Source organism: Gallinula chloropus, assembly GCF_964237585.1.
Source record: "Gallinula chloropus genome assembly, chromosome: 1".
NCBI lineage: Eukaryota > Metazoa > Chordata > Aves > Gruiformes > Rallidae > Gallinula > Gallinula chloropus.
Genome location: NC_140085.1, coordinates 183972181 through 184044269, shown reverse-complemented (window position 1 = coordinate 184044269; position 72089 = coordinate 183972181). Strand labels below are relative to the sequence as shown.

General features: G+C 41.9%; 2 long non-coding RNA genes across 3 annotated transcripts; one reads left to right on the top strand and one right to left on the bottom strand.

Annotated features, from left to right (window-relative positions):
- The first annotated feature begins 13005 nt into the window (after positions 1 to 13005).
- LOC311197318 lies at positions 13006 to 70296 on the top strand. The gene is made up of 3 exons (XR_014617626.1): positions 13006 to 13307; positions 40193 to 40242; positions 70201 to 70296. It is a non-coding gene; the product is annotated as an uncharacterized lncRNA (long non-coding RNA).
- On the bottom strand, positions 37193 to 62654 carry LOC311197308. Of its 2 annotated transcripts, XR_014617624.1 has the most exons (7): positions 62556 to 62654; positions 61010 to 61130; positions 57729 to 57803; positions 55008 to 55078; positions 52377 to 52603; positions 52181 to 52262; positions 37193 to 38009 (listed from the first exon to the last, which is right to left on the bottom strand). It is a non-coding gene; the product is annotated as an uncharacterized lncRNA (long non-coding RNA). The 2 variants fall into 2 exon arrangements; XR_014617625.1 differs by lacking the exon at positions 62556 to 62654 and having other exon boundaries at positions 61010 to 61784.
- Positions 70297 to 72089: the final 1793 nt, after the last annotated feature.

Below are 72089 nucleotides of genomic sequence, written 5' to 3'. Positions count from 1 at the left end.
GAAGGATAGATGAACACCAGCAAAGTTTGCACAGGGGGTGCGTGAAATCCCCATCCCTGGATGTCTTTCAGAACAGGCCAGACAAATGGAAAAGACAGAGGGATAGCGGGTCATCGGGGCACAGGAGAGGTACAGTGATCCCTGAGGTCTCAGTTCTAACACTATTTTCTAGGATACAGACATTCTGCGTCTCCTAAACTTTTTTTGTTGTTGTTGTGAGTAGTTGCTTAAAGTAATTGTGCAAAGACCAGCATTTCTCATTCAGCATCCTTGGAGCTGAATGAACCTGAGCTTTTTACTTGTTATAAATTCAGTAAGTCCGCTAGTTCTCAGAGTTCACTGCACTAAAGCTAAGGCAGTTAGACAGCCTGCTTTTATAGTGCTTTCATTGAATAAATTTGCAAAGCTGTTACCTAGAGTCTACAGTATTGCTCAGCACCACTTTGTTAATTTGGAATCCAGATCTGGTGACTGATTTAGGAAAACAGTTCAGCTAATCCCTAGTGAATAGAAATCCTCAGCCTAAGACTGTATGGCTCACCAGATTCCCACATGTGCAAATGCAGCAGCTGCCTTGCAAAGGGAAGTTAAAGTATCGAGTACGAGCTTTCGGGGGTTTTCATATGACATGCTTATTTTCCTTCCTCAGACACCTAGGGCTCTGAAAGGAAGGAGTAGAGACAATCGGAAACCTTCCTGGTAGACTACTTTTGTAGGAAGGTGGCAAAGGCACTTAATGTATTCTAGAAAGCTCTTTAAGGACAGCAGTTCTGGTAGGAGAACATTCAGAGCAGCTGTTAAAAAAACATAATTCTGCTAATTGTGTCATGTTTCTTCAATCAGCTGATAAAAGTGGCCCATGTACACATTTGATATTCGTATCACATCTATACTTTCAACTATTTCCACCAAATTGCCTTCTACATGATAAAACACATTCAGGCAGAGTACTGTGGCCTGTAATTTCCTCAGTGAGAGTTTCTGGGAAGGCATTTGCTGTCCTGGGAAGGTCCCTGTGCAAGTTGCTTCCTGCCTGGTGGGAAGCCCTTAACTGACCCACAATGTACTGAGCACTGGGAGACCACTCAAGGCCCTTTTCTTCACTCAAACTTGGCAGGAGGGACAAGACAAGCAGCTGATTTTCCTGGGACACTGAGATAGGCCAGTCTGTCAGATATATGTTATATACTGTACCTGCTCCTGCGGTCACCATCCAAATTTAGAAATAAATGCATAAATGTAAAGAAAAGAACTACTGTAATTATGACAACAGTGAAAAGCCATTTTCTATATATAAAATATGTATTATTATATGCATATACACATATACATATACAAAATTATTACAAAGACATAGTAACTGTTCTCAGATAAGAGTCCTGAGTGGCAGGCACTGCGTTAGAGAATGGTTCTAGAGCAGCTGAAGCTAGTTTCTACCAAAGCCAAGCACAAAGCTTCTACCCATCTATCCATACTCAGGATGAGTGTCCCTCAATTACAGCTCTTTCTATTGCCGTATTATGTATCATATGAGTTTTGAGAACATTATGCAAGTTGCCCAGTTACACATTGATTTACATATCACCCAGGGTAGGCAGACACATAACTCCCTCTTTGTCTTGCTGTGCCCTCCCATCCCACTTTTTCCACTTCCCTCCTCCCCCCCCATACTTTCTTTCATTCTTTTATTATTTTTCCTTCCAAAGTTGTACAGAATTAAGTGCAGCTCTAAGTACTTTTTCAACAGACTGATGCTTCCCGGAGCTCAGTTCTCTAACAGTGCAGTGCAGGACACCAGACCAGGACAGCTGAAATCCTCTCATGAGCAGCAGGATATTCTTGCCCAGGGTTACCTTCTAGTAAACATACACTTACAGGTGCAGTGAGAGACCCTTGACTTTACATCAAATTAAAAAACAAGGTTCAAAATGTGAAGCTACTCAGACACTGACCTCCTACTGCCCAACAAGAAATACTTAAACAGGAGCCAGATACCCAAGGATGCCAGATGACATGCGAGGATCCAGGCCCACCTGAGCTACCCAAGCACCAAATAATTCAAGATGCTCTCAGATGTGTGAGACTCTCATGGGGAGAGCTTTGCCAAAGTTTCTGAACTCGATGTGTTTCTAGGCAGTGAATTAGGTGTTGCTGCTGCGTTCCCTGAAATTGGTATCAGAGATAGCCGATGTGTATGAGAAAGGGTTGTGTGTGACATGTGGAAAGCCAGGGTCTAAGCAAAGATGTGTTAATTATGTTAACTTGCAGCCTTTGTCATGTCATATGTAGTTGAACCGTTCGAGCTGTAATAAAAGGCAAGCCACCTTTACTAAAATGAGGTCACTATTTAATGATGAGCAAATACTTTCTGAATATCATTTTACACTGACATGCTTTTAACAGCTAGCCAGACTTCCTTTTCATGTAACATTTTAGCATGTTTAGCTGTCTTGCTTACAGCCCCAGGCTATTGTGGCTACGACGTGACTATCACACTTCTTTATAAGCATTCTACAACTCTCCATCGTCACTCCAAGTCAGCATACAGAATTGCTATAATGAGTTAGGTGGTTTCTGGAGTCCTTCAAAAATGATCGTAAGCCAAGTAGGCAACTACAAATAAGAACAGGGTATAACAGTTGATTTAAAAAAAAAATAAAAAGAAAATACCTATTAAAGTGAAGAAATGCTAATCCTGGGGACACACGATTCTCCTTCAGATGTTTTCCCAATGTCGTTGTGTTTCCTTGTGGGGAAGAATGACTGCAATATAAGGAAAAAGCAATATAACTGGTAAAGTATCTGTAAGCTAGATGCTATCAGACCTAGACTTCGGGGACCTGGCCTCTAAAGTAGGATCCAAGGTCCTGATCCAAGTGCTTCAATTTGCTGTGAAATACGTGAGAAGATCTGGACTCTCAGAGTGACAACACACAGTGTCAGGGTATGTCCCACAGAGCAGGGCGACAGGGCAGGCCAGGCATGTGATGCTTCTGAAACCTCATTTCTCTCCAGAGTTTGCATACCTTCACAGCAACAACCCCACACCAGTCTGAATTCTAGGCTGATTTAGGATTGTCCTTAAGCGCTAGATGCTGCTGGTGGGAGAAGCAGCACTATTCCTTTTGCACGTTGCACCTCTCCCCTCGGCCACAAACACGTTTCGTTACCCGAACCGCTTTCCTTTCCCCCTGTGTAATTCGCAGAGGTTGAACAAAGTCTCTCCATCCATTAGCCCTTTAGCACACTAATCATTTTGGTTACTCTTCCCTGAATTCCCCCTAGAGCGGTTATTAATTTATGACTGAGAAGTATTATTAATTAGTCTATTAAAATGAGGAAACATACATTCAAATGTATGCAGAGAAACACTTTTTTCTCTATTTACTCTTAATTTACATCTTGATGAGTCAAATCCCCCACTGTTACATTGCCAAGTCAAATAAAATTTCACCGGCGCTGCAAGTTGTCCTGTGGGACCCTACGAAACACACGTCTTTAATGAATTTGATCTGCTAAAAGCACGTGGCCAAGAAAGAATTGCATTTTATGTCTCTAAGCAAAAGTAATGAAGAAAACAGCTTTCCAGAGCCACCGGCATTTCAGAGTGCAAATAAATTTCGGTTTCAATAGATGAATATCGATACCTTCGCTATGACTCTGTATAATAAATCCAAATTATTCTCCTGGAAGGAACTGTTATCCCACAGTCACGGTTACTTAAAGTGCTCCAGCGGCTTCCAGCTTGCTTGGGAGCTCTGCAAGGCCACGGCTGAGGCGCAAACAGAACTCTTAAGCTTTAAAAAATATTTATTAAAAAAAAAAGAAAAAAAAGAAAAAGAAGGAGAAGAAAAAAGTTTATTGCATCTTTTTTTTTATTTTTGCCTTTTTCCCTTGAGTTTCCACCCAACGGGCCCGACTCTGCCGGGGCAAACAGACGGGCAAAACAAGCTCTCTTAAGGGGAACGTTTCGGGTCTCCAGCGAGCAGGAGCGGGGACCATCGGCAGTGCCGCTCCCTCCGGGTGCCCCGCGGCCTCCCGGTGTCTCCGGGAGGGGGGAAAACCAACAACAAGAAACCACCGAGGGAGGAAGCCGCGAGGTGCACTGGGCGCAGCCAGAAAGGGTTGATGTTATCGGCCGCCTCTTCGAGCTCCGGGCTTGATTTTGATTTGTTTTGCGTGGAAGAGCTGCGGGGATGCGGGGACACGCTCTGCGAACGCCGCAGCACGGCTGCCCCGTGTTACCGGAGAGCGCGGGGAGGGGCGGCGGCCGGCTGTCGGGAGCCCCGGCAGAGCTGCGCGGAGAGCCCGGGACCAGCCCCGCAGGCCAGCCCTTCCCCGCACGGACATTCCGCAACCGGCCGCCCAGAGGCCCCGCTGCCGCCGGCGCGGGGGAAGCCCGGCGAGGCGAGGCGGGGCGGGCCGGGGCCGGGGCAGAGGGTGTCCCCCATGCGCTCCCCGCTAGGAGCCCGGGAGAGCCGAGCCCGGGTCTCCCCCCGTTCCACCGTGACCTGCCTCCCCCCCCGCCCCGACCCGGCTCGGCTGATCGCTCCTCCTGGCGCTGCCCAGCACCAGTCTGCCCAGACTGCCCAGCACCGCCCCAGCTGTCCCGGCGCCGTCCAGCATTGTCCCAGCATAGTCCCAAGCAGTCCCGGCACTATCCTCATTGTTCCAGGACAACCCCAGACTGTCCCAGCACTGTCCCAACTGTTCCAGCATTGGGCCAGCGCTGTCCCAGCAAAGTCACAGGCTGTCCCAGACCTGTCCCAGCACTATCCTAACTGCGCCGCGACAATCCCAGGCTACTCCAACTGTCCCAGGACAGTCCCAGCATCGTCACAGGCTGTCCCAGCGCTACTCTGACTGTCCTAGGACAATCTCAGGCTGTCCCAAACTGTTCCAGCGTTGTCCCAGCGCTGTCCCAGGACGGTCTCATCACCGCCCCGATAGTCCCAACACTGTCTGAGCACAGTCACAGACCGTCCCAGCACTGATCCAGACTCTCCCAGCAAAATCCTAGGCTGTCCCAGCACTCCCAGAACTCCTCCACGGGTACCCATCTTCCTCCGACACGTCCCCCGGGTTGCCTTAAGGCGAGGATCGCCGCCCGCGTACCGGCCGGGCGGCACGAACCAGAGGGACTCGGCGAGTGCATCCCTCGGTGACAGTCCCAGGGCCACGGGAAGGGTTTGATCGTGCCCCGAGACAGCCTAAGGCCACGGCCACAGAGACACAGACGCGAAAAGGAGCCGGGGGCTCTGCCGATCGGCACCCACACGTTGCTTTGCATCTCCAGCTGTAGTGTTTGCAGTTACCGTGTACAAGGGAACGCCAGCAACGCTTCAGCTCTCCCAAAAAAAGTCCGAGCAGGGACAAATCCGCAGCTCGGGGTGTCAAGTTCGGGGTGTCAAGTTTGCAGAAAATGGCCGAACACGAATTGAGTTTGTATTTCCCTTCCGGGGGGGCGTCAAAAAAAAACCTGAACCCGGGAGATAAATGACTGTCTGGTGATAAATACTGACCAGCAGCAGCAGCTGGAGGCGAATCACCACCCCGCCAGCATTTTTAACTGCAGCGTGTGGAGGAGAGGGGGAAGCAAACCGAGATCTCCGGGCTGCCGCAACTGCCTGCACGCCCACTGGTTTCACCGGCTCGAGTGTCTGCGAGAAAAAGATAAGAGGCTGGTGCAGAGAAACAATCATAATCTTTAAAAAAAGAAAAGAAAAAAAAAAAAAGAAAAGAAAAACCCAAACCCTGAAACACAACTGAGAAGCATTAGTGGCTGGAAAGCGGGTGCAAGCCTGAAGAACTAGTTGCTGCTGCGGCTGCGGAGCGCAGCGCAGGTGGCAGCGGGTGGCGGTGGCGACGCAGCGCCCGGCGGTCCCCGGCCCTTCTGCCCTGCTCTGGGCGGCCAAGGGGGCACGGAGGGCAACGAGAAAAAAAAAACGAATACCGGGCGCAGGGAGACCCCGCTGCCAAGCCTGCGGGTGATGGAGACGGAGCCTCGGCCGTCCCCGCGGACCACGGGACAGGTGGTGGCGAAAAAGGGGCTCTCCCGGGTCCCCAAGGAAAAGGAAAGCCTGAAATTCCCCCAAACACACGTGGTTTGGTTTCAGGGCAGCGGGAGGGAAATGACTGTCGTTAGCTATCGGGTCCTGAAAGTTTTTCTCGCTTTTCGGGGAGTCAGAAGTTACTTTTCGAGTCGGTGTCATTACCGTTTCGGTCTTTGCGTATCTCCAGCACACCGGAAAGTTTCCATCGGAGCAACTCGAACGTTTTACAGTAACTGCTCGTTTTCCCGGAAGCCAAAACCAGCCCGGGAAGCAGATCTGCAGCGGGCTGCCAGCGGCTTTTCCACCCCGCTTCGCCTGACCAAGAGCTGAGTGTAGACATGGCTTCAGTGCCAGGACCCCCCTCCGGCACCCGGCCCCGCCACCAAGCTCACTGGGAACCAGCCCTGGAAGCAGGATCGGGCCCCTGAGAGCTCCGTATCTTCCCTGGACGAGGAAATAACCGAGAAGCAACTATTCCGAATCCAAAAAGCAGTTAGATTTAGGGGGGTGTGGGGGGTAATGGGGTTAAAAAGAAAAGTTTTCTGCTGCTTTTTTACAGCGTTATTCCAGCCTTTCCCTACTCTCTGATTATATATATAATTTCTTTTTGCTTAATTACGTCGTTTGACCTTCTGCCAAAAGGTGATTCTTCTTTCTATACGTTAAATAACTCTTTATGTGCCGGGAGAAATAAAAGTACCATCAGACACCCAAAGGGCAGAGTATTTAGGATTTTTAACGGCGAGATTTAAAGTCGAATTATTTAATTACGACAAATAAGAAGATAACGCAGGCGTCTGTTGAGCTCACACTACCTTCGACTTACACCTGAATCTAAGCCAAGTTTGACAAGAGATGAAACCGGCAACCCGATGTCACCGGGGCGGGGGAAGGACGGGGGAGGGGGAGGGGGGACACGACATAAAAACACGGGCTTGGGACCATCTCCGAGGAAAAGCGCGTCCGAAAACAAGACCCTCAGAAACCTGCCATCGAGGGGATGAGCTGGGTCTTGAGCCTGGCAAGAAAACGGGTCGTCACACAGAGATTTAGTTATTATCAGTCAAATCTTTGGATTGGGGAACGAAAAGGGGAGAGCTATTCAACATCTGCGGCTGGAGAGAAGCGAGTTCCCTGCAGCCCCGACCCCGGTGCCCGGCAGCCCCTCTCCGGCCAAGAGTGGCTCGGGGGTCACGGGGGTGGGGGTATCTCTGAAATGACACCCCCTACTCTTGACCACAGCTCTGAAATAATTGAAGTTTAAAATATATCTAAAAGATTAAAAGAGAAGGGGGGGGGGGGAAGGGGGAAAACCGCGAACAAACAGGAAAAGACGAGTCGCGGCTGGGACGCTGCTATCCAACCCCGCGTTACTGTATTTCTTTCGCTAAGGGTGTCATTATTTGCTGTATGCATCCTCCCGCCAGTCAGTCGTAACGAGCACGTTTTAAAGCCTCCACTAATTTATACAGAACCAAGACAATTTCCAGGAAAGAAGGAGAAAAGAAAAAAAAAAAGTAAAGAAAAAAAAAACAACAAAACAACAACCAACAACAAACAAAAAAACCCTCGGCTCAATTAAAAATAACGATTTTGTTCTTGGACAGCTACCAGTTCTTTGCTCTTACCGTCCCGGGACTTTTATTTAAGCTCGGTAACATCCTGAAAGACTGCAATCATTTCGCACACGCTGCCTCGTACCCTCCCGGTAACGCGGAGCAGCTCCGAGTTGCCCGCAGCCTGCCCGGTTAGTTGGCGTGGTCGGTAAGGGAAACGGGATGAGGCGCAGGGGGTTAATTAAGTCTTGCCGGGATCCAGTCGGGACGAGCAAAAAAAACCAACCCCATCCAATCTTTTTAACACCCTGACCGCGTAATGCTGGATATAGGCAACGACGTCTGAAAAAAAGAATTACGAAATCACGCAGCTCTGGATACACCAAAAAAAAAAAAAAAAAAGAAAAAAAAAGAAAAAGAAAACAAAATTTTACAAAAAGTTTCCAGATTGAAAAAAAAAAAAATAAAAAATCCCCAAAATCTCGGTAGAAGTGACTTGGGTTAACTGCGGCTGCTGATCCTTCAGCTTCGCTTTGACGCGCAGATCACGTCCTTTCCCTCCACAGGTTTCCCAAAATTTCCCTTTTCCAGCCCGTTCTGCGGACTTGACCGCACTGAGAGCGAACTGGGGGAACGGAGGGGGCTCCGCCACCCGCCCTCCACCCCCCCTCCGCGGGGCTGCCCAAGCCCTTTGGAGACGTTTGAGCGAGGGGCAAGGGGAGATCGGCAGCTCCCGGGGCTGCCCCGCAGCGCGGGGGGTTGCGGCACGGGGGAAGCCGCGGGGCTCCCGGAGAACTCCCGGCTCCCGGCTCAGCAAATCGCCGAGGTAGAGAGAGGGATGCCGGAGTCGCTCCCGCTTCGCTGGAAGTGGAGACGCACCGTGTCAGCTCCGGCACAACCAAAACCCTCTCACCCCCTCCCTCGCACCCCTCTCTCCTCCAGCTCTATCTGATTTTTCTTCTTTTTCCCGCTACGTACAAATACCTCCCCCCACCCCCACCCCGCCTTTGACATTTGGGGCTCGCGAGCCGGGAGAGCTCTGAAGTTGCGGTTAACACCGCGCTCTTTCCGTGACACCATGGGGGAATTTGGGTTTGTTTTTTTTTTTAAAAAAAAAAAAAAGAGAAGAAAAAGAAAAAGAAAAGAAGCCGGGCAGGCGAAGGCGTTGACTTTATTTGGTGATGGTTGGCAGCCCCCGCCTAGCGCAGAGCCGGAGGTGGCGGCGCGACCGTGGCTCATCCCCACGGTGAGGCAGCGGGGACGTCACCCCTCCGCGTCCAGCTGCGAACTCATGTCAAACCTGGGGCTTGGGCTTGGAGAGGTGCCATTTCCCTACCGAGAAACAACCCTTCCCCGACCCCCCCCAAAAATCAGAGCTGGCGCTTTCCCACCCACCCCACCACCCACCCCCCCCCCCTTCCTAGGGACACGGGGTGCTGCTTTCGATCACTACCTCCGAATTTCGCTGGTTTCTTGAGAAGGGAGACTGAAATATCACCCCGTCAGGAAACGCACAGCTGCTAGAAGTTGTTAGCAAAGAGCATCAAACCAACTCTCCCCCACCCCCGTGAAAGTCTCTTTTCTTCCTCTTTTTTTCCCCCATTTTTCCCTCTTTTTTATTTTTTTCCCTTTCAGTAAAGGAAATTGAATTTGATTTCTCCATCCCATTTTGAAACGAGGTGAGTTGCCGTGCTTGGCCAATAAAACCCTAAAAGTTTGCAAAAGGGATATCAGTAATAACGGTAATAATAGCAAAAGCAGCGCTTGGAGCGGTCTGCAAACTCGGTAAACGCCTGCCCGGAAAAAAATCCAGGCGTTTGGAAGCTGAATTTTGCCGTTTCAGTTTGCCTGCTGATGTCAACGGCGTGTCGGTAAATAAGAAGTGAGACTTGAGGGGGAGCGGCGGGGAGGGGGGGTGCGGGATGGAAGAGGCAGCGAGGGCTTCTTTCCAAAAGGCGGAGGGTTTTTTTTGTTTGAGGTCATTTCATCTCGATTCTTTTCGTCATTTTGAGTATAAGAGAAAAGCGACTGGTTGACTTTTTCCCAGTCCCTCGCCCGGCTAGGGTGATGCGGGAACTTGGCGCAAGGATTACTTTAATCAAGATGTTCAAACATCCTTGGTTCTTCCCCTTGATGCGCACCGACCGTGCGTTTAAAGAAAAGGTCGGTGTAGCTCCCTGACCTCGCTGCAAACTGGATTAAACTACGAGTCGTGAGAACGCGGATAACTGGAGCTAAATCGTAGCTACTTTTCTGTAGCATTGCAGAAGGAATACGGAAAGCTGTTTGGTAAGCTTCTGATAAGAACTTCAAGAGTTTCCTTGTCTATCTCAAAAGCAACGCAGAGTGCAACATGTAGTAACTTTTCCCTATAAGGCATTTCTTGCCCGGTGCAGGAAACAATCGGGATCCCTTCGGAAAATAAAGTATAGCTCTTCAAAACTTAAATTAGCTCTCCCCCCTCACCATCCAGGCGGTAAACCACCACCGGAGCAGGCAAACTGCTCTGTCCTCAAACCTGGAAAAAAAAAAAAAAAAAAAAAAAGCCCAACACAAAACCAACTCCCAAAACCCCCAACTAAAACCAACCAAGGGAAAAACACCCAAAAACCCCCAAACCCAAACACTGAGACATTCCTGACGGCAGAAGTGAAATCGTCTCGATCCAGGCGAGTTTATTTGTAAACCCGGGGAGCAGCGAGCCCGGCCAGCGGCGGGAAGGGCCGGGGGGGGTGGGGAGATACGGCGGGGGGGGGGGAACGGAGGACGGGGACGGCTCCGCCCGCGGGGTGCGCGGCGGCGGCAGGAGCGCGGACGGAGCAGCCGGGGCTGCGGCTGCCGCTGGCTGCTGACTCAGAAAAGCAATGTAGGTCATAACGAGTTTCCTTAAGTTACCTAAGTTCGAACAATTCAGCTTTTCTTTAGAGACTTCCAAAGCGCTGTTGCAACATTTCTGAGCGCCGTGGCTGCCGCCGGAGTTCAGCCCCCGGCTCTGGGCGATGGGGCGGCGGCGAAGGGGGCAGCACTCGGGGCAGGCGTGCGGCGTTGGGCACTCACACGTTTCGCCTCCAGCCTTTATCTCCCTTCGCCCGTTTGCATCAACACGCTACTTTGTTGGGGTTTTTTTAAAAATCTTTTGTCTCAGAGGCGTGTTTTGTTTGAGGTTTGTTTGGTGTTTGGTTTTTTTTTTTAAATGGTGCCAGCGCGTCACACTCGCATTTTCTTTTAAACTTTCGGAGCAGCAAGCCAACTGCCTACCTACTCACTGCTCAGCTCTTTCCAGGAAGGCTTATTCACGGTTCATAGTTTGGATCTATTCTTTATTACCACCATTTACTACCTTCCACCACCAGTCAATCTTTTACACCATCAGTCAAGGGGCTGGTAAAAAACCTTCACTTTTGCCAAGGGTTTCGTACGCAAAAGACGATCCGTCTTTTGAGTCACGGTGAACACTCAACACTGTCCGTCCTCGAACTAGGTAATATTCGTTATTTTCTACCTCCTCCCCCCCCTCTTTATTATTTCATTAGTGTTTTGTTAACCATGGCAGAGCAGGGAAAGAGCAGCCACGGTCCCCACGGAGCGCTCACGAAGGATGAGCAAGCATCGTGTTCTGTCGCAAGAGCGGCGAAGCGGGACGGGGACCTCTCTGCGAAGCACAAAGTTGTAGGGGAGAGGAAAGCCCGGGATCGGGGGGACGCTTCAAGAAAGGAACCACGCTAACGGATTTCATTTTATTCACTCGGAGCTTTTCCCGACCATTACCTGCGCTCCCCGCTTCCCAGCGCCGCAGCAAGCAGGGGCCGTGCGTGGGCTGGGGCGGGGCGGGAGATGTCCGAGGGACTCGCACTCTCCCCCAGAAAATCATCATCGGGAAGGCATCTGTTGTCACGAAGCATAACTAAGAGGGAAAATCATCCGCCCATAGATTTCACGAGTGAAAGGATCGGGGTGGGGAGGGGGGGGAAATAAATTCCAAACCTCGCCCGGTCCGACGGCCGCATTTCACATCGCCCGCCTGTCCATCACGGGTGTTTTTAGGGCGATCGGACAACCGGTGTCACGGCCACGCACGCCTCCAGCCTTCCTCCTTCCCTCCAGCTCCTCTCTAACCCCACAGTGACACCCCGCCGGCCTCGGTGCTAGCAAGCGAGGATTTCCCCGTCTAAACATAGAAGGTTTTGCCAACGGAGCAGGAGTCCCATGAATGTTTCCCCGAGGTTGCCAGCAGCAGCTCCAGCGGCTCCACGGAGCCCCGAGGCCGAAGCCGGGAGCGCCCAACAGGCTCGGGCAAGCCCGGTCCCGGCCTCCGCCTGCCCGGGGCACGGCGGATCTGCCTCCCGGGGCGGGAGGGGCGAACCCTCGTACTCCGGAAAAAAAAAAAAAAAAAAAAAAGGAAAAAAAGAAAAAAAGAACCGAGTTGAAAGGAAAAAAAAAAAAAAACCAAAAACCCAAAAAAAAAAACCAAAAAAAAAAAAAACAAAAAGAAGAAGAAAAGAGACGCTACCCTGTGCCGTCCCCGCCGGCGGAAAGCTCCCCCCGTCCCGTCCTGTCCCGCGGCACCCGAGGGCGGTGGCCGGGGCGCTCGGGTGACCGCGGGCGCTCAGGACGAGGAGGGAAACGGGGGGTGGGCAAAGCTCTGGCAGCCGTTTGGGAACACGTTCCCCAGCCTTGGCGGCGGTGGAAGGCCCTCCTCTGGTGTTTGCAGTTTTCTTTGTTTACATTCAGTTTAGAAACATTGGCCTCGGGCCAGAAAAGCGCCGGTCCCGTCCCCCCCCCGCCCCGTCCCGTCACCCCCCTTTCCTTCTCGGGTGGTGGAGGAGAAGAGACTTCTAACTTTCACGACCCCCGGGTCTTTAAACGTTTTCCCCCTCGGCTCTCCGAATTAACCCTTCGGACACCTCGGAAAGCAAGCGGGGCTGGGACGGTGCGTGCACCTGCCCTCGGAGCTCTCAATCGAGGGGTCGCAACAGGTTCTACCGTGAGACGGAGGCGCACCGGGGTCGGGTGGTGGGGGGGGGGAATGGAGGTGGAAGGTACCGGCGAGGCGAGGCGAGGCGCGCCGAACCGAGCGGCGGGGCCTCCGCCGCTCGGTTCGGCGCGCCTCGCCTCGCCGCCCGCGGGGCGGTGCTGTGCGGCGGCAGCCGGGCGGGGAAGCAGCTCGGTTCTCCCCGCCGCCGCACCGCCCGGTTGCCCCCGTGCTTCGGGGCCGGCTGCGGCGGCGTGTGGGGAAGAGCGCTGAGGTCGCTCGTACGCGCCGGGCTTGTGCGTGTCGTCCGTCCCTCCGTCCGTCCGTCCGCCCCCCCTACACCCCCGCTCCTCCACCCCGATATTTCCACCCCCCCCCCCCCCCCCACCCCCAACCACCCCCGGCGAGGAGTAAGTGCCACCGCTCCGCCTTCTCCTTTTCGCAATGTTGACGCAATCTATAAATAGTGGAACAAAAGGACCAACTTCCTCGCAGCTTTGCTGAAACTGCACAAAAAAGGCAACCGGGGGGGGAGGGCTGGTTATTTTTTTATTTTATTTTTCTCCGGTTAAAAGGCGAATCCTCCTCCCTCTCCCCCCCCCTCCCCATCCCCCCGCTACTGGAAGATTATTTCTATTTTTTTTTTCCCATTGCTGGCAACGTCCTGCGAGTGGCTATTTTGCTTTTGCACCGAGAGAAGGGCTTCTCCCCCCTCCTCGTCTGACAGTAAGTGCCATTTAGCTACTACCTTTTCAACGGGGAGGGAAGGGGAGGTGGGGGCTGCCTGCTCGCCTACCTGCCTGCTGCCCCAGAGCGCGGGCAGGAGGGACCAGGCGCTCCGGGAATGGGGGGCGGGGGGTTTGGAGGCGCTCAGTGAACTGGGGAGGGGGGCTGCAGCGCCACGGAGTGAGTGGGGATGCGCGCAAGGGGGACGGATTTGGCGGCGGGGGGTAAAGGGGGGGTGGAAGGCGACGGCCGGTGAAATAAGGTGATCGGGAAGAGGGGACGGTTGCCGCTGCCCGCCGAACAAAAGCTGACGCTGATATTAAACGGGCTTTTGTTAGAGGGAAGTGTGTATGTGCGTGTGTGTGTGCGCGGGGAGGGGGGACACCCCGCCCGCAGCAAGTTGCCGTGCAGCCGAGGGCACCTTAGACTTGTTTACCGCTCGGCGCGGCGCTCACCGGCGTGTTTACCCTGCACACACGACGCGGGGCTCCCCCCTTCTCCGCTCCCCCCACCCCACACCCCCCCTCCCAGCCAACCCCTTCCCTCCCTCCTCCGCGCACCGAGGTGGGGGGGGATGAGCGGAGCTGGGTTTCAAGTCGGGGGGGGGGGGGGGGGGTGCGCGTGCACGGTCAGGAGATGCTGATACGATCACGCGTAACGCACCAACACCACCAGCCCCCCCCCCCCCCCAACTCCCCGCCGCCTTTGCCAGTCGGATCGGTGCAAGCGCAGGCAGTTACTGGCCGGAGGGAGAATTACATCATCCCCTGCTCCAGTGATGCTACCTTTCGTGCCGCTACCATGCGCGCAGGGAAACAAGCGGGGGCGCGCCTCCCCCCCCCCATCTCCGCCCCCCCGGCTCGGGCGCAGGCCCGCTCGGGGGGGGGGGAGGGGGGGGGAAGGCGCGCCCCCGCGTCACTCACACACACACACACACGCCCGCCCGAGTGTTTACAGCGCTCACACAGGCGTATTGTGACGTCGCCTGAGTGACAGCCCGCCGCGCCAACGGGGGGGGGGCGCGGCCCCCGACGCCAAAGCAGAACACGGGTGCCCAGCCCGCCTTCCCCCCACCCTCCCCTCCCCTCCCCATCCCCCCACCCCGCCGCGCGCGTTCCGCGGGAAGGGGGGTGGCGAGCCCAACACGAAATACTTCCAAACTTAAATCCAACTTAGACGCTCCGGTATTGGGGTGGTTTGCGTGGTGCCGATTAATGTGAATTCATGACGTCTTATGACGTTTTAAGCGCAGACTACACGTCGGAGAAGCGATTTCTCGTGCGAGGGGCGAGGTGTATTTGTCAAGCGTGGGACGCCCGCGGAGTTAAAACGCTGTCTCCAGCCTTGCGCATCCCCCTGGGGAGCAAGGTGGGACGCGAGGGGCCGGTCTCCTGCCGGGCTTTGGCACGGGGAAGGCAGGAGCGTAGGAGCTGTCATAGCAGTGGCCTTGTCCAGACTGGACATTAAAACCTAATTTTTTGTTGGTTTTTTTTTTTTTTTTTTTAATTTTTGGGTTTTAAAATTTAAGCACCGAGGACAAAACCTAAATTTCACACAGGGTGTGTTTTTCCCAGGGTTAGGAGTGCAGTGTTCCTGGGTTAGGAACTTGTTGTGATATGCTACTGGGGAGGGCGAAAACGCGTGTTGGGGGTTTACTCAGTCTGTGAAAATATTGAAGTAGTGCTTACTTACCCACTGCAAAGTCAATAAATCCGTGCGACACTAAAAACAACAAAAAAAGGGCTTTACAAACTGATACTTGTCAAGAACTGTTTGCCAGAATGCGGCAGTGTAAAATTATTACTACAACATCAGCATTTACTCACTACAAAACTCAAGTACCCGTGAAGCACTGTTTGGTAGTACACACAGTTTTTAATGTGTTAATGGTTTGGGTTTCTTCAAAGTGTATTACTTTTTGAAGTCAGGGTGTTTCTATTTGTGCAGAAAATAGACTGAGAAGCTTTGAGCTCCTACTGTTACAAAAGTTAAAAGGAAACAAAGTTGAGCTGCTAAGTCGGCAGTCTGGAATGAGTCAATAGTATCTCCTTTGTCCTGCTGGCTTTCTCTGCCGTGGTGTATCTTTGCTCTATTTCCTCTGCACAAGCAAAGGAGCATTTCTACCCTCAGTATATTGAACAGACTGTATAGATCTCACGGCTTCTGAATATTCTGACCTAGTAAAATTCAAATGTGCCTGCCTTTCCAGGCTGTATACAGCAGTTGCGATACCATCAGCGACAGAACACTCACTTTAACCACGTAGATACTTACACTTTTTCCACTATCTATAATTAATGGGGCAAATTATTCTTGTTTTGTTATAGTAAGCACTTACTTATATAAGTAAGGGAACAGATATGCCTTTTTAAAGTATTCCATCATCTCCTGTTTTCACCAAAAAAACCCCCACCCCAACCCCAACAATCTTCCACAACAAAAAAGATTGGGACAGAGACATGAAAGAGATGTGAATAACTGTCCCCCTCCTTCACTCGGGGATTCCCTGGGAGTCTCAGAGGGCAAGGAGGTAACATAGCTGGCTTTTACAACAGGATCACAGGTCCTGACACAGGGTCACAGAGAATCTATGCTTGGCTAGCCCTGTGCTCCAGTTTTGTTTAGCTGGTAGCTAGTCCCTTGAGGGATCAATGTCAACTTAAGCATGCTAATGTCTACAAGCAACGGGTTGGCCAGTGACTAAGAGCTGAAACAGGCTCCTGGAGGGCTCTCTGGTTTTGCTGCACTTGGAGCTGGAGTGCTGCTGCCAGGCTGCTTCTGCAGATCTGGAGCTTGTCACAGAAAGAAATCAAAAGTGGTGACAGTATAAAGCCAATAAAGCAAACCTCAACACTGTCTGTTTTCTGAAAACAAAAGGTGGGTAGATGTATTAGGTGGATTGGAAAAGCAGCTTGGGTAGGGATGCGGTTTATAGACCGAGGCAGTGAAACTGGAGCCAGCTCCCATCACTGTGAGCTAAGTTTCTGTGTAGCTCAAACCCACTCTGCTCTCAAATTTTGGCCTTGGGATTAGTGTTAGTCCTTCTGCAGATCTGTCACACTCCAGGAGGTGATAAACAACTGTTAATTCAATATTCCACATGTAAATGTATTAGTCTTCAGCAGATAAACTGGAACAGTTTCTCTATATTACTCCACATGCCCTAAATTAATCCAATTAGGAAAGGGGTACATATATACAAATATATGTGTATATATATACATTAGATATGCACACACACATACATATCTCCTCATGTTAATAGCTCCTTCTGGTTTAACTAGCAATAAGCAGAGTTGGAGACTAGAGTTGGGTAACTACAGTAAAAATAAAAGGGGAAATGTATTAATTCACTGGGAGGTTGAAACCTGTATTTGGATGTATACACTATATGTAGTTGTTACTTAATTTATGTTACAATACAGAGGCTTTTTAGGTTTGCAAAATCAAGATTTTGGTTTTGTTTTGTCTTACAAAAATATTTTGTTTGCTACAAATTTATCTAGGCCTGCTTTTCTTTTGATTACCTGAATTACATAAATGAGTAATTTAGCACATGACTATTCCTTTCCCATTTCACTCCTGAAAAAGACGATCAGTCAGCTTCTGCTGTAGTGCTGTATCTGTGACCGTTCTCACTGTACCATTTGGCGCCTGATACTTTTTATTTTTTAAATATGATGTTGTACTTTCCCCACCCAGTTCTTTTCTGGAAAACTGCAGCCTCAGAATTCCTAATGACACTGAACACAAACACTTTCCTCTGATGGCCTTACGCTATGAATTTCTACAGCTTTTGTTTAAACCTTCAAACACTTCTATCTTTTCAGTTGTAAGGGGGTGTTACTAACTTAGGGCTGGAAATCTGACTGATAAAGGCAGCACAGTCTTCCTGGTTCTGCAAGCAGGCAGTTCCAGTGTTTCAGCTTTTGCACAGTAGCACTTTAACAAGCAGCAGCCATGCATAACTAACAGCACTGCAAGTCCAGTTACTGCTTTTTTAGAAGCCTGCACCCAGCTCTTAAGTTATCTGCAATGTCCGTTTTATATTGTTCCACTCATATGACAAAACTATTAACGGCAGGAAAGCGCAGGAGGTGTTCACCGTGGGTAAGAGACAGGGTGAAAAAAGTTCTGAAAAATGGAGCCTGAGGCTGGGGAAGAAAGCAGCACACAGCTCTAGCTATCCTTTTATAGTAACTGGTGTTTTATGGAAAGTGGGAAAGAAAAGAAAACTCTCTTTTCCTTCCAGCAGCTAGACAGTGATGGCATGACCCTTCTAACTGAAGGCCGATAGCCTTCTTGGAGAAATCTTTATGCAGGTTTCCTTTCTAGTACCTGCAAATGAGGAGTATTGTTTTTCCCAGTTCCTTCTCTTGATCCCACTTCTGGACTCTCAGCCTTATGCTCTAGCTATATTCATGGTGGGTAACAAACAGAACGGTTTTCAAGTTTGGCATTAATGTTTCATAAAAAGTAACTTTTTGGGTTTTTTTTTTTTAGCACATAGTACTGTAGTAGTTTTCAGGAATATTTTCTACCTGCACAGTTAACATTTTCAGTACTATATATGTATATATGGTATTAGCTCATCAGGGCATTACTTGAAAATATGTACATGATGTACACACAAGATACAACGAGCACAGACTAAAAAAGTGCTCACAGCACAGACTCCAGCCTCAAATACATCCTTTGTAAAAGCTGAATGGAAATAAGGAAACCAGTAGTGGTTCATCAGATGAGAATTGCACCCTTTAGATTGCACAAAGAAATAAAAAATGCTGAAAACTAGGCAACACTAACTGTCTAAACATTAATTTGGTAGTCTTTCCAAGTTAAATCTATGAACTACTGTATCTGGGTAACTTCTAAATCCTTACCCAGAAGTGAAACTCCAACAAACCAAATTCCTGACTTGCACATTGTCTATCCTTGTTTGTAAAAATTTGTTTAACAATTTATTTCAGTTCATCAATTTTACTTTTAGTTGGCTGGAGAAATATTAGGTAGCCTTTTTTTTGATTTGGTGTTTATTTAATGTTAGTTTTACAACATTAAACAGTGCGATGAACACTACAGCCTAACTAGAAAGAGCTCCATGTTAGTGCAATCACTTCAGTTTCATAACTCCTACAGATTTTTATCTCTTACAAGCAATGATTTACATACCAGTGAGGGAAAATGAAAATGAGGGGGAAGCTCACTGTAACCCTGCAAGCATACTTAGTTTCTCCAAACACGGACTAGCTTAAACCTGGCCTATGTCACAAGAACTGTGAAGGGTGAGAGCAAAGGATCTGTTCTCATAGTGGCCGTGCACATTTAATGCTGTCTTCACTCAACAGAGAAAACCAGACCCAAAATGGGAAGGAGGATCTGGGCTACTATTCTTTCACCTTTGCTCCCACTCCCACCCTTTGAGCTGTGAAGAAAGGATCAGGTTTCTCTATTTTAAAAGCTGGTGCAGTACACACACTTCCTCAAAGTACTGGAGAGCGCTGGGAGAAAAAACTCTCTGAGAGGTCCCTGCAGGAACATGTGCTGCTTCACAACATCCTTTACTCAGGACTCTGCCTTATCAACAGAGATGAGCCTTTAATTAAGTGATGAGAACTCCCCCTGTAAACATATGGTATTTTTAGGAACCTCTACAAATAAGAGCATCACAGAACTAACTTACCTTTGACACGTGGTTTCAGAAGCTTCAAGCTTGACACGAGTCATAAAAACCAAACCGTCAGGACTGCTCAGCACTACAGGTAAAGTAGACCTGAAAATAAATGAAAAGAGAAATTAAGCAACTCAGCATGGTTTCCTGAACACACTTAAATAAACCAGATTAACACATGAAAGAATATAATCACTACCTCTTTCATCCCACCATACAGTTCCTACAGACATTTCAAGTTAAATCACAGAGCTGATATTAAATCTGTATCAAGGTGGAAGATGGAGGGTATTCTGGCAAAGGTTTAAGGTTAAATGAGGACAGCAGTCCTATCCCCGACTCAGAATTTCACCCACAGCTTTTTGATTTTAAAAGCAATAATTAAAACTGTCCAACCTGAATCCAAGACAAAATAATGCTTAAAGGAGGACCTGAGGCTACATATACTAATGCAAAAACTCAAAAATAACCTGAGATCTGAAAGAAGTGTTCAGTAACATTTTGTTTACCTATGTCTTTTCAAAATACAAAACTGATAGTTCCAGAGGCAAGGTGCCTAGTTAGCAGTGCCTGCTGAATATCAAAAGGCTAATCCAACAGTGAGGAGGTGTAAGTGCCATTTAATCTTAGCTCAGCCACTTCCACCTGAGCTCTGTGAGTTTTGAAAAGAACAAAATCTCATTCCAGGCTTAAAAAAAACAATGAGAAAAGCTTGAGATCTATAGATTAAAAAAATAAAGCTGTATGTTAAATCTACAGATAACTATTGTAGCTGTTAATAACAGACTAATATTTGACATACAGACCAGCAGACTTTTCATTTTAAAGCAAGAGTCAAAATAATGTCAGAGTCAAAATTATGTCAGGTTGTGTCATATGACAACAAATTTACAAGTAGTATTACACTGCCCTTTTCTCATGTGTAAAATCCATCATTCTAGAAGGACGGCCCACTGGAAATATGCAAAGGCACGTGGAAATGGAGGGAAAGATTAGTTTTCATGGAAGATGCTGGGGTGGATGACTGAAGTCTTCATCAAATAAGCAAGCTGTATCCTATTTACTCTCTGATGCTGTGCAAATGAATGAATCAAAGCCCACACATTCTCTTGCAAATCATGTCACAAGAATTCTACTTCTCTGAGCCCCTGAGGTCATGAGTGACCATGTACTGACCCCTGACAGACTCCTGACGCCTTTTTTTAATACAGCAAGCACACACTTCTCTCAGCACTCGAGCCGGTATCAGTGCTATACATCGCATGCTGCCTGCTTTTTTTTTTAATTGTAGCAATCTCTACCCCCAAAAACCCTCCAAACTATTCCTACCAGCTTTCATGTCTCTCTACAGCCTTTCGTGCACTGAGAAATTTCTCGATACTTAAGCAGATGAGTATGAAAGTGTAAATAAAAACATATAGAGATTATTTCAGGGAGAGATTGGTCAGCTTTTCAGGAAAAGGAATCCTTCATTTCAAAGAAAGTAAAATCTTCTTCAACTGCAAGAGGCTCATGTTTGTATTATCACTAAAACTTTTGCTGCAAGGGGAAGAAATAATAACTGCAGACTGTTGAAAAGGAAGTCCTGTTACACTACAGACAAAAAAAATTAAGTTCTTACAGTGTATACAATTTATAATCAATGCTGAACTTCTGCATTTGTCTTAAATACCAAGTTGTGAGCCTGGACTGCTCTTTAATGTGTCCAACTGCCTTAATGCCAAAACCTATACAAGGGGATAATTAATAGAGTAGCATTCACCGTGAACAAAACTCCGATATTTCACTGAAACTTCTCCAGCTCTAACAAAGACACCATTAAAAAAAAAAAAGTCATTTCAAAGACCACTGTAGATGCTGCACAGGAACTGATTCTCGAGTTAAAGACAGACATCTGCTAGCCAGGGTAATAACTCAAAGGAGAAACTTCTAAGTTTGAGGCCTCTTGTTTGGACTTATCTATGTTTTCACACATCAGTAGGTTCAGTGGAGTTAGAAATATCCAGTATGTGTAATGAAAACAATCTCTATCAGTGAATACAGCACGAGCACACGATAACGTATGTTTTCCAATCCTAGAGCAATTGTCAAGCAATTACTATTTGTCAAGGCAACACACTTGATAGTCAGGGTCGTCTAACCCTGGGTCACCTCCTCCTACCTTACTCTGAGGCAGGTCTCAGTAAGCCAGCTGCCCGGCTGGCGCTCTCTTGCCCTGAAGGTAAGTCGCAGGCGCAGGTTCCTCTCGCAACACAGGGCGGGAAAGCAGAGGGAGGCAGAGGCAGAGGCGAGGGGTGTATTACTGCTCCACCGTGCCTTCTATAAGCAACAGCTGCTGGGGTTTTGTTCCAAGACGGAGGAGGGCCCGCGCAGGTCAGAGGGGACTCCTGGACAACCGATTATTAACCAGGGCTTTCTAAAGCACTTGCAAGGCCCATATTGTGTTTGTTTAGGACCCAGAACTACAAGTGCATGTTATCAGCAGACTGGGTGGATTTGTTTGTGTCTCTGGGTTAAATTATCACTTCTAACTGCCTTTTAAAACAGAAAAAGAGAAAGACCTTGTCTTACACAGCCTGTAGGAGTTTACATTTTGCGTCCCCCCCCCTTTTTTTAATTTAAAGGCCCTTATTCAACTAAAAATTCCCTCTTTATTTTATAATTACAACATTATATATGATTATTTTATAATCATAATTTTACAAAAAATATTACTCTTTTTGCTATCCAGACTGTTACTCCATGTCTGAACATTTTTTATTGAATCATCTCTGTAGCTAACCTCTGATCCTTAATTTTTACATTTCATGATAGAAAATTGAATGGCTTTTCTTTACTACATGATTCAATCTTCCAGTCACAATTTATAAACGGTGTGTAGACGTAATTCAATTAAAATGTAGCCAAAGAGCACTTAAATTTTAATCAGTTAAATTAAACAGCGATATATGTACCTAACATGCAAGGAAAAGGATTATCAGAACATATTGCACCGAAAACCACTTTATTCAACAAGGACTAATCACTGTTAGTTGGTAAACTTAAGTGATTGCTTCTGGTCAGCGTGACCTTCAAGGCATAGAACTAGTACATCTCATCCCCTTACATGGACCTGACCAAAAATTTTTTCATTCCCCAGTGGATCTTTCAATTTTGAATGCACCAGTCATTAATATCAAGTGGATGAGTACACTAAAAGGAAAAAAGCTATCGGAAGCAGGTTCAGCATTCTGTAGGTTGTAGCTCCACGTGTTCCACCAGCGACTTCCAGCCCTTCAGAGCTTTCACTTTCTCTAAAACTTTGGCATTAAAAAATGTGTTGCGTAGAATTTTTATTGTGTTATTTTAAAATACTATAGTAAACTTAACCTTAATATGGGCTGCCCTACTTCCATACTTAATTTTAAGTGGTCTTGTTAAAAAAGAAACATTTAATTTAAATAAAGCGTACATACAGAACTCATTAAACTTATATTAATCGCTCCAGGAGGCCACACAAGTAATAGAAAATGTGAATTCCTTCCTTTCTGATTTATCAGCCATTTATGCTCTATCAAAACAGAATGGGCTCCTACTGTGCCTGCTGGTGTACATACAAAGTTAAAGAGACAGAGCCCTGGCACAGAGGTTTGCCTTCATTTGCTCAACACCTGAGGTGTTAAAAGTAAAAAACCAAACAGAAGAGGCTTTTTTTCCCCTTTTTTTCCCCGTTTAGCGCTGGCTGTTCAGATGCAGCACCAGGAGGTAAAGGGTAAAAGGATGCTATGAAGGAGTCTAGATCCTCACTTGTTTCTCCATCCCTTCCTATTCCCCTCCTCCTCAAGCTCTAGCTGTGTTCACCACTGAACACTGGAAGGACTTTAAGCTAACCAGAGAACTGAACATAAGCATCGACCACCTTAATCTCTGCTAAATATAGAGACTTCCCATTGAATTTCCTTCTCCTTGCTAAGTGACTTAGGAGGATAAACCTACTCTCAGGACAGCTCCCCAAGTTGAAAGGAAGAGAAGGAAAGTTATTTCTGAGAAAGCCAGAGGTTGTGATCCTGGCTTGCTGAATTATGGAACATGAATTACGGATTTGGCATTACAGATTTGTGGACTCATTTTGTTCACTTAGCAAGGATTAGAATAAAATTGCTCATCACAACTTACTGGGGTAGAAACAACACTAGCCCATGGATTGTCTACTTTTTTTTTCTTGCTCTTGTCTTTGGTGAGATTTCCTCTTTGCAGTGGAGAAGTTCTGAAGGCCAGCATAAAGAACAAGAAGTAACTATGCAAAATTACAATGGTAGCAAAAAGTTCTAAAGGTATAAAGATGAAGAAAGTTTGGTTTAGGTAAGGAAATGATTGAGTGAGGAAAAAGAGATGAGGTAGAGGCATTTCATTTACATTTGCCATAAAATCTTTGAAATACCACAGACTACACAGTTAGCAAACCTGACAGTGCAGTAAAAGGGAAGGCGACTGACTAAGGTTGGTTCTAGTTGGTCAAATTGAAAGAGGGGAAAGTCCTGAAAGTATTTTGTTTCATTTTTGCAAAGACTGTGAGTAGGCCAAGATTCCTAAATAACCTGTATTATAAGAATATGAGAGAGGTCAAGCTGGTTCAGGCCGGGCATGCTCTTGGCCCAGACATAAGCCAATCCTTTCCCAAGTACTCTTCCAGAGAACAGCAGGACGAGGACAAGCACATTTGATACTGCCCACAGCTTCGGGCATCCAACTTGGTTTTAGCTTGGGAGGTTTCCTGAGCCTGATGTGGTTTGTCTAGTCAGTGACCTTTGCTAGATCTCTTTTCCAAGGTCTTGTGCAGTCTCTCCTTAGATCCATGTGAATTTATTTCATTCCTACTGTCCATGCAAAGAATGTCATGAGTATACTACCCATGGATGTATAAACCAATATAATTTATTGTTTAACTTGCTTTGAAGTTGCCTTAAAAAAAAATGAGCACACTCATTCTTTTTATTGCTCAAGAAGGTGAAAAGTTGATGGCTGTCCATCCTTTTCACATGTGATTTTAAAACATTTATTGCTGTTTTGAAGGAGCATAAGAGGGGTGCTGTAATTAAAGTCTCTGAAGAAGACTCCTTTGCTCCTGTGCTGGAAATCTATTTCTTCATAGCTCTGCCAATCAACCACCAGTTTGCCTGCTATCTGTGGCAGATGCTGAAGCTGCTATTGCACAGAAGTCCTTCCAAGATCCTGGGGAACTGGAAGCTTAGATGAGCACATTCTGAGAGAGCCATTCTTTCCCACTGTTAGGGAAGATGCATTAGAGGAAAAGATGCAGTCATGCATATTGTGCTCTTAAAACCCTGCTGGTCTTTCTGCAAGCAGAATCTAAAAGAATAGTAGGGAGTGGAAATGAAGAGAAGAAAATTTGCCAATCCACAGAAATCAGACCTATTCTAAGAAAATTACTTGCTAAGAACTAAAGCTTAAGGAATCATTGTAAACTTTATCTGAAAAGTGAAGGAGAAAACTGAAGATAATGTAGTTCAAGCTTCCTCTAAAAGATGAGGGTATTGTTCCTAGAGTTTGGCAGTAGACCTTAAGCAGGCGCAGTTAACATCACACTTAAAACAGCAGAAGCTTGTGAGAATTTCCTATTAATTCAGTGGGAGATTCATGCAGTATACTCCCGTTTTCCCCACTATGGGTTTCAGAAGGCACAGGAATCTCTCTCAAGCAGGCAGGAAAGCCCAATTTCTACAAGTAAAAAAGTCTATGGATAGGTAAGACAGGTCTTCATACTTAGGTAAAAATATAAACAAAGGCCTTTCAGAAATCTTACTACAAGATAAGTTCCATTGTATCCCTGCACAGAAAAAGATCAGCAGCTATTGCAGAAAAATGTGAACTCCAGTTAGTGTCACAGCTATTAAACGGTCCTGTACTACTGAAGTAGAGGAGGTTAAGGGAGACTGATGATGCTAGGACACTCAAACAGAAAGTCTTTTCATTTAGGTTTGTGAGTAAGGCTAGTCAAAGTGGCTCCATTTGACACAAAATGACCTGCACTGTTGCAAAACAGTTTCTGTCAGCAGATTTCACCTAGGCAACGCCCAGTCTATCAGCTACAATCATACAGGGTTTGGCTGCAGGTTGCGATTATTATTTCAGAAGAGTATGTTTGGTTAAGCAGGTAAAGGGACTGTACTGAAAGTTTCACAAGACACAAATAAAGGTGAAAAAAAAGAAAAGAAAAAGCTTACAAACCCGTGTTATTAAACAAGCAAACAAAACACATTTTTTTCAGGAGCTCTCAGCAGTCCTCTAGTTAGAAAGGGACATCTATTTGTGTCTGTTGTGACCAAGTCCCAGTTTGAAAAATGTAACTCCAGAAGACAGGTCATTGCTGTTGACTCCCTGCCATGGTGGTTAGATATGCTGAAGTTCAGGAAGGCTCAGAGCCTCTGAGGTTACCAACCCTAACCCCAAATGTTGCCTGGTTTTCACTCACTTCATTCAGAGCTGTATGTCATATAAAAGTTCCCTGAAGATGGTCTTGCCCTTCATGGGCTTGTTGACAAAACATATAATTAATTATCACATTGACTATCAACACTTGCTTGGGAAGTGCCTGAAAAATAAACTCAAATGTTACTTTGTGTTCAAGGCAGAGGGTCCCAACTTTGGGATATTTATATGGAGACAAAGCACCCCCTGAGCACCACAGAGATTCTGAGTGTGAGCAAATCCCTATTTCTGAATAGACCTATCTGTCACCAAGACCCTACGTCCACTAAGGTACAAAGACAACACTGTGCTGAGTATCATTGGCTCAGAGTTTAATGTACCAGGTAGTTGCAAGGCTGTGGTTTCAGTCAACTTTGAGTATAATGTAGATAAAGTACAGAATGTTTTGCGAGAGACTATAAATGTTGAGATGTTTTCACTGATCTTAAAAGATGACCTAGAAGCTGATTTAATTGACCTGTTACTGTCTAGGATCTCTCCTCTGGGAAGTAAAAAGCTCTTGATAATATGATGTATAATAGCAAAACCATAACCAAGTGTTTCAAATCAATGTTGCTGGTTTTGTAAGTCTGAGAACCATTGATCATATAGTTTTAGACCCGTGTGAACTGAATCGATCATCTGTTGTGGTACTGCACTACAGTCCTTTATCTTCTGAGACAGGCTGCGATGATGGCTACTTTTCCTGGGAGGAGGCAGGGGAAATGCAAACCCAACAGAAAATTCCTACTTGGTTCAGGACAAAGCCTGTGTGATGTAGTGGTTCAGGGTTCCTATGAGGCATCCAGTGTCTTTTCTCTGCTGCGTGGACCCCTATGTAAAAATAGACATCTTGCAGGCTGGCAGTTCAAAATCCCTGAGGATTAGTGATTGGTTAGGAGATTACGGATACTACTCCAGTCTAAATTTGAAATAGCAAATGAAAGTGCTGAGGCACTGATAGTTGACACTGAACTGCTAGCCCCCTCACCCTTTCTGCAGAGTTGTAGATACAGAAGGCTCTGTCACTGATTCGTAATGGTGCATTTGCTTTGGCAATCCGTCATAGAAGGGAATCTATTTCTGGTGTTTACTGTTTCTAATAAGCCAGATAGCTTGTTAGAGAATGAGAGAGAGAAGAGCCACGAGACCAGCAAGTCACTCAGCACTATGTACAACACAGCACTGAAAATACAAAAACAATCGCTACTATTGGGGCTATAAATACATAGGGCACTCAACACAAAGCCAGTCACTATCAAGGTCCCTGCAGGGAGCATGCAAGTAGTAAAATAGGTCTTTTCAGGCCCTAGACTTTAAAATACATGAATCAAAGACATGCCATATTGCTGATAAATCTTTTATCCCTCATTATGTGCATGGGCAGCAACTTGTGCTAGGAATCATGCTCCTCGCCTCCATCTGACTTCCCTGCCAAGACCCTTGTAACAAGTACATCCCAAAACCTCAGAATCACAGCTTTTAGGACACTGAGTAAGAGTCTTAAATCATAACTATAGGTTTACTTGTGGAATTTAGAAGTAAAGTGATGTCTGTTCAAGGAAAGTCTTCTTCCTCCCCTGCTGTATGCTTCCTCTCGGAAAAAGGAAATGTTACTACGGAACATCTTGATCTCTGAAGAATCACATTAGGGAAAATCTTAAACCCAAGTAACTTATGGCTTCTTTATCCATGTATGTTGACTCAAACTGTATTTTGCTAGTGGTCACAAGGAGACTTTATTTACTGCATGAAATTCATTATAATATTACATATTGCCCAGAGGGGTAGTGGAGGCCCCATCCCTGGAGATATTCAAGGTCAGGCCTCTGAGTGACCTGATCTAGTGAAGATGTCCCTGCTTACAGCAGGGGTGGTTGGACTGGATGATCTTTAAAGGTTCCTTTCAGCCTAATGCATTCTACGATTCTATGATTCTATGATACAAAATTAAATGGATCACACAGAACATACACTGCAATATTTCCATCTTTGTGGTGTGGTGGAAATAATGAAATCATGAATGTTTGTATTTATGTCGCTATTTAATGCCCTGAGGACAGTTTACATGAGGGTGCTTCAAGCAGTAGTCTGCTGATACCATCTAACGGACTCTGCTCGTCCAAATAATTTGTCCTTGCACTCGTGGAGCAAATACACACTAGCAATGAAATCCATCTCCACAACCACTCAAAGAAGCAGCCAAAAACATCCCAGATGAGTTATTCTTGCTCTTTATAAAAATTGGGACATTAAAATAATTCTCTGTGCTTTGGCCAACTTATATGGAAATTTGGGCTATACAAATGAATGCACACACAAAATGCATTAAGAAAGCAACCATCTCTTTATACTGTTACTGCACATCATGATATTAGTCTGGAGAGCCCCAAACTACATGCAAATACACTTTCTAGTACTCCAGAGAAAACACTTTCTAAATTCTGCCCTTTTCTTATTTATTTCTCAAAACTGGCTAAAAAACTTCCACACTCTCAAATGCTAACACTTATACCTTCCAACTTCTAACCATAGGTTTGTCCTTCTGAAGTACCATTTCTACTACTGTGTCCAGTCCAATTGCAGTTATGTTAAATAAGGGGATTACCACCACTTTAAAACATTATTAAATCTGCTAAAATAGAATAACTCAGAATAACTGCACACCATGTTTTCCCAATTCGACCTCCAGTTATACATTCTCCTGCCAACTTAAATAAGTATTACATCATTCCAGTTTTCCTGTATATGGCTGTTTACCTCACTTAATCAAACTGCATTTTTTTTTCTTCCTAACTGCCCTTTAATTATTCTTCCCATATAAAACATCTTGTTTAATCTGTAAGGAATATTTTCAAAATTATTAAATGATAAATTCACTGACACCCTTGAAAATGGGGTTTAGATCCTTCTATATTATTAGCTCTGTATTTTTCTGAGTATCACGCTATCCAAAATAGACAAAGGCACCTTGTTGGGGTTTGATTTCTGTGGTAGCTGCACTGGGCCTCTGAAGATATGCAGGAAAACTAAATTTCTCATCATAATATATCCCATCTGGTTAAGTAAATATTGTCTTTAGTCAGCAAAAAATATTTTTAAACTGTTCAATAAAATATGAAATGGAAAAGCTGAAAATATAGTTTGCATTTTATAACTCCAAACTATAAATATAAATGTGCATGTTGAATTACAAAAATTATTACATTTATATACAAGTTGAAAAGCAAGTTCTGACAAGTAAAACCAGACAACCTTAGATTTTGACTGTAGGGAGAAGGAGCCTGAGCAGTTTTTTCATGTTTATCAGTATGTTCAAATCATTAGGGCATCTCACAATTTAGAACTGTCTCTTCATGAAACGTCTTGGATCATAAATTATTTCTTTGACTTTCATGAGAAGTCGAGTCACCCAGGTTTCAGAGGCCTTTTTAAAGCAGTGTTTCACTTCAATCCAGGAATTGAGCTTTCCTATCCTTGTAAAAAAGTGTGGGTTAAACAGTCTGAATTTGCTAGACATGTTCCTCCAAAAGCTTCTCTGACCTATCCTGTTCTTTTATAAACTGTATTAATATAAAGGTGCAGTGGTATATGACTCATATTCTTGAATAATTCCATTCAAGCTGACAACAATCTTTCTACAGACTGGCTTGTATAATAAAAGTCTTAAGGCTTTGGTGGTCTCTTTCTAAGTTAATTCTCTAAATAGGTGTCTCCTGCTTTAAAAGAAAAAACAAACCCAAAACCAACCAAACACATAAAACAAAGCCAGATAAATCTAGAGGATTCAAGTGCAGTCTTAAACAGAAAAGTTATACTGCAAACCCTTGGTTCTATGTCACAATAACAAGATGCAGCGAGCTACAAAAGTGAAGGGGTGCTACTTCACTTCCTTAGATCTTCCTCTCTGGGAGGTTAACTGAAAAGCCACTCGATCCTCTGTACAGTATTCACATTTTTAATACAGCTGCTTCTAATAATTGAAACGTTTCTAACACAAGTTGAGGGAAGAAGGTACAATAAAATGTCCATTTGCAAACGTTAACAGCCTTTCCTCTTGCAGACCCAATGCAAGAAAAACCACTGGAAGATAAACACTTTAATTTGAAGATTTTAATTATTGTTTGATAAGAACACGTAAGTCCTTAAGTAGCTAACAGATTATCACAGTAATATATGGTTTTCTCATCATCCCTCAGATTGAATCTCTTAGAAAGCACAGACATGCTAGCCAGTGTTCTGAATAGACTGAATCCTCTTAGTATTCTGAAGAGGCAAACGATCTCCATTCCTTCAATATCCTCGCTCTCTTATGTTACATATTTTATGCTCTAACAAAAGCATATACACAAACGATTCACATTATAATCAAGGCCATGAATGTTGGTAACATGAACCGTACATATTCTTTCACATTATTTTTGAGTACAGGAAAATAAAGTATCTTGAGGTTTGGAGCAGAAATACAAGTGATACTTTTTAATATCACTAACTAATTTCACTTTAGGGTTCTATTATCACAGCATAGATACTAGGTTTCAATTTTATTACTAACAGGCTTTACTTATCATAGTAAAAATAGGCTGTTAACCACAGATAGTAAAATTCATCATCAAAGTTCTGGTTTTGTTTAGGAATCAGACTTTTTCAAATATGTTGTCAAGTAATAAACTCCTTATCTATACGTGTCTTAAAATAAACTACATGTGTTTTGAATGCAGAGTGTTTCCCCCTATCTACAAGGCTATACATACCTGAACAGCATGTGCTAGATAGAATTAGAAGCCAAGGAAAAAGGGTATTGACAATGCTGAAACCAGCTTCCTGCCCAGGGGATCAAGTAGTGTAAGCAGAGTAATAGTACTGCTTGTGTGAACAGGTTAAATGCTTTATCCTTATCGACGATCTGTAAACAGAAATTATATGTATATGAGCTTTAAAATAAAAACAAGTGAAAATTAAAATACAGAAAAGCATACAAAATAAAATAATATATCTACTGACAAAAAAGGATACCTGCATTTTGGTGATTTATCATGTGTTCAGACTATTTGATTTCATCTCCACATTCTGAATTTATTTTTCAAATTACTTGTTAATATTCCAGATTATTTATTGAGTGGAGCCAAGAATTATGAAAGAAGATGTATGTAAGAGCATTGTGATGACAGAAATGTTTCAACTAATCTGTTCTAAAGTGCTGCCGAGGAAGATGCTCCAGCATCACCAGATAGCCTGGTTCCAGTCTTTGACTGTCCATGTACTTGAAGGATTTTTCAAATATGTAGCCTTTTCTTCTTCACTGTAAATGAACATTTTTTTTTGTCCTTCCACAAATGGGTGTAAAAGACAACAGATGACTACCATCTTCTCAATAATCTTCAGATGTCAGATTATTTTCCCCAGTCTTCTTTTCTCTAGACTGAACAAATACAACTATTTTGAAATGTGTCTTATAAAATTTGTTTTCCAAAAACCTTTTCACTCATGTGCTCTCCTATGGATTCACCTTCACCTGGAAATCAAATAATTTCAATTTGCCAGACCTTATTTTAACAGAGATATACAACAGTTTTATTCACTGACTCTTATTCTGGCCATTTTCAATGAGTGTTCTATGGTTTTGCTTCATCTGTAAAATTAGGTAATGCCAACCTTATTTGGAATTATGTGATACCCCACAGAAACAAAATACCTCTGTCCATCTCTTCAGTAATGGTTTTGGAAATCAGTAATGACACTTGATTTTCTTTGAATGTGGAATAATTCACTGGCTTTTTTTGGTTTTTTTTTTTTTTCTTTCAAAGAACTGAATGAAACAGGGGTTTTTTTATACCTTCACTTAGTAATCCCATAACTTTCATTTTTACATTTAACAGCTAAAGCAAGAATTATAATATTCTTAATAAATAAGCAGATAGAGAGATGAATGGACAGGTAGGCATAAATCTAGTTTTCTTTGAGAATCAGGCATAATAGAAGGAAGACTTGACTCAAAGTCTGTATCTATATATCAAAATAGATAATGTCTGTTGAAATGGAGGGGAAAGGATGTTGCTAGTTGAAGTATACTATGAGGTCACTTTTTGATGATTACACAACTATTAGTTTGTGGTAAAAGTATGTCACTTTCTGCATCATTTTCAATTAGTTTTGTATGAATAAAGCAGAAGTATTCTGGATCAAGAAAAGTAAAACAAAGGATGTAAAATAATAACAGATCAAAGAAGTGCTCCAAATGGTGCAGTGGCTGGCTGTCTTCACTTCTATTTCCAGATGCCTGCCTTTAGAGAATCTAGTCTCTTTACATTTTTTAACCAGAGATAGTTTATCCCAGGAATCTCGAAATTATTCCCTTGAAAAGAATGAAAAAAGAGTGAAAAACTGGGCAGTGGTTTATGACATCTAGCCCAGATTTTCTGCTTCTTTGCTCTACTTCACTTGCACAGACTATGCAACTATACCACAGTCACATATGAAAGTTCTTCTAAGAAGTGGTTTCTATGGTTTGGTTTTGCTTTTTAATATTCATATAGTTTATTCATAGGGTACTTTCATAATGAATTCCTGAAATTTAGTAGTTGTTCTTTGTAATCTAGTTAATCTATCCATCTGCAAAGCATCCAAATCCCATGATACCTAGGTGTGCTCTCAATATACTAAATGAGTAAATAGGCTTAAGGGCTCCCAGCAGCATTACACTCCAACTCAAAGCCACCCGTTCCCCATCCCCAGAAAAGCCTTTCTACAATTTCTCTACCCTTCAGCCAAAATTCTTATGTAGTCATCTCCTTCTTGCCATACCCCAGCTTAGCTTCCAGCAGATCCTAAAAAATACGCTCCCCTGTCTCCTTGGGCAACAGAGAGAGGCAAACCCCCAACAAGTGATTATTTAAGCAGGAGTGATGGGTGCAGAATGCATAGGATGTATTCACAATGAAGAGAGAAGCAGTTTATGAATGTTTCTCTTACCAGACAGTCGTACCTGCACTATCTGCCATAATATTTTTCAGAATCTCTTTTCATTAAAGTCTTAAAATTACTTTTTCCTCAGAACAGGAACTACCAGTCTTGGCAGTTCAGCCATTAGGTTTAGAATATGCAATGTATTCAGAGAGAAGTGGACAACTTCAAATAATGTGCTCGTTTTTTTCATGTCATTTTCTAACACTATGCTTGAGGGGATCGTATTATCATTAGGGGATTATAATTTTATATAATGCATTTGCACTTCAAAATTACAAGGTCATTATAGGGATGAACACTTTTTTCAGCTAGGCATGTAATATATGTGACAGGCTTTGTTTTATGTTTTTCTCGATGTGTGTGTTAATTCTACTTACTAATATTTTCCATTGATATTATCTCACTTTTTAAGTGCAGTTTCTATTATTTGCAAGAATGTATTTCTATTATTTGCAAGAATATAACTCTTCTGAAGCCAAAGCAAATCACAGGTACAACATAACATTCATACATACGCTCATTACACAGAAGTTATTTTTCCCAACATAGTTGCCTGCCTGTGGCAGGGGGGTTGGAGCTCTATGATCCTTGGGGTCCCTTCCAACCCAAACCATTCTATGATTCTATGTGTTGCACGTATGGTTCATGGCAACACAGTAAAGCCAGAACATCCAGTCAGATCCATTTCTGAAAGACTGCTTCTCCAAATATTTAATCTATAGGCAAATTTATTGCTGAATAGTTGTTAATGATGGTCTATTTGCTTCCCAGTGTTCCATTAAAAATAATTTCCTATTAAGATTGTTTCCAAACACCTACTCCCAACCCTCCTCCTCAACTTCTAGCCATTTTCCTTTGATCTATATAGCATTTTGTCCAATCTATTTATGTCCTTTATGTCCTCAGTGCTTAGCAGAGGAGTTGACTCCCTTTCAGAACCTGCATATAGTTTTAATTTGAGCAGTTTATTTCCTCTTTTTACTCGGAGTAACTTAAAAGACAATATTCAACAGAATGCTACTGTATTAAGTTCAAACACTGTCTGCCTTGCCACATTTTCCCTTCCCTTTTTATTTTCTGTCTTCAGATTTAAGCAGTTAATCCCAGGTCACAAAAAAGTCTATGAATGTAATTTTATTTCCCCCTTTTGTGCATCCTGCATATAGTTTTCTAGAACCTGTAAAAGATCATGAAAATACTTGGTAAAGTCACTAGGTAAAAATACGATCTGGAACCTAATAGTAATTACATCACATACTGGAAAACCGTCCAAGTAATACAGGGATTATGTTAATCCCAAAATATTCTTGCATATCCCTTTTTGAAATTTGTATAAATATTCAGTAAAGCACTTATCCCATCATGTGCACGATGAGGTCATTAGTCTATATTGAAGTGTGCCCACTTCAGCACCAGGCCCTTCTCAAAACCCTCAGGATAAAACAGTGTAAACAAATGCATTATACTTCAGGCTGTTATCCTACAAGGATGTCCACATAGGTGGAACCCAAACTGCATTTTAAAAATGAACTAAAACTGCTTAGTCAGTCATATACTTACTTCTTTATTGTAGCCTTCCTTATTTTGAAAGGCATATTTGCTCATCTAGCTGGCTTTCCAGTTTCCATTTAAAAATCATTCCACATCAGGTATGTACTATTTTGCCTTCTATAATGCACCTCTGGTTTTCCTAATTTAACAGTTATTCAGATTTTCTATATTTTCTTTCCTTAATTACATCACACATTATATCCAAATTTATACATTAATTGACATTTCTGTTCAAGAAACAGTAGTCTGAAAGATACCTACAGATTATGGGTTTTCATGCCATTGTGATTTAATTTTTGAGTAGGCTACTACAGTTGCCATTATTGCCAAATGGATGTAGTTTGCAAGGTTACATCTGCGCTGCCAAGCTAAGTAGGGCCCAGGAACCTGTTTGAGCTCTACCTTGTGATAATCCATATCTTTAACTGTTGGCATGCTCTTTGGTACACTTTTGGCCAACGAGCACTCAGGTAAGACACAGCAAGACTTGGGGTATAGCACAGGATAGGGATTGTTCTTTGTAGGCAGGATGAGTAAGGCCACCCTGCTCCAGGAGAGCGGATGGGTTAGCCCGTGAACGTGAGGTAGAATTTGCTGCCAACTCTTGACTGAGCTGCAGCCCATTTTGTTTTCTAGTACATATGTCATCTAAGATACTAAATGCAGCTGAACACTGGTAGAGAGCAGGCATTACGTTCTTACACTCCCATCACCAAATGTGCACGAAGGACAAAAGCTGCTGGCGTGGGAGAGGGTTAGAACAGTGTCAGGTTGACGGTGACTTCCCCACAGCAGGCAAATTTTCAGCCTGGGAGTGGAATGGATCTTGGTTACCTTGTGCTACCTCCAGTGGACAGAACGGGGGTACAGAATCTGGGCCACTTCACATTTTCAGATACCTTTCAATATTTTCAATTACCATTTTTGTTTGCTGTCTCTTCAGCTATCTTTTCAAATAAATGATTTGCAGACAGTGGTCTCAGATTTCCTTTTTATCCAGTATTACTCTATTGGAAACAAAGAGAAAAGTTGAAAAAATTTGGAAAAAATCTGCTTTCTTGCATTTCTTTAGAAATTTCACCTATGTTCAGACTACATTAGCAAAACTATACTAATGAAGTGGATAATTAGGCTTTCTCAGGTAGCATCACATGGTCTGAGCTTTTCTTTTTTTTTTTTTTTTAATCTTTGCATGACAGCAAGCCTCAAGTTCCCATTTCCAGTTCCATTTTCTTTTCTCCCACTTTATACTTCACTAAACATTTCTTTGAAGTGGAGCCTCGCTCTTGTTCTATTGCAATGTCACTGCTGAACCAGCTTTCTGTTATTACTCTTCAAACCACCATTTCTGTCTGTGATTTTCACAGTATGTTCACCCTTTCTCTGGTCTTGAGTCTTCTTCTCTGGAGACATTCAAAACCCGCCTGGATGTGTTCCTGTGTGATTTAGTCTGGGTGATCCTGATAGATGATCTTTCAAGGTCCCTTCCAACTCCTCATGTTCTGAGATTCTATGAAACTAGAAATATCATATATTCATACTGTCTTCATTTTAGATCTAGTGTTCCCCCCCCCCCCGCCCTTTTTTCTTCCTCACCACTATCAGATCTGGGACTGGGTGAACTCTCATTACTTCTTCCAGTTGTTTTATGTAACATACAAAATTATTCTCCTGAGGCCTACTTTGAGACAGTTCTTGCATGTAACTCAAATTCCTCTTTTACAGCTTTTCAGACATCCATTTTCATATACATAGCAATATATGTACATGTAATATACATACTATATGTATGTCTATATATATATAACTCTTGTAATTGAAGAGATCCTCATAATGCTAGAGAAAGTCCAATGAAACAAACCTTCAACACAACCGTGGTGGATTTTGCATCTTCCATTTTCATTTGTGAAATTATTTCTGTGTCTGCCAGCCATGTGAACTGCAGGATCTGCAAGCAGGGCGGCTGCTTCATAAATTATGCTTTCCTCACCTTATTTTCCTCATATAGCAACAGATAGTTATAGTCTACTTATGACGTAGCCAGACTTGCTTGTAATGTGATCAAACAACATTTCATGGTATTCGTAGTGGTACTGCACCTCTCAAGATCCTAAGCTGTGTTTAGGAACAGACAGACCTAAGTTTTCATTATTATCTTCTGCAGGACTTTACAGATGAAATATGTTTTCACATCTCAGATGTTCACTCAACTTTATTCTCCTCTTGCAAGTGTTTCCCCATGGTTACACTTAGTCATTTGACAAAAAGTCCTCCCTGTTCTGTTAGTATTTCCAGCTATGCTTTCCTCACCGTTCTTCATAGATTAAAAAGAAGGAAGCTTTAACAGGTTGTTTTAACTGAGATATTATCACCCCAAAACTGCAGATCGAAAATACATACACTGGAGCATAAAAATAATTTTATCTTCAAACTACAATTAAATTTTAGTTTAGTTTTACTGTTAAACAGGGAATAGTTTTGCAACTTAACAAGTGGTATCAATACAGTACTCTCAAAACCAAAGTAATTTTCTAAAACTATGCTAATTCAAGTCAGTTTGATGTACTTCCTTCTAACAATAATATGCCATTGTTAGAACTGTATTATTTCTAAGGATGAGTAAGACCTTATTCCATAACTACTCTACTGTAAAATGAATACAAGTATTAAGTAAGGGACTATTTCAGGATCTGTACTGCATTATACAGTTGATAGAAAGGACAAATCGTCGACAAGCAGTGGTGACTTAACTTTATACATGCTGATTTGTACCATTTGAGGATATACCCCAGAAAATCCTAACAGGTTTTACAGAGTTTTTAATATTCTTTCTTTATTCTATGGATAATTTTCATATGGTTTATTTTTACAGAATTGGTTGCAGTTGTGATGCATTCTAAGAAAAAACTTACTGCTACTCCTGTATAACACAAAAACTCATCAGCAATCTAACTGTTTCAGAGATACATCTTCTAGTTGTCTCTTTTTTATCCACTTGCATTACTATCAGTACAGCACTCTTTCCATTAGCACTTCTATCTATCTGCAAATGAAACCTGACAACTTCAGCCATACCGTCTATGCACGCAGCATGTTTGCCTTCATTCAGATGCTCTTTTTAAGTTGGCACTCCTATATTGAATAAGTACCACAAGTCTCTGTTTTTCCAGGAATGTTTATCTCTGTCCATAATTATTATTCCATGCATGTAGGAGGCAAGGTACTTCAATCCTAGGAAGGCACATGTGTCATAAAAATCTTAAAATGGTGTCACTGAATTGCTAAGTTTCTACCTGGTTTACTGAAAGTCCTAAAATAGCAGATCCATCCAGTGTTTAGAAGTAAATATACTCTTGAATATGTATGATCATGTTTAAGGCAATATTTTAGGCAAGTGGATGTGTACGTGAGAGAAAAATGGATGGGTATTGAACCAAAAGAGTTAGGCGAGTCCAGCGCAGAAAGGAACAGGAAACTTAGGTTAAGAAAAAGAACAGAAAAAAGGGAGAAGACAGAGAACTCAAGAGATGAGAGATCTTTATTAGGTATAAATCAAGAAAATATTACCACAGGGAGGAAGAAAATTATTTCACCTTGTAATAAGTCAGAATTTATCAGCACACAACTTTTAAAATCTATCCCACTTTTTTGTGAGCCGTGTAGGACTCAATTTTTTAAAAATAAAGACTAATGCTATATTTTGTCAAATTTAAACATCTTTAATATGGATTTTATATTCTTCACATTTGATTTTACATTTCTACAAACATCTGTAAATTACAAGTACATTAGGAAACCAGCATATTTTATACGAAGGCAGCAGAACAGTGCTTCTTGGCTAGTCAAAGCCATACAAAATTCGCAAGTGCCATATTCTTCTTTTTCTATGTCTTCACTAGAGTACTATCTCTCTCAGGAAATACTGGTATCGGCATCAAAGGAAAGGGTCAGCAATCTTCCACATCAGAAGTTAGGACAGAACTCTTAACATGGAAGGTAGGATGGTCAGAAAGGCAGCATGTGAAAAGCTTCAGAGGAGATGGTAGCTAAAAGGAGTCAGGAAAAAGAAAAACAAACACATCCAAAACAGGGAAAGATAACAAGATTGAAAAGGACAGGGGGAAAAACCAAAATAAACAGGAAATAGCAACAGTAACAATTGTGCTTATTCATTTTAGAAACCGTGCAAGAATAACATGGACAGAAAAGGTGAGGAATAAAGCAGCCGTTCTTAAAAATGTCTACAGAAAAGCCCCGGTATGGTCTGAAATGTTCGGTGATCGCTCTCTTAAAGTGACAGGCCACTCAACGCTTAATTCCAGCTAGTCAGTTCAAAGCAGGATTCCTATGAAGTCAGTAGACCCGAAATGGGCACCTCCAGAGGGCGATTCATCCCATCCTAAGGTCTGAAGCTTAGACTCTGAATCACGTATTTCAAATGTAATTAATTTGGTGAAGTTCACTAGGTATTTGTGAACCTAGCAGCAGATCTTTACACTGAATACTTGCAAACAACATGTGGATTAAAATAACATGAGAAGCAGCATATTTGCAACTTCCTTTATTTTGAACAAAGAAAACAATGACTTTCATTTGCACAGAACATGGAATAGGTTTGTGCTGTGTAATAATTTTTTTTTATTAATAAAAGTTATTTGTGTTCATTATACTGAGCACAAAAATGAAGTCTGACCCAAATAAAGTTTGTTTTTCTATTAGGACTAATTACATACTACTGGTGCCTTGAGTTTTCTTGCTGTAAGTAAAAATCAAAGACTGACATCCCTGGGATTCTCTATTCCTGAGACTATGACCTGATTCATGAAACACCAAATTTACTGATACTTAAAATGGCACCGCTGATACTTCAGTACTGTTGTGAAAAAAATGCTGAAATCCTATGCCATGGTCACGGATCCTTACATTATAGTGGTTATTTTGAATGAACTATAAGGAAATACAGAAGTTACGGGTGAAGGGCTGTTTTCAAAGTTGGTATACAGCCCAGTCTCTGTGCAGGAAGCTTCCATGAGGAACAGCTCTGTGGGGACAACCTCTCCATAACACCTTCGCCAGCTTGCCAGCCAAGATGCAAACCCAAGACTCTATTCATACAGAGCTATAGTGTGAAAGCATAAATAGCCAGTGAAGAGGATGGGAAAGGAAGCTTTCCTCCCAGGCACTCATCTGGGGGCTGGAATAAACACCAAAGGGACAGCTCATGGTCTGCAAAGCTGAGACACATAATCCTGAGGCTGTGCATTTCATACCTCATTGGAGTCCTATGGGTCTTCTATTAATGACTATTTCAGAGTACAGTCACCCTGATACTGCCTACTACATGAGCACAATACAGAGCTGTCAGTTACAATGCAATTAAAAAGACATCTTTAACATCTAAATATTGGTCCACTAAATGGAAGAATTTAGATGGTCTAAACAATTCTAGAGTCATGTAACATAAAATAGTGCAACAGCAATGCAAAATAACAGTAAGGGCTAATTATAAAACACAGCATGAAGTCTCTTATTTAGAACTTCTAAAACTTATATCTGCATTTAATTTCATCTTCCTGTTAATGTACAGCTATGTCAGTTTTTCAGTATTCACATCTTCACTGGGTGCCCTTAAAAACTGCAGCCCAGTGATGCAGAGACTGTACAGGAAAGGGAACCCTATCAAACAGCTATTTATAGTGTAATTCCTATGCAGAAATATCTATCTCTCCCAATAGAAATTAATACCCTACCTTCCAAAAGTAGATGCTACCACTAAAAAACTATGTGTGAATTGGTGCTGCAAGGCCTCTTCCTGCTCCACCCATTTTCATTCTTTCTGTCCCCAGTCAGCAAAGGGACAGTTTTAGTAGGGAGGTTACTCTGCTGTACATCAGCTCAGTTACATTAACCTGTTGCTCGAGTGGACAGTTAAGGCATTTTATATATATCATCAACTGAATATAGGAAAACATGAGGTCTCTATCTTGGTATTTAAAAACAAACAAGTTTTCAGCATGGTAATTCATGAAGATCAGTTATAGTTACTATATAAATATTAGCTAATTGCTCAGTTTAAAAAGTACATCATTTCCCTAAACGTTTACACTCCTGTAATACCATATACACTCATGGGAATCATGCAATAACTAAGGACATAAATGAACAAATTACTGAATTGAATTTTTGGGGGTTTTTTGCCAAATTCCTGATTTATTTCATTTTATTACAGCTCATGGATGAAATCCACACACTGATGTCTAACCTGTACTGAAAGCCAATGTAAGTAATCCGTTGTTCTACAGCTACATTTGGTTATTAAATAATTGACATTGCTGAGTCCTGTTGAGTAATGATTAATTAGCACTTTTGATTTTAAATTTCAGCTTTTTTACAATTAGGTTTAGCACATAAACTTTGCCACTTTTAAGTGTTATCTGTCTGCCTGCCTGTGCCCCACCCCAACTCCTAGCAACTAGATTTAACAAAGGAAATATATATTAAAAAATGGCTTTGATCTGTTGATGTCTAATAGTGGGTTTTTTTAAGACCTAACTTAGGAAGACAGAACTTTGGGAAAGTCATCGTTTCCTAGTGGATAATGCATTTTGTGATTCAGGTTGGCTCTGAGAGTCAATTTAAAGCCTTCCTTAGAAGTAACCGAGCTAAAGCAAAAATGCCGAGAGTAAAGCACAGCTCAGCACAGCAGTTAGAAAGCTGAAGCTTCAATCTTCTTCCCATGAAGTATAAAGCATAACCTGTTTGAACGCTAACTACAAAATATTAGTATACTTACCTGACTCTCCCCCTTTTTGCCCTACTATTTCTCCTATGCTCATTACATTATTTTTCATCTTTCCCTTCCTTCTGTAAAGAAAAATAGTTTCCTCTCTCCATTTCAGTTTCTTCCTTTCACATTTGCCTTCTCCTACTCACCTGCACAAGTTCTGAAATTCCAAAATTTAAAAGGGCTTTGGATCCATTCCTGGTGTGAAATACCCAGTACTCAAAGCTTTTAACATGGCTGAATGTTCTATGCTCTCTCATTTCCAAAAAAGATATAAAATCACCGCAATAAAGTTTTGCAATGAAAATCTATTTAGATAACTGTAATCTCAGAATGAGATCACCATTCTGTGAAGAGCTCTGCTCAGCAAGCAAAACATAACAATGATTTCTACTGATTTGGAACTATATTATTATCTCTGATACCTTCTTTTTATGCTTAGCTGTTATGAGAAGAGCACGTCTGCTTCTTTCCTTTAGTAGCCATTGTTCAGCACATGAAACAATTGATCTTTTAAATAGTTTTAAACCAACTTATTATACTTAGGAGATAAAAATAGCTAGAGTTAAGACTAGGATATTGTACACAAACCTAAATGTTTTTATCCTGTAGCAATTCATGAGCATTTATTACCCTTATCTATGACATACATTTTTACAGGCCAGCTCTTTTAAAGACAAAGTCCATCTTCACAAGATCTTTTTCAAGTAACTTAACAGCCATTATATCAAATGTTGTTTCACACATAGTATCAACATTTGATGTTTCACTGACATGGTAACAGAAAGTCAGCTCCACATAAGTTACTTTGTAGAGGATAGTGACAAAACTTCAAGGTGTTACCTGTCAGTAATGATGAACTCCTGCAGTCTTTCAAGATAAAACGACATATGACAAGCAACAAGACTAAAGTAAATTTTTAGGGACCACCATTGACTAACTAAAAGAACTATCTCTATATCCACTATAAAAAATCTACCCAAGAAAGAAACAGCAAAATACTTTTACATTAAAATGTACCCTCTAACAACTACAAAAAGTATTTATTTTTATTATTATGGTGATCTTGCTACCTGACCTTTTTGTATTGTCACGTGCAGAATTTGAAATTTTTACAGAAATCATACTTCTGGCTAGCTAACAGCCATAGACCTATGTATACAATCGTATATTAAGAAGGAAAACTATTAAATAAAAGCTTGAGATTTATTAAAAGATCTGTGCCAAAATAAAATCCCTGCATTTAAAAAACCCTTTGCATTTAGGGGGATACCATCAGACATCAGCTTTCAATCTTTCTGCTGATTCTTTAGTCTTCATCAACAATTTTAAAGGGATCTGCAAAACAGTAATTAAGAAAAGCGACTATCCTGTCAGGAAGTGTCAACTCATTACTAGTGGGACCATTCATCCAATGGATGAATTACATTTTTAGATAGGTCACAGAAAAATGCAAATCAAAGGGATCAGGCTTTAGAGATCTGAGACTTTTTCTACTATTTAGTAAGATAAACATCTATACAAACCCATAATTCACCATGTGGAAAAAAAATTCTCACATGCTAGTAAGTACTACATGAAAAGGGGGAAAAGAATGAAAAAATTCATCCATGATCAGCAGATTTCAAATGATGGGATATGTTCCACTTGAAGAAGATGCAAACTGTATGTTGGAAAGGAAAGGCACTATTATTTTATACCCAGCAGTTCCACAGCATCTCATTTGAATCCATCTGTACTCAGCAGTGGTGGGACCACACCTGGCACACTGCATTCAGTTTTGGGTCCCTCACTACAGGAAAGATACTGAGGAGCTGGAGTGTGTCCAGAGAAGAGCAATGAAGCTGGTGAAGAGCCTGGAGCCCCAAGTATTATGAGGAACAGCTGGGGGAACTGGGGTTATTTAGTCTGGAGAAGAGAAGAGAAGGCTGAAGGGAGACCTTATTGCCCTCTACAACCACTTGGAAGGAGGCTGTAGCCAGGTGGGTGGGTGTTGGTCTCTTCTCCCAGGTAACAAGTCATAGGACAAGAGGAAAGGGCCTCAAGTTGCACCAGGGAAGGTTTAGATTGGCTACTGGCTTCACCAAATGGGTTGTTAGGCCCTGTTACATGCTGCCTGGGGAATTAAAAGACATGTAGATGTGGTGCTTAGGGGCACTGTTTAGTGGTGTACTTGGAAATGTCAAGTTTATGACTGGACTCAACAATCTTAAGGGTCTTTTCCAACCTAAATGATTCCATGAATCCATTTGATTATTTGTCTGTCTGCACTTGGAGAGCAGAACTCCATAGGCAGGAGGCAAAAGAAACTATAGTGGGGCAGAAGAAAAGCTTTGGATGGGAGGGTTTTGTAGGACCATTTGTACCTTTGCATGTAACTGTTCCTGGAATAAGCAGAAAAGTAGGTTTTCCACTTAAAAGGGTCATGTGCAGGGACTGGAGAAGAAGCTCAGGTTCCAGAAGACACAGGGAAGGGCATAGCTAGGGCAAGTGTTGACTGAGCTAGGTTCAGACACAGAGCTGTGTTAAAGTGACTTCCAACTGACTGCAACATACTGATTCAGCTTCTGATCTCTCCAACTCCTACAGAAACCCTGTTCTGATCCCTATTCTAAATTCTTCATTCACATACACTAGTCCTACCATACACCCCACCCCACCGCTGCTTCTGTACCCATATGCCTTGCCTAGACTCATGAATCACGCTCTCCTGTCACTCACAGATGACACCACACCACAGCTGAAGTCACTCTCTCCTCCCTTACATGTTCCTTTCTGCTACAAGACAAAGATTCCCTCAAACTTACTCAGGGAGTAGATTAATTTGAGCAAAGACAACTTCAGAATCATGTAAGTTAGCAACAGGCAGTTAGCAAGATAATATAAAAATATGCACAAAGCTCCTCATTTTCCATGTGGGTATCAAAGCACACAAGTAGAAACAAAAAGGGTTACAGAGAGCATGCTTGCCTGCCAGCTTTCTCTAGTTCCTCTTGGATCCCAATTGTCAGTAATGCTTGCTTCCTTTTTTTGGTTTGTTTAAAGATCACAAAATACAGTACAATAATTTTACAGCAGACAGTTGATTTCTTCAGGACAAACATATTTATAACATTAGAGTAAGGCTCATAATTTAGCAGTTCTCAAATTCAACACCACTGTAATTCCTAAGATAAAGATGCACCACACGTTGGAAAGGCCATCTCTACAAATTACTTATGGATGTGGCTGCCTGGTTCTCAGGACAATGGGAAGTGACCTATGCCAAGGGCAACTAAAAGCAGTGATAATACTTAAAGATTCTTGAAAATTTTCAGTAGGAAAAAAAGCAGTAAGAGACCAAATATGAGGACAAAGAAGATTGTTACAATGTAAAATTACCACTCAGGGAGTTGACAAATTAAAAGCAGTTGGTCAAATAGAATTGGGATTTTATTTTTTTTAAAAAAGTAATAAATAGATACTGTAGTAAGATACACTAATACTGGTAAGGAAAGTTCACATCTGCTCGTAATGACAGAATTGAGAACTGTAAAACCTTTTTTATGGCAATGAGAAACCAGGTATTAATTCAGAGACAGATATATCTTTTAATCTAGTGGAGTTGGCAAGTTTAATCTTTGCCTGATGAGGATCCGAGACTTGAAAAACTATACTCACTTCTCAGAAAACTAAATCTACTAGTCATGAGTACATATGAAAAGTAGGGGTAGCAAAACTTCTAGTGATACTCACGGACAACACAATGATTAGGAACCCCAAAGTTCTGGCACTAGAGAGGACAGAAGAATTAATGCTACTTAGACCACTGGCTCCCTTCTGGGCACCTTTCAATGTTGCTTCTGGTGGAGGCAAGCAAGCCTATCTAATGCTGAGAAAGTGGGGAGCACTCTCCACCTTTTCATACACTCCAGAATAGTGGTTCCCATATTTTTGGAACAACAGATCATTATCAGCCTATAATATTTTTCAAAAACCACAACACACCCATCAAACTTTTAATTGGAACCATTATTTAAATCACTGTTAACTATGGTTTAGCCAAACAGCTGTTCAACTTGTAGTCCACCAGGGGTTTGTGGACCACAGCTTGGAAACCATACCAGCTGTTTCAAAGGTACAATGATATCTTCTACTCCATCCCTCCTTCCAGACCTTCTGGTTGCTGTGTGAAACATTTCTGCTGCTTTATTTGATTTCCCCTGGGATTAATTTTAGGGCATGCTACTGCTTTTAGCTTGCTTTACTAGAGCAAACTGGCATTCTCCATTGCCCCAGGTTTGTAAACACCAGAAGTAAAACTGTTCTGCCCATAATATTGCTTCTGCCAGATAAAGGAACAAACAGAAGCAGAGGATAAAAAAAATACCTGCAGATTGAGGAAGATGGGACCAACTTACATTTGAGTCATGTTTGAAAATTTATCATCAGTCAATGAGGACTACAAACTTCTTTATAGAAAAGCTACAACTCTGCACAGGTTAAATTTTGGCTACAACTGGTTCAGGACAAGTGGAGTTTTCAAGATTAGTAAACGGTTGGGGTTCGTGCACTTGAAAAGCTGTATGGATTAAACTATGGGAGATAAAACTAGTGCTAAGCAGCCTTTTGTCATCTTAAAGATCACCTGAATTAAACAAAACAGTGACCAAAGGCCCCTTGTTCTTCTATTATGAGAAACAGGGAGTTATAGTCCCCTATTAAAACCTTCTGAGTATTCATGGTTTTCAAGACCTTTCTCAAGTTTACCTACTTTTCAGTCAACATTCATCCAACTGAGGAATCCTGATCCATTTACTATCCCAGCAGAGGGGCTATGTGATAATCTTGGTCATCCTTTTCTGTATCACATACAATTCTCATCAGTGCTCAAAATTCATCAGCATGCCAGTACCGTGTCTCTCTTTCAAGTACTATTTTGTCACTTTTTGGTAGCATCAACTCCATCCAGAACAATTTTAGGAAATTAGTAGGAGCTGCTACAAATCCATGCAAACACCAGTAAGATGGCTTGAGAGCCTTGGCTTCTCACAGCAGCAAGATACTATGTATCAGTTTAACAGTGGTATTCCATCCCTATGATAGGCAAAGTACAGGATCAAAACCTGTACTTTAAACTTGTCTAGGCTGTAAAACCCTGAGAAACAGAGAGGAAGAATCTCCTCTTCAACTTGCAGCCCCTGCTGTGGTTAAAAAGAACAGCTACAAGTCCCTGCCTTCCTGAGCAGCAGGGCTGGTCACAGCCTGCTGAGCTCAGAGTTTACAGGGTGATGGCTGCTGTAATCTTAACAGCTACTGCCTCTCTCTGCTGATAGATATGACTGAACAGTGGGGTCAACAAGATCTGGCCTCTGTGACAGCCATGGCTCCTGTATCACCACAGGCCCCGCTGTGAGATCCTTCTGCAACTCGTTAGGGTCAACATTAGGTCTGACTCCAACTGAAAATATTCTTTTTATCATCTGCAATCTTTACCACTGCACTTTTTCAGACCATTTAGGAACAGGTGGTCAGCAAAGGTGCCATTACAAATCTTTGTGAGGCGGCATTGTTAAAACTGGCCATTAGCTGCTATACTGTTCCTTATCTTGTAACCCTTTACTAATCCACAAAGAATTTTAAGTAACTCAATACTTCATTTTGTTAACAGTCTTTGGTTACAAAGCTTTTTAAAAACTTTTGGGTCACTCCTTCCTGTGTATCTGTTGACTCCTTCAAACAACTAGCAAAGCTCTAAAACAAAACTACTTTGTAGAGAAGCCAAGATGGTGGTTGACTATTACACCTATCCATGCTCCTATGAATTATGTTCTTTATCACATTCACTGGCATTCTGTCTGTCAGGGAAGTCAGACTACTTAGTCCATTAATCCACAGTCATCCCTAAAGCCCTTTTTAGAACTAGTGTCATATTTGTTACTTTCCATTCCTCTGTTATCAAGGATAATTTAAATGACAGTTTACACAATACAATTCATGGCTCACCAATTTAATTTCTGAATTTCTCTAGGACTACTGAATGAACATGCTATGTGGCAATCTGTTAATGCTAATTTAATCAATTTGTTAAAAAAATCTTTTATTGTTATGCCAAATCTGAAATATTCTCTATAAAGAACAACTTTTATGTGGGGATGTCCCTAATCTCCCTGTACTAAACCCTGCCAACACAGAGTTGTTTCTGCAACGGCTTTGTCTTTAAATACCCTCTTTACCTGCAAGTATCTATTGAACTCATGTCCCTGCTAGCAAAATTTACACATGGAAAAAAATGCTTTATGGATCTTAGCCTGTTGCTTTTCAAAATCTTTTTCTTCTGCTTTATACTAGGTCTACATTTAACTTCCCAAGATTTTGCTCTTTTCTGCTTTTCCTGCTTGGATTTAACTTTTTGAGAAACCTCTATTCATTACTAGTAAGTTCCTTTACTATTCAGTTGCATTGGGCAATTCCAATTCGATTTGAGTTAGAATCCGAAAGCAAAGTCCCTGTGTCTGTTTTAACATTTATTTAAACTGTGCCTTCATTTGTGTGCAATTCTTTTTTAAACAATACTGGATTTATTTCCATTTTAATCTTTTTCTTTCCTACAAGTCTGAGAAACTTGAGTGTCATGTAAGATATTGCTACTGAATGGCTCTTCTATAGTCATTTATTGTGTATTAACCTAGACTAAATCAAGGACGACTGTCCCCCCTCTTCTGGATTCTCTAGCTGGTTTGCTCAAAAAGTAGTTCTTGATGATGCCTAAAAATACAGCCTGTGGCTATACTGTGGCCTGTAGAGTTTATCCAGTCTATATATAGGTAACTGAGAACCCCTGTTCAGATCAAGCTTTTGGGTTGTTTAGCCTTTCCAGTCTCCCACAGTATTTCAGTTACTGTCTCTGTACCACCACCTAGTCCATAGCTCTTACTAGACTTCTCCTATTCAGATATAAACTCATTTGCAATTATGTTTGGTGTTTTATTCTGCTAAAATTAACTTACTTGACTGTAACTTTCTCTCATATATACAGTGCCATTTTTCTGCGTGGTCCAATCTACCATCTCTGTACCAGTTAAGCTCTAAAGAGTCTATCATCTCTGTATAATCTATACACTAACATTTCAGTGTCCCTTTGAAAGAAAGGGATACATGCAGACATGCTTCCAGAAAGAGGGTGACGTACCTGGGAATTCCTGATGGAATTCTTGCTTACCACTCTTCTGAAGAATCATTACCTTCAAGTCACAAGGGAAACAGAGCACTGAGATAGCAATGTACTGAGATACCAAATCAGAATTAGCATAGGTTCCTTCTCAAGAAAGATCAGATGGCACTTGAAGAAGGACTGACCAACAGTATGGCTGGAACAAGCGCTTGTGCTTATACCAGATTTCTGTACCAAGAGACGCTGCGTCAGGAAGGGAATGCACCAAGGAGCAGAAGGATACTATGGAAGTATAAGTTCCTTTAACATTTTGCACACACTGCAGAACTTTGTAATACTTGTATTTACTTCCCTCTGTGAGGAAGGAGAGTCCATTCTCACTGCTGTGAGGAGGGAGGGATGCTTATAGGACACAATGCCAGTAGCTATTGACCTGGGTTTGAGAAGCTGAGAAGGCTTTCGGGGGTAGCATTTTATCTGTCAGCTGCAACTCGCTTCTTCCCCTTCGATGAAGCCTCCAGTTGGAACACCTTTTTCTACATTACTTATCATGTGACATGTATGTGCATAGCACAGCCCAACTGCCACACTGCAACATCCAGTGGGTACTTGTTATTATTGATATGTATTACCATAATTGGGAGGTCTCATCCTGGACTGTTTCTCATTATGTTGGGCCATAAATAACCACGCAACAAAAAGTAGATGTGTTTGAATTCTACATAAAGAGACAACAGAAAAATTCTGGCAGAGTACAAATGCAATGAGACAGTACTACTGTGATAAGCACTGGCATAAATATACTTGCAATATAACTGTTGTCCGGTGGAATTGGTTTGAGCTTCACAGTACGTAAGTTTTAAGAAGATATTTAAAGGAAGATAGTGAACAGTTCTGTTTATGACAAAGTCAACCAATATATGAGAGGCAGCTGAGGAGAAAATATCCAGTGTGGTCTGAAAATTTAACGACCGAATGATGAAAGCTGGTATCATATGTTGATCAAAACCAGAGTCAACCTCTTGATACTGAAGGGGAGGTAGAAGTAGTCTTGATGGGCCTTGAAAATAAAGATAGATAGCTTATCTTTATTGCTTTAAACTGAAGGAGGAAATTGAAAATACCAAAGGAGTAAGTTTGGAAACTGATATTTACAGTAGAGCAGCATTTTAACTGGGTAACAGGCATGGAAAGACTGCATTTGTCGAGGCAAAAGAAAAAGATTTTCTAATAAGGACGTGATCCATGGAAAGCCTGGATGAAAAGTGTAATTGTCTGACAGAGAAGAAAGATTACCCTTAAAGGGTTGAAAAAAGATTCCCAAAACTCAGATTCAGCCTAGATTTGATGACTTAAAACAACTGACAGCAGGACAGTGTCATTCATTGAGGATGCCGAAAGGATTTGTGAGGGCCTCAACCTAAGTATGAAAAAAGCTACTAACAAAAGACCAATAATTTTAACGGGAAATAAAGAAGTGAGGCCATTACTGAAGAAAGTTTTCATGCAGTGCATCTGCTTAGGAGTGGAAAAGATGATGGGAGATGTATGAAACGCATAAAACATTGTTTTTCCTATAAATACTGTGAAATGAGAAAATTCATATAATATTTATTACTAACTTATTACAACTATCTACGCTGCTGTGTTTTGACTTTCAAGGGTTGAAGAAAAACAATGTTCATGACAATATGATGGGTGCCTCATTTGACATAAACATAAACATGCTGCATCCAGCTTGAAGACAGGACAGTCACAATACCAGCCAAGCACAATTAGCAGCAGAGGAAAAGATCTCACAACTTAAAACCACTAACATGCTGAATATTCAGGACATTCCTTTGTTTTTCCTTCTTACTGCACAGAACCAGTGCTATCACCTTGGTTTGCCACTAAAGGAAACTTACTCTCCATTGTTGCAGCTTGGTATTGCAGTTCTTGAAGTATTCCTAAACCCTTGAGGTATTCCCAAACCCACACAACCTGTAAGAGTGTAGCAAATGCCCACTCCCTACATTTCACAACATCAACTCCTTCTGTTGATACCTGCTTTCTTGCTGTTCTCCTGGTTGCAGTGATTTACAGCATCACAGCAGGGGTTAAACCAAAGAAACAATGAGATAAGGTGCCCAACAGTGGGGATTACCAGAATTGACTGCTGGAGAGCTGGTTATGGGAGACAATTCAAAACTCCTTTTCTTCCAAATAACACTTGTAGCAGTACTATTGCAGGCAGAACAGTCGTGCCCCAACATTCTCTCCCTCAAAGAACTGGGAAGTTGCCATGACAGGGAGAACCAGTCACACCTAGGTGATCTGCTTCTCAGTGGTGTTGAGTGATAAAACATCTGAAAGATTCAGAGGATTCCTCACACCACACACACCAGCACGTCACTTTCCTACCTTTTCTCCTCTGAAACTAGGTCTATTCTGAGGCACTTCTGATCTGATTTGGCACAGGGCAGGGCAGGCAGGGCTGGTAGGCCATGTTTGGCTGGGTTTCTTTTTTTGCAAACACCTAACTTCCCTCTCATTTTCTTCCTTTTACCCAATTTAGTGCCAGTAAGACTGAGAATCACCAATGGGATTAAAAGGTGAAAACAGTAATTCACACTAGGCCTAAGCATTTTAAAAACATATGCTGATCAAGATTTTTAAATGTAAATGAAACATTCAATGTTCTCAAACCTTGATTTCATTTCATACTGAAAAAAAATCTCAATTTTGTTTTATACTGCAAAATCTCAAAAGAATAACTGTTTTTATACTAGAACTTTGAAAATACCCCTCCCAAACATAATCAAATTGTGGTTTGAGCTCTGTTGAAGATGAAACATTTCAAAATCATTAAGTTCTGTGTTTGAACAAGAAATGATGGCTTCTGCTTAGTACTAATTGTAATTTAGTATTCAAGACCCACTGTCCTCTGTTCTTAGTTGTAACTTTCACCCTGAATCCCAAATTTATACAGGTAATTCACAACTAGTCACTGAGCCTTCTTCAAAGCCAATACACTCCTTCCAATAGCACCAAAAAAACCCACTTACTGAAAATTTCAAACTTAAACCTGTAATATATTCAGTGCAATGAGAAATACCAGTAGCTATGCATTTAGTTCTTCTTTCAGGCATGTTTTGCCATCCATTTTCTGGCTTTTGAGTTTGTTTGTTTGTTTGTTTTACATTGGACTCTGTAGTCTGCTTTGATCCCAGTTTATGATTTCTTCTTTGGTCTTGTTCTTTCTTCAAATTACTTTCCTTTCATGCTGCTCTTGTGCCAAGCAAAAAAATAAGATCCTGTCCTCCTTCATATTTACTCACCAATTATTATCTGTGTCCTTGCTTCATGGGAAAAAACCTCTAATCGTCCTTACTCCTCTAGACTTTCACAGTCCCTTAATAATTATTCACAAACTTACTAACATTTCCAGTTCTTCCATTTTTTCAAATACTAAGACACCATTGAAAACATTGTTGTATTGTAATACCAGAAAGAAAATATAGCATCATAAAAAGGGCATGGTGTTTATAATACCCCTTTTTTTATAGAGGGGAAAAACCCCTACCTGTAGTTTTTGCTCATTTGCATATAAAAATAGGAGTCATAGTAATAACTGTACCCATAGCTACAGGAAAAGAACTTCCTCCTTAATCCTAAAAAGCATAGATGTTTATAGTTATTTTGGGTGAATCTACTGAGATACGACATGGGCAATTATTGATTAAGCACAAAGAGTACTTAGGTACAATAAATTATGTAGTTCCTGCCTAAGACTATAGCTAATCAGCATGCATGATCAAACTCACTCATAATGCCAGCTCAGTTTAGTTTAATTTAACCAAGTTACACTGACACAAGTAGAAGTGTACATTTATTAACATTTCAATGTTCAACTCAGCAAAACAATTATGTTAGTAAAATGGTTTGCAATATCTACACAAATACTGGTGGTATAAACAGGGGTTTTTATAGATCTATAAATTTTAAAAGCTTATTGATGAAAATACAGATCAAGTCAGAGACACATTATTCTGAAAATAAAGAAAATAAGCCCATTAAAGCTATCTACCTAACAGCAGTACAGAAGGGCTCCAGGTTCACATGGTGAATTACTCAAGAGTAATTAAATCCTTAATGGATTTACTGTATATATTTTCTAAAAAAAAAATTAAGTCAGTTGACAGAAGTCAAACCTCTTGATTCATCCTTTTATCATTATTAATTTTTCAACATCAGTAAAGACTAACTATTGAAAAATTCAATCGTTTCAATGTACTTACAGCTGAATTTTCTCATCATGTGACCAACTATCCACAAAGCCTCAGTGCCATTAAGAAGTTTTGAGGAATATATTATTTGGGACTGCCAAAAAAACATAATTAAAAGAATGCATGTAAATTATATTAATTTTCTAATTATACATGTTTTATGATTATTTCATGTCTAAAGAACATTTGGGGGAAAAACAGGACTTACATTATCCCAAAAGGCAGGTTCCATCACAATCAATGATACACTGACAGAATTCACAGTAAGGAGTCACAGTAGGGTCCTGATCTTGCAACTGAACTTTCACAAAAAGAACCCTGCGCTACTGCAGAATCTCCTTAATTTCAATAGGGCCCTACCCACACATAATCAATTACAGAGTCCTCCTATGTGGGAGTAACAACAGTGAGAACGGGACCTGTTCCTCCACACACCTGCAAAAATATCGGGATAAAAAAACCAACGATTAGTAACATGCAGCAAAACCAACTGACAGTTTGTTTTATTACAGCACATCATAAAGGAGTTCCATGCATCTTTATATTGCATATTGTTTAGAGAAAATCTTATCTCCTCCTCTAAAGAACATTGGCTTAAAATTGCTTATGGATTTTACACGGACAGCACATTATGGGAGCTTTTACTATATGTATTTGATATACACATTATTAATTACCCTAGTTTCTTTGGTTGATGATGTAAGTCAATTTTTAGTGCTTAAGCCTTCTTAAAACCTGTCCAATACCACATATTTGGGGTCACAGCATAGGCCTGTGAATTTATTGGGTCTTCATGATCATGAAAGGATCTGACTACACGTAGCAGCACCCAAGACCAAGGTCATTGAAAATACATGCTAAAAAGTAGTTTAGCATTAGTCGTTTTTAGACTAAAAAAGGTCAGCTTTCCAAAACAAAAAATCCATATGAAAATCAACCACAATTAATTATTTGCTAAGTTCAACCTCCTAGTGAACATCATTTGAAACACAGGAAGCACGCAACATAATGTTAAACAAGAATATATCACCACTTCACTGTTCACACAAAATTTAACATTCATGATTTGACCTTACTGTTCTTATTAAAAAAACACATCTATCTTGATCTTTAAAAGGAAAACATTATAAGTTACAATGGTTTTATATATTACAAACCATTTAAATACAGGTTAGGCATAGGTTCCATGAAATAATATTTAACTGGTGAGAATCTAACAGAAGAACCAAAACTTCCATATAAATGGACTGCAGTCTTTTTTTCTTAAAGTTTTTCTCTCACTGGCTGTGATTTTGTAAAACAACAGACATGAAAATAAGCCAAAAATGGAGAATGTAATCACAGTTTTTTATTCTTTACTGCCAGGTTGATGGTTTTCAACTGGGCAGGAGGACACAAAAAAACAAATAAAATACACATTTCAAGGCAGATATATTGCAATACTGAATTAGAAGTAATTCTCATGTTACTGCTTCGAATTTTTATGTTTCATATGCATGACTTTTAGGTTTCTTTTACTCTAAGAAATTCAACTGTTTCCAAAAGAACAGTGCTACAGTGCTAAGTTCTGTTTTAAAAGTGTTGTAAGACACCCTGACCTCTGTCTAACAGTACGCAGAAAATTTAAAAATATCAGACAGCTGCCAAGTTAGTGCTGCCTACCTGAGCCCGCAAAGTGAATGAACCAGTAAATACCTCTGGCAAGTGTAATCTGCCCATTTCTCACTGACTGAGAAGAACGGACAGACAGGACAGTCTTTCAGGATTTTGTACCTTTCAGGACAATCAGGGTGCCCATAATCGTGCAGCTACAGATTCAGCATTTCCCAAGTTGCAATGCAATGTGGTAACTTGATGCAGCCAGATCCTAATATTGTTTTCTGTTTCTGTGCCTAGCTCCACATCTTTCTTCACAAAGGAAGTTAATTGGAATACAATGCATGCTTCCTGTGCTGCTCCAAGAGTGTAGGTTGTAGGATGGGTCAGGGACACATAGTTGCAGACTAGATTACAGTCAGTTTCTGGGGAGAGCTGAAAACACTTTTACAATTTTGACTGCCTAAGGAATAGCTCAAAACTGACATCCAAACAGTCAAAGAAATTAAATACTGAAGCTGTCTCAACAGTTCCCTTCTCTGATGTGGACAGGAAAAGCATGCATCTAATCCAGGTATAGAAACTACCATAAAACTGAATGATTCTCATCTAAACAGATCACCCTAAATTTCTGCAGAGAACACCAGCTTCTGACTTCTAAGAGAACAAGAGGCAGCACACACTGTCTGAGCTACACATGTTGATTGCCAGAGCAATCAAGCATGCTGACTGGCAAGTTAACAGGTTGAACAGAACAGAAAACTTCTGAGTCCATGCTGCATCTTTTTTCTACCCCAGGGGCACTAATTTGAGTCCTTTCTCTACTCCCAGATGCTAAATTTCACTCAAATAGTAGAAACTTGACTTTGTGACCTCTATCTCTATATCAAATGCAGCTGAAATTAAGCGGTGGATTCAAAAGTTATTAGGAGAAAACACAATCCTATATATCTTGTTTTGTTCAGAAACCGGGTATGAAAACACTGTAGCATAATCATTGTGAAAATAACTAATGAATTTTATGTCACTTATTGTTTTCATTCAGGAGTTACACCACAAACTCAGCTATAACAGAACACAGATTTTTATGTGGTGATAGCATAAGTGAATCCAGAGAATACAGAAACTGCTTCAGTAAAACCGGCTTTGTTTTGCCACTGTGAACAGTGCCCTAAAAATAAGTTGCTTCATAAAGGTGGAAATTTAACAGAAATAAAATTTTGTATATATTTTTTGAACTTACAAAGAATGTAGTTGACCACCCTTCATGGAGATCTCTGCTTCTCTTCCAATTCCATGCTGCCTCTCCTAAGGCTTAAAGAGAAGTTCAGTGATACATAGCTCAATAAAAGAACAGTGACATTAAGTCTAATGAATGTCCTCAGTATACTTGGACTTTTGTGGGGGTTTCAGTTGGTTGGTTGGGTTTGTATTTGATTTATTTTTAGAATAAGCACCGCAATTTTTAAAGAATCACATTAAAATCCTGATCCTATTGCCTGGATCAATGTCCTGATATCCCAATTTAGGGAGTATTTTTTAATGATAACAATATGTGCCAGTTCTCTTTTTTATACGTGGTATCCACAGTGCTCTGCCTACCCTTTCTATTGATCTAGCATTAAATTTTTACTTCTGTCTGTCTCACCAAAAAGGCACAATTGAAATCAGAGGTAGTAATCTCTGAAGGGAATTCTAGGTAGTAATCAAAGAAGGGAAAGGGAAAACAAAAAAAAAAGAAGAAGAAGAAAAAGTACAATGACCTCTCCAAAACTCTAGTAAAAATAAGAGACACCAAGAATAGTCAGTGTGGAAAAGTTAATAGAAAACTGGACATTAGAGGAAAGGTTAGCAGGAAACAATGGGTATAAGAAGAGTCAAGGAAGTAAAAGTGATTTAACCCAAAAAGGGCATGGAATAAAAGAAACAAAATTATCTTCTTAGCTGAGCAATGAGAACAGGCTTTTCAAAACTATTTGACATTGCCCTATCTCTTCTTCTATTGAAGTAAAATTACATCAATTCCAAAAATGCTTTAGGAAAGTCACTTAACTTGAACCATTTAACATTAAGCATGTGAAATATCTAAACTCTGCTCAGCTAAAGAACTAACGAAGTGCTTAATTTGAAAAGAAAATTAAATCACCTTGTAATCATTCGCTATGTCTGTAGTATCAAGCATGCATTCAAACTGACCCCCAAGTCCTTACCCTGCTAACATGCAGATTCACACTTTGGCATTAGTCTGGATCCAGCCTGTTGGTTATCAGATAGGCAAGTCAAGTACAAGATGCAAGGGACAGAAGTGGATTCAAGCTCTTCTCTCAAAAGTCATACTCATGCAATTGTTGTGACTTAAGTACAAATTAACTCTTTGATGAAGCAGAATGTAAATAATTAAGTGCTCGAAGTTATTCAAGAATCAGATCTCAGAAAGAAAATTAAAGTGGCTAAGAAAGAAGAAAGAAATTGATTGTTGAATCTGTATTAAAAATAAATAGCCTCAGGGTTATGTCTGCCTGAAAACTACCCCTTCTTTCTGGCTTTTCTGGCTTCTTTTCATTAGACCTTATTTTAATGCACTAAATGGTAAGTAACCCTGGCAAAGGTTAAGTTAGTTGAGTGGTCAAAAACAGCACTAAAGTAATTCCTAACACAGGGTGTATAGTTCAGTTATTGGTATAAAAGGCTCACCATCTCTCCTGCCTATTTAAACACATTTGCACTTCCAAACCAAATTTGGTAAACAGCTGGGAAAGGGTTAATATCCCCTATTCTGATCTCTATGGTAACAACCATATTGTTGGTAACAACCACAGAGATAGAGGAAAATGTAGAAATCATAAGCCACTAGTAGGGTTCTTTCTGTCCTTTTTACTTCTTATTCTATGAAACAACTAGTGAAGGAGACCAGAAATTGAGCCCCTTTTGAAATCAAAAAGTGAACCAAAAAAGGTATGGGGCACTTCTTAGCATCCAGTCAAGTTGTGTTTATTGTGATCTGTCTCCTGAACTATGGATCATTCTGTGCACTATTTTTCTCCACTGTCACCTATCTAAATAATCAGGAAGCCATTATCACCATTCAAGAGCTTTATTCTCACACACATACAAGGCCCAGCTACCTACATTCCATCCTTTATCTACAGCTGTAAAAGAAGAAACTCACTGTTTTTAAGATGTATGCTTAATAAATTCATACATATAAGAGAGAAGAGTCATTACTTAATGAAGGTAGGGCACTAGAGTAAGGTTAAGGCAGTGAGTTAGAGATAGAATTCTCTGTAGACTCAGTCACCTTTTTATTAAATGGTTAAATAAAATAATGTTTTGTTCTTCTCCGAATTATGAGCATTTTAAAAACATTTTGAACTCAGATTTCAAAATTTCCCAGAAATTGGGAAACTAGAGAAGCATATGAACATGCTACATCAAACTGTCTTAAAAGAAATAAACTGAACAGCATAAAAGCAAACAAATTAGTACTATCTAAAACATTTCCAGATCCCTCACTCCTGCATTCACTTTAGCAGTATTTCATTTAAATGCAGGCATACGTATCTGCAAAGTTTAATCACCAGTCTTTCAAACCATTCCACATATCTGTACTGCACTCCTTTAAGCAGTGCTGCTGATAAAACTCCTGATATGAACAGAGTTAAGCACATGCACAGGACTAATGTTAAAGCCAGTAATAAAGAAATTAGCAAATTAATTCAGTGTACCACTAACAATTATTTTTGAAACGACAAGGACAGCTAAGAAGATAGCAAAGCTTGAGAATTTAGCAGCTGAAGTACTGGGGGAGGGGGAGAAATTAGGTTATGGTCCCAACAATTACCCCACAAAAATCTAATTTCAATACTTATTTAATCACAGAATCAATGCTAGGAAGAAAAAAACGCAAACAGTAGAGCATCCCCTCAATAGCTTAACAGTCATGACAGCCACACTATCTTCTCACCATTTGATAAGTCCTCTTCAGTTCAAGGCTGAAGTTCATGGGTGCTGTGGAGAAGATCACTTGGCAACTGCTTTGCTGTAATTAATCCATGAATAAAGAATAGGCTTCAGTTTTCACAGATACCAAGCCAGCACTTTCCACAACCATTAAATCCACAAAAATATTAAAATATTAAGACATTACAGTTAGGCCACTTCAGCAAAACTTTACCATGGAACCTAAGTTTAATAAATCTTTCCTAAATCCCCAGGCATATGTTCATTATTATGAGTCAGGCCTATGTTAGAGTCGATATTAGAAGATCTGAATGAAATATAGTAAATCCAACCTTTTGACTACACCATTAGTCTTTATGCTACGTTAAGCATTTTAGAGATTGAAAAAAAAATAAAAAATTGGAAGTTGGCTACTGAAAAACCAGGAGGTAGTCTACAGTAAAAAAAAAAAGAGCTTTTTTTTTTTTCATCTGGAAGTTTATAGAGAATCTAATAAAGCAGATGCTAGTCCTAAGCCAGCACATGCTTCTTGCAGTTCTTACTGCCTACAGAAGCATCTGTAGATCATGTCTACGCTGGCAAATTCAGAACCCTGTTTTCACTGTACAACAGTAAATGCTGTCCACTTCAGTCCTTTCTAGATTACAAACTCTATCATTGCTAGCAGACCGAAATTGCAAAAGTAATGAGTTCCAAATCCTGTATTTGTCAGGGTAAATCAGAGACAGAATGGCTACAGAAGGAAGTGGAAAACTCATGCATGAAAGAGGACGTTCAACTACAGTTACTAGGTTATTAAACCCAAACTTTAGACTTCAACTAATATCAAATTTACAGAAGAGCTCTGAAGGGAGGCTTAGATGAATCTATAACGGGAATCTAGAAGGCTGGAGAAGCATCAAGGGCAAGGCAGGGCTCAAATCAGAAAAATAAAACAAAAAAAAGTTGCGATTTCCACTGTGTGTATGACCATAGCCATACAAACACAGGATATCAAAATGTATAAATGTGAAATTATTGAAAAGACTGTTAGAATTACTACATGTGGGTGTATCTTGGTGTCCTCCAATTGGTCTGACTTACCTAGGAACTGGACCAGACGAAGGTAATGGAGGAACATGCAAGTACCCAGGCAAGCCAAAGAATCTAACTTAAAAGTTTCCCAGTAATGACACAGTGCCAGTTTTCATTACAACAAATTCCTCTAATCCTCACGGTTGTAAAATAAATCTTAAAAACAAATAGCAAGGTAATTTGTAAAGTAATGTGTGCCTGAGTCAGAAGACAGCCTCCAGCTTTCTAATCATCCCTGACTGACTACAAGCTTCTGTGCCATTTTGGCAGATAAGTACCTTGCTTTGGTTTTGCCACCTCTCAACTGGACCTTGGTAATTCAGTATACCCAAGTACATACGGGTATATGTACATACATGCTGCATACAGGAAACTCCAGAGCCAGGAAGCAGGGCGGGGAGGGGGGGGATGTCAACTCAGTAATGAGGGTTATTGTTAAGTAACTCTCTTCCACTCTACACTGGTTTTCTCAAGATTTTCAACTAACAAATCCAAAGTCTCAAGATCCTTCGGGACCTAAAATCAGGATTCTTAAAGAATTGCCTATTAGGTCTCTAGTCTGAATCCAGTTGTCAACAGTTTCCCTCTTCTGACATAAGAGAACTTGTGCAACAAGGCAGGGAAAGCTATGATTTCTAGAGACAGAACTTTCTCAGGACTGATGCAAGGTTATGGAATGAATGTGCCGAGGAGTTAAGGGCCATCAGAAACCATTTTCATTTGCTTGAAAACTGAAGCACATTACTTTGACTTTGCCTCACTAACATAAATTCGTAACAGGTATATGGAAGAAAAGACAGTTAAAATAAACTGAAAACATTCAACTCCAGATGGTCCTTTCCCTGGAAATAAGAGAACAGGTAATAGGACAAGCACTGGGCATGTTGCTTAGTACAGCATGAAGATATTCTCTGACAATGTAATTACACTTTTTGAGAAGACTCTCTAACAAGGACAGGTACTACTAGAAGGTGTGCAGGCAATGCTGCAATAAGAACTGTATGAGGAAAGGAGCCCATTACAGAAACTGCAACTTAACCTCATATTTGCTACCACAGCAGATAAGACTTCCACCGTTCTGATGAGCCTGAGTTGTTTGGAATAGGAATTTGATCTAAAGAATTGACATCACTTTTGGTGAGGCTCAAAACCTCTTTCCTCTCTCTTCTGCCCTCAGCGGTGTTCCTGCTGTGACTTTTTGGCTTCACTAGTCACTGAGGAAACAAACTGATGATCCTCTCCCAGATGCTACAGCCAGAAAGTGTAGTACCCACCTTGTACTACATGGATTTTTAGACAAGAGCCTTGCTCACTTGTCCTGATACTCAATTAAATATTTACCAATCCTGATTCTCAAATTATTATAATTGTGCATTATTCAAGTTAAGTTCCAGGGATATGAATGGCAGATATAAATCAAAACTAATACGTTAGGTTTCTGCTTTGGGCAGTCCTAAGTAATACTTAGCATAAGTAATAACTAAGCATAACGATGAAGAGGACTACTCAGTGTGCTTACACTTAATAATATATATTTCAGTCTGTACAGGATGGGGGCCTATGTGCATTAAGGATGGAATCCGAGAGCAAGTATTAAATATTAGGGAATGTAAAAATTTCACTTTCATTAAAAATCTTAATGAAGCCTTAAGAAAGGACATTTGAAAGGATGATAGTGTGATTCACATAAGAGAAAATCGTGTCCTGTTGAACAGAATGACCTACTATCTTCTATATCTAAGTCCTATATTTCAGCCGGAAAAAATAGGTGAAACACATTAAGTAAAATTATTTTAGGGCAAAACTATACATAATCTAAGTACAGAGAAGTGGAATCGGCAACATCATAATTCTGTATTTCTCTTTACAGTTTTCATTGCTATTTCTACTGCAAAATCCTCTTTTCATAGGCATATAACCTTCAGAAAAAAATCAGGATATATTTACTATGATTCTTTTCAGCTGCAAAGCACGCTTTGAAAATTTCACTCATGGTAATTATAATAAAAAAAATCTAAATATGCTACAAATAATTTAAATTTTCTCCTCTTAAACAGAAAGGCTTTACAAACGGAAGTGTTTTTCATCTGGATAATTTTCACTGAGAAATTGCTTAAAAAATTAGGAATGTTTCTTATAGCAATACCGAACTTCAAATCCGAGGACAATGTAGTAACAGAAATGCATAATATTAGCCATTTGACTACTTACATGTTGCTTTGCACTACTTTCTCACTAAGGAGCTCCAGAACTACGTATTTTCTGAGCAGCAGTAGTTTTCGTGGCCATGATAGTCTAAGCTTTTTTCAGCCCAAAAGCTTGCTGTTCTCAACTGTGTCAGTTAAAAAAAAAAAAAAAAAAAAAGAGAGAGAGAGAGAAATTACCTCTCCTTTCAAAACTTGTTCTGCTTATATTTTTGTCAGTGCAGCTCTAGAAGGGAGCAGTGGAATCATGAGAAGCATTAGGCCCTGAGCCTGCTAACATTCGTCTGCAAATAGTCCAGCTAGGAGTTTCAGAGGACTAGCTCACAGACGGGGAGATTTTGCAAGTCAGTGGGAACAGAGCTCCCAGACTCTCGCTATGTACTTTTGAAAATCTTCCCCAAAAGTCATGGGGGACAACAGCTTGCAGGTTTGATGAGGCCTCTGCTTTTGACTGCTTTCCTTTTTTAAAGGCATTATCAGATTGGGGGGAAAAAAAACCAACCCAAACCCAAATCCAAAAACCAAACCCATACTTAAGTCAAAAATCCTGAGGAGCCGCTCGCAGTGATGCGTTGGGTCTCTCTGCAAAAGGCAGGGGTCTGCACAGCCCGAGGAGAGCTCACAGGAAAGAATCCTTCAGCAGTCAAAAGTCAAGTGCAGACTAGTGGTTCGGGCGGCACTGTAGCCTGCCTTCCCTCCGCGGCTTTCAGCGGCTCGCAACCTCCATCTCGGTTTCCCCGTCTGTGAAACGGGGATAGGAGCACTCACCCAACCATCAGGTACCTCACGGTCAGTCACAACTTGGGGCGGGAGGGGGTGAGGGGGCGTCCGGCGTGAAAATGAAAGTTCACGGTCGTTGTTGTTCGCCCCCCCTCCCCGCCCTGAGCACTAAGAGCAGCCGAGGCGGGAGCGCTCTCGGAGCTGAACCTCGCTCCGTCAAGTTCCTCGGAGAGAGATATTTTTTTTCAAATGACCAGCGCACGGCACTCCGGGCCCAATCTGCCCCGAGATGCGCCCGCACGGCACCCGCTCGGCTTCGCTTCGCCGGAGGCTGTTCGCAAACCCGGGCGGGGGCGGGAAAGGGTGGGGAAGGGAGAGGGTTTGAGGGGGGGGGGGGATCGCCGAGCCGCTGCCGCCGCCGCGGCGGGCGGGAGCCGGGCCGGCCGCGGAGCCGGTGCGGCGGAGCGCGTGAGGCGGCGGGAGGGGGAGGGGGAGCGGCGGCTGCCAGGGCGGGATCGGGCCCGCGGGCTGCCGCCGCGCGATGTGGGCAAGCGCCGAGCGCTTCAAACCCTCCGGCTTCGGCGGGGTGCGCGGCTTGGGGGGGGGGGTGGGGTGCGGGGGGGGGTGCTGCAACCTGAGCGCTGCGGGAGCCGCGGGGGTCCTTGGAGGCGCAGGGGGGGTGCGGGGGGGTGTGGGGGGGAGGCGCTCTTCATATTTTCCTCAGGTCCTCTGGCGCACATCCCCCCTCCCCCCGCCGGCTTCCTTTCCCTACCTTCCCAAAACGCGATGACCCCCCCCCCCCCCCCGCCCCGACCCCCCCCCGGCGGCTTTACCTTGACAAGTCCGCGGGGCCGGCGGAGGTCTCCCCCTCTCTCCCACACATATCTCTAACGCGCCACCTCTCCCCCACGGGCCGGGACTCCGGGTGACATTTCTCTCTCTCTCTCTCTTTCCCCCCTCCTCCCCCCCCCTCCCCATTACTGGCGGTTGGGTTGGTAGCGCGGGAGCGCGCGCTAGCGGGGAGGGCGTGGAGCGCGCGCTGACTGCGAGCGTGGAGGGGGGGGGAGTGGGAGGGGGGGGAGGGGCGGCATTGACAGCGAGCGCCGTGTCCGTAGCGCTGCCTCAGCCCGAGCGGCTCTCCCCCCGCGCGCCCCCCCTCCCTTCCCGGCATGCCCCAGGGCAGCGGGGCTGGCTCTAACGAATTTGAATGAAGAGCCCTGCTCTTTCGGCGCCATTTTCGAGTGATGCCCGATCGCATCGCTGCCGCGGGGGAGCCGTGGTCCGCGGGGCCGCCCGCCGCCGCGCTGGCTGCCGCCAAAAGTCACCTCCCTCTCCCTCTGCTCTCCCCCTCACCCCTCCCGCCCCCCCTCCTCTCCCTCTCGCCGCTGCTACCACCGCCGTGCTTCGGAGCGGGTGCCGCCACCGGCATAGGCGGTAAGAGCCGGAGGGACCGGGTGCGGCTGGGGCAGAGGGAATCGGGTGGGCCGGCGGGGGAAACCCGTCTTCGGAAAACGGGGGGCGACCTGTACCCCGTCTCAGCCCGCCACTGGGAAAAGTCGCTTCAGGAGGCCGTCGGGCAGCGGGCGGGAGGCTCCCGGAGGCGGTGGCAGGTCTCGCCGCTGGCTCCTGGGCGGATCTGTCACTCGTTTCCCTCAGCCTCAGAGGGTGGGAGCGGCTGCCTCCTCCGGCAGGTAACCCCGCTTTCTCGGAGCGGCGGCGGGCAGCATCTTGCCGGGGCGGGGATCCCGGGAGCCCCGCTTCCCACCCCCGGCGGCTGGCCCCGGGGGAGAGCGGCGCGGAGGCGGGCGGGGGGAGCTCGGAGCGGGCGGGAGGCGCGGGACAGCCGGAGCGGAGGGTCGCGCCGCGGTCCCGGTGTGCGCCCCGCTCTCCCGTGACATGACATGACAGGCTTTCCTCTGATCTTCCCCCCCGCTTCTTACCACCCTCCCCCGCGGATCCCTCCCTCCCGCCTTCTCCCCCGCCTCTCCGCTGTGGAAATTTCGGGGCAGCGCTCGGGACACGGCGGCTCCTGCTTCCCGGCTCTGCAGCAGCAGTCAGGATGACTTCCCCACTTACATGCACATCTCCCTTCCTCGCCCCCCCCCTCCCCCCCTCCGCCTCCTCCTTCCTCTCTCCCCGTGTTTTCGTAACCCGGATTAATGCCCCTTCGCTCTTTCTCTTCCCCCTCCCTTCTTCCCCCCCCCCCCCCCCCCCAAAAAAAAAAAGAGGACAACCTTCGCTTTTTTTCTCCGTTTCTCCGCTTGTTTTCTTTCCATGTTAGCAGATTAACTTCTCCGTTCAAGCGCTTTCTCCACCTCCCACTTAAGCGCTTAATTTCCCGTGTCACGATATCGGAGCCGCCTTTAGCAGAAACCTGGGTGACGGTTATGCTGCCACATGCTATCACACTTATCATCTCTGTCCCTTTGGGTATTAACGCAGGACCAAAGTGCTGTACAGCGTGTATTGCACAGGGCTATTTTTTTTTCCTTCTCGGCGTTAAAACGCGAGTTTCCTTCCTGAACTGGGGGGGGGGGGGGGGGAGGTGGTGGTGGTGTGGTGGTGGTGGCGGAGTATAATCCGAGGCCATTTGAATCGTGCCAGCTATTTGTAGGTGTTTTTCCTCTCCTCCCACACACCCCAAAACCGAGTAAATACCCTCCCCATAGATAGCCCAGCCTAATACTGTGATCAGAGCTGGCCATTCACCTCCTCTTCTCCGCCTACAAAATTCTCTGTCTCTGTCACCCGGGTCGCTATTTGTCATTGGCTTAGCTATTTTTTGGTGGCTGTTTCTATGTCATTTCTCGGTGGCCAGCAGCTCTCGTTCTCTCGTAGCTGTGTGAGCGCGATCGTGCTTATTGTGATAGGCGCCGAAATCGCTCTCGCAGTCGATCCGCTGAGCGATTCCCCCTCCGCGCGCACACACACACACACACACACACACACACACACACACACACACAATATGTGACACGGTGCCTTTTCCTCCACGACGCCGTTTAACCCTCTCGGGGCTGGGTTTGCCGTGGGCGCTCGCGTTTCGGAGTTGCGCACATAGACACACACAAGGCATCTTTTTGTGGCAGTTCCTCGGTGGGAGCGCAGGCAGGGGAGGAATAGCACCGTGCAGCGGGGTAGGCAGCTCGATAGCAGCGCAAGCAAGCTCAGGCGCTGGCAGGCCAGCAGGCTCCTTCCCAGCTACAATTTCTAGCGTTACTTTTTATTCCTCTTCCTACTTCCCTCTTCACTTTCGGCCGCCCGACCGTTGTTTGGGTTTGGGGTTGTGTTTTTTTTTTCTTTTTGGTTTTTTTGTTCTGTTAGGTGTTTGAGGTTTTTATATATTATTTTTTTCCTGAGGCAGGAAGGCGTATGGATATTTTCCCCGATGCCCTGTGATCGGTGGGCGCTCGGGGCTGCCGTCGAGCTGGCGGGCGCGCAGGATGCGCAGCGAAGGCAGCATCGGGCCCCCGTTAAGGCGCCTGTTCAGCAGAGACTGGACCGGCTGCTGCCCCTCCTGGTTGCCTGCGGGGCCGGGAGGTTGGACCGGGTCACAGCCTTTCCCCGCTCCTCTCCCCACCCCCCCCCTCCCCGCCACCACCACCCCCCCCACTTCCCCCCACCCCCCCACCCCCCCCCCGCACATCCCTCAGCGGCGTTCAAAGCCAGAACCGGCCGCCTTTGCGCTTAGCACCCTCGCCACCGAAAATAACGAGTTAACCGAAGAACGTAGGAGGGACGTAGAGAAGAGTTGGGGTGCAGAAGTGCTGTACAAAAGATTTCTGTGTACACGGCTGAGAGCGTGTAGTCTTAAAGTGAAATGCAAACTTAGCGTTTCCAGCATGGCAACTGGGTTGTGATTCAAGGTATTTTCTGTGTAACGCAGAAATACAATAGTTCAAGGAGGTTTTTCTGCCTCGAATCCTTAGTTCCCTTGGATTCTTTTAATCCAGCACACAAATGACACTTTTTCATTCCTTTTTTCCTGGGAATAGCTGCTTTGTTTTTCCCGCAATTTATACCTTTATGCCCTGGTAGATAGAAAATTTAGTTTAGTCTCTGAAATTGCGATGCTACTAAGATCCTATTAAAATTTAGCACTCGTTTCTTTAGCTGTGCATCATTACTTTACGAATGTTCTCAGAAACGTTTTTAACAGTTAGTATGGGAATGTGCACAAAGCTGTTTCATTGTAGCTGTGTATGCTTCGAAATACCAGGATTTGAAGAGATTTACACTATTCCACAGTGGAAGTGCACTCACAGACACTGACTTTCACTTTCAAGGAAATAACTGTCCTGACTCATAGGTAATTCAGAAAAAAATAATCTATAATTCAGTTTTGCACAGGTGCGTATGCATTTTCCCCCCCACTATTTGACGGTCATGTTTGATAGCATGCAATTTATACCCATTTTTCATTTTAATGAAAATCTGTGCTTAGCACATATTTGCCTACATAAAACAACTGTTCCTTTCAGCTTTATTTCTCAGCTGCACCATTCCCATATTTTACAATTACATAAAGGTGGGTGTGGCTAAAATGAAAGCTGTGAGCAATCTAATATCAATATATAGGGTATGTTAGGTAGGTTTTTCCTTTCTTATGTTTGATGTACTACTTATTTTGAGAATTTTATTTTGAGATTTTGGGGGGGGGGGGAAATCATGTAGCTTAAATAGACCCTTGTAGAACTGCTTGCATTTTTCACCTTAGTTAAAATGTCAAACATTAACTGGGATTACTTGGCCCTGGAAAAGTTATGTTCGGAGGAAATATCAAATGAACTTAAAAGATCTAAACATACGTATTTACATTATACTGATAAGTGAAAGTTAAAGTTCTGTGCTTAAGAAGATACTGCTTAGGTATACCGTGTAGCATAGTGTATGCATTTTTTCTTTTTTTTTCTTTTTTTTTTCTTTTTTTTTTTTTTTTTTGCTTTCAGTCCAAAATTTTGTCTTTATTCTTAGGAAAAACATCCAAATAGGCTTCAGGGTTGCTTGGTTTTTTTTTTTTAATTTTTTTTTTAAGCCCACTAAGTTGTACTGAAAGTTTCTTAGAAGTATCCTTTTGTTTTATAGGCATAAATCTACTGGAGCTTGGAGTAACTCTGAGATTTTTTTATTTTCAGAAATAACAGTAATTTGGAAGTGTGACTATATATCTATGTGCCTTTTGCATATGTTAGGGTAGTGTCACATAGGAAACTTATTGGAGTAACATTTTAAATGCAGGCTATGTATAAGATAACAAGGTGTCAAGGGGTTCTTTCTCTGTATAGTTGGTTACTTAGGTTTTTTGCTTAGCTTCTGGAATTTTGAACTTCTTACTATTCCATCCAAAATATAATGTCATGGAAGGAATTATGCTGGTAAATTGTAGTCTTTATTTCCTTAATTATCCTTATGACTAATAAGTCAGTTTGTGTGAAGTGCAACTGGAACTGAACACACACTACCTGTGTACACCCTGCATGTGAACACTAGGGAAGATGTACACCTCATCCATCTTGAATGTCAAAAGTCATCCTAACAGGTGTATCAACACTTTTTTTGTAGCACTTTCACAGACGTACAAGCACACAACCTTTCTGTACATAAAAAGTAGCCATGTAACAGTTAGCATTTCTTTTACAGGGCGTTACTGTTTTTTTAAAAATTATTATTTGCATTGGGAACAATTAATTACTGAATATATAAGGGAGGACTGAGAAGCTTATCACTATATTTTACAAATATGCTTCAGGTATTCTGTTTTGTAGGTACAGTCATCCACCCACACCCAAAGGCCTATTGCAAGTCATTCCAGTAATTTACATTCATTACAAACTGTCAAAGGTAGAATGCATCTTGAACTAATTTTGACTGTCTATGAAAGAGGAATAGGGAATGAAATTGTAGGCTTTGGTGTACAAACAGAAAAAATATTTTTATGATAATTTTTTTTAAAACTAAGAATAGTTATTTACACCAATGAGCATTCTCCACAGTTTGCTTGGTTTTTTTTTTTACATGGGTATTATTATGAGTTCTAAACTTTTAACATCTACTGGATCTCAAAAACTGATCTTTTCTACTAGCAGTAATATTTTAAAAATTTTGTTGGAGCAGGCAGTCCAAATTCCTGTTGTATATGCTCCACTGTGACTCTCCTCATAGCCCTTTTTTTTTTTTTTTAATAGTAACATTAATACTAGTAATGTATTTTAAAGATAGGGGAGAAAAAAATTATAGCCCCCCCCCCCCCCACTTCCCCCAAATACAAAAGGAACACCAAGCAGAGTGGAGTTCTGTAGCCACAGATTTCCAGTACCTCTTTTTCACTTTGAAATTTTTTTACTCAATTTTATTTCTGTTTTGTGCATTATTGGCAGGAGTTATGTAGGAGTTTAGGTAACTGATGTGTTAATACATAGCAAGCTAGATAAATTAGGTTTCAAAAGGAATCTCTATTGAAAAATATCTTAACTTCAGATACTGGACAACTTTAGAAATGGTTAGAATGAGCTAGGTATAAAAACTTATGCCCATGTTTAACAGGGTGCAAGGCAATGCCTGTACTAATTATATTTTTAACCCTTTATTTTAAAATGCTCTAATTCTAATAAAGAAACTTTGGGTGATATTTATTCACTAGAGAGCTGAGGAATAGTTTTGATCTTAGCTTCGTATGTTGATGTATTCGTGCAGCAGGCTTGCATGAATATTAGAGGAGGGTAGCAGAACTTGAGCTCTAGTGTAGATAACACTTAAAGTTTGCCAATTTTTTACTTAAATATTTGCATCTGATAATATTTTAATGTATCATTTAAAAAAACCCCAAATAATAAAACGAGCCAGGTTGTCCTTACAGAGAATATGAAGTTTTATAACTTTATATAATCCTACACACTTCTGTATCTCAGTAATGAACAGTTGCTAGTGTGTGAGGATGGCCATACACACATACGCATTTATTACCACACAACAGTAGAAAATTATGTACATTTAGCTCTTTTTTTGTTAAAAGCTTCCCAATATGTCTTCTAAAACTGAAGATGATACTGTTATATTGCTGAAAGCTGAAAAATAGCAGAGACTTTCAGTAATCGTTATTAAAGTCTAAAGGAAACCACTGTTAGAAACAGGACCCCCCCACCCCGTGACTGTTTAGTTTGTTTCCAGACACTGCAAGGAGTGTATCCACAGTAAATAGATTATTAATAAGCATTTTAACATTAAATCTAGTTGCAACTAATTATTTTATTTATCATGAACCAAAATTCACTTGAAAACTTGGTCTGAGAAAAAGATAATTACACAATGAATAGGGCTTGAGCTTGTATTTTCATTTTAAGTGGGTTTTATTTAAGTCCAGTTCCAATATTATCTCTAAGTATGTTAGGTCTCATTATAAGTTGCAGGGAGGTAGATTTTCAGAAAAACCTTTGTGTTTTTGGGTTAAGTGTAGAAACTTTTTTTTTTAAATGGTGAAATAGAAGATGTGGATTACATGAAAATAAAGGCAAATTCCTTTTTCTTTTTAAGGCAGGGTGCTTATTATAGTTGCATAGCTGTGAGGAGGGTTTTAGTATTTTCTGGAATACATTTAGAGAAAAAAGAACAAATTTACAGTAATATTTGTAAACAGGTGACCTGAGTTAGGCATCTGCTACTCATTTATTAGGTATAGGATGTGTCTTGTCACGGTATCTGCAGTGAAAAAATTAAAATAAAGTAAAAATAAATTTAAGAATTTGGCTGGTTTTGTGCAGTAGATATTTGACTATAGTTACTACCTCTCTCAAGCTATACTTTGTTCTTACTTAACCATGGTTAATTACTCTGGCTTTTTTTTTAAGTTTTAGATTTTTATTACATCTCTCAATGCATTATATCACTGCAGTATTTTCAGTATATGTTTTAAATTAGCAAATATTAGCAGGCTACACTTTAATAAATGCAATAATGATATTGCCTTGAAAAGCGAAAAAAAAATAATTAAAAACCCTTTAAAGAAAACCACTGAAAGTTAAATACTTAACAGTCAATAGCATATTTTAGGTTATATGGCAGTAGTAATCACACACCCGTCAAGTAGTTTATACTTACCTGTTTGCATGTTGGAGGGTAGAGGGAGAGATGAGGGCCGGGGATAAAACCACCCTTCCCTCCCCCCGCCCCCGCCCCCCCCCACCCCCCTCTTTTTTTTTCCTTCCTCTTGCTTTCATCTTAAAATGCTGTGGGAAGAATGAAAGCAGAAACATGCTAATCTGATTTGTTTCAGGAGGCTTCTGATAATAAAGAGGCATATCACAGGTGTTCTTAATCAAGTCAGTTTGGTTTTTTTTTAAAAAAGAGTATTTTTAAAATTAGGATTTCCTGTAATATAGACAATGCGAGGGTCAAGCTGATGACCTACATCTATGTTTGGGGATCAACCATGAAACTGTGGGTGTTGGAAATATGTTATAATACATGACATTTTTATTGCAGGTTTCGACCTTTCAATAGAGAGCTGATTTTGGAGAACGGCTTAACTCCTGTGATTGAAAAACTCTCTCTGGAAGGTGGATGGAGCATGAGCATGGTATATATTATATTAATATTTCTCTTATTACATATGTTCTTTATTTTTTAAAATGCATATAGTAGTATAACTTACTCAGATTATTTAAAATAGGCCAGTTCTGCTTGGTTTGTACAAGATTTTTTTTTTATTTGTTGAAATACTTCTTTTCACTCCTTCTGTAAAATTATAAAAGACAAAGTAAAAGTATTTGCATAAGCTGTGCTCAGAAGGAAATGAAGAGGCCAAAAATATGTATAAAAAGCTGAGTTTGCAACAGCCTTGATCATTGGAGTTATATAAATTCTCCACATATTATTGTTCTCATGTTCTTGTCTTGGGAATTACTCCAATTGAAATGTTGCTAATCCAAAACCAAAATATGGTTGATATAGTGATTATTTTTAAATAACTTATTTTTTTTATTGTTGTAAGGTTGTGCTAATAGAATAGAGAGCTAGCTGAATGCATTTCAGTATATTGTGCAAAATTTGTTTTTAAAGGCATTAATAAACTAGCTACATGACTAGCAAAGAAGCAGAAAGCTCTTCAGAGCACTCAACCTGCACCAGAATAGTCAGAAATTTTATTTATTTTACCTATTTGTTAGTAAATAGGTATTATATAGTGAACCACCTAACTCATAAGAGTAATTAATAAGGACTACGTTACACTCATATTGCAAGTCTTGCTTTGCACTAAAAGTACTAATTTGGCTGAAACTGAGAAATCCATTCAGAGTAATCATAACCTATCTACTTGTATATGAATAATCTTAACTAACCATTTACATAAACAATTGAAATTAAAATAGTAACTGCTCTTGGATTGAGTAAATTTGTTTAAATATGAAATAGAGTAGTAAAATCTTTAAGACTTTATCTCCAGCAAAATATATTACAGTACAACAAATTTTATGAACATGTTGTGACTTTAGCAATTCCAGCTTTCAGCTGGAGTCCGGTTTTTATCCTTAATCAAATTTTTCTGTCTTCAAGAGCCCTTTTTTTTGGTATAAAGTAATTGCACCATAAACTAAGAAAAGTTTGAAAAAACCCAAGATTTTTGATTATCCCAGTAATTGCTAATTTATACCAAGCAAATCCAGTGAGGTGTAAATTTCATATTTCCTCGTTGTAACTAGTGGCTGGTGTAACTGAAGAATTGCTGGCTTTTGCCAGTGATACACCTCCTGTTGTAGAAGCATTCGAGGCAGACATGTTCTGACTATGTTTTTCACATAAAGGGCAGTTAAGACCTCCTATGGAAAATTATCAGCTGAGAAACAAAACTTTGAATACAGAAAGTTAAGGAAGTGAAAGATAACTTCATTATAAGCCTTGTAGTTTGTGATTAGGGAGTAGGTAATCCTTTAATTTTTAAACTTTATTTATTTCTGTGATTTAAAATCACAGTGAAAGGATTTTTATTAAGTCTGTAACAGTGTTTGGGTAATATGCCTAAAATGTTCCCAAATAAATAAGTATTTTGCAGTCTGTCCAGAAACTCTGCTCTGAATGTACTGCATTTCTGGTGTCTTTTTTCTTTTTTTTTTTCTTTTTTTCCCCTTTTTTTAGTTCCCTTAGGAATATAAGGATTTCACAGAGGGCTTCTATGAATTTGTTCTTTTGTTTCTTCCTCCCCCCTCCCCGCACAAAAGCAATTACATTCTTGTTAATGAAAATCAGGATTATATTGCAAGGCAAAGGTATCTAAGGCTCCCTTGTGATAGATTTAAAAGGTGAAAGTTTGATGGAGTGTTCCTTGGTCTGACACAAGTTCATAGTATTTCTCCTAGATTCTTATTCAGCAAAAA